Source organism: Excalfactoria chinensis (genome assembly GCF_039878825.1).
Source record: "Excalfactoria chinensis isolate bCotChi1 chromosome Z unlocalized genomic scaffold, bCotChi1.hap2 SUPER_Z_unloc_2, whole genome shotgun sequence".
NCBI lineage: Eukaryota > Metazoa > Chordata > Aves > Galliformes > Phasianidae > Excalfactoria > Excalfactoria chinensis.
Genome location: NW_027315573.1, coordinates 81,509 through 153,290, shown reverse-complemented (window position 1 = coordinate 153,290; position 71,782 = coordinate 81,509). Strand labels below are relative to the sequence as shown.

Here is a 71,782-nt window from a genome sequence, read left to right as displayed (position 1 = left end):
ACCAGCACGCTATCCCCACGGTTCCCAAACCTGTGGCAGCTCTCTTGGCTGACTGGTGTCTGAATCCCTTCCTGCCTTTTTCCAGGACGCTGCCTGTGCTGGTACAGAGGAGGAGCGGTTGGTCAGGATGAAGGACGCCATCCAGCAGCTGCCCGCTCCTCACTACAGGTCAGTGCTGCGCTCGGTCTGCTGAGCTCAGCCCTGCTGCCTTTCAGAGGGCCACGATGCGATTCCAGGTGTTGCCTCACACCAGCAGCATCATGCGTCTGCACGCTGAAGCGGCTGAAGGCTGCACTGGGTCAATTCATTGGGTCAGTTCCTTGGCACGGGAGCACGGTTGGTGCAGCCGATGGCTGCGGCTGTGCTGTGCTGGGGCTTGGTGCTGCAGCATTGTGACACTGGGAACGTTTTATCTACTTCCTATTCAGGGACGGTAGCAATGACATCAACTAGTATGAAGTGAGGTTTGTTTAGGGCACTGCAGCACGGCTTGCTTTTTGGTGCTGAACATCTGCCCCTCTTGTTTTCCAGGACACTCGAGTACCTGATGAGGCACTTGGCGTCTCTCGCTGGCAGCTGCTCGGTCACCAACATGGACGCTCAGAACTTGGCGATTGTGTGGGCTCCAAACCTCTTAAGGTAAACCTCTTTTTCTGTTGAAGCACAATGCTTAGTTCTGCTCTCCAGAAAGAAAGCAATCCTCCCTTCTTCTTCCTCTTGTGTGCTCTTCTCCTGTAAAAGCTGTCAGAAGTGGCTGGCAGCAGAGGAGGAGCCTGGACTGCTCTCCCCCAACCCCAGGGGCACAATTTCTAGACGACAGTTTCTGCTCCCTTGTTGAGCTGGGACTGCTGTGTCCTTGATCATCCAGGAGAATTTTGTCAGTGGCATCGCTGATTGCCCACTGCGGAAGTCTCCAGAGCCCAGTCTGACTGCTTTGGGCTGCAAAACTTCAGACCTGGGGAAACAGTCTTGCAGGAACGACTTGTAAAATCTGCCTTTTCTTCAGATCCCAGCAGAGCCAGTCTCCCTGCGCCAGTGGAGGAGCTGCCTGCTTGGAAGTGCAGAGGCAGACGGCTGTGGTGGAATTCCTGATTGGCCACACAGAAGTCCTCTTCTGCTCCAACGCCACGTCAGCCATGGGAGAGGGAGCAGGTGAGCGTCTTCCTCCATTAGCTTGATCTTGATCCAATCCAGGCCTTCTCCAAGATCTTTCAAATACGCTTTGACTCTCAACGGGACAGGAGGCTTCCGGGCTTAGATGAGAATATGGCACCCTCTTTCTGGATCCTGAGAATGTCCGAGGACAGACTTTACATGGAGAAAACCAGGATGTTTTGAATGGGGGTGAAGCATGATTGAAATGTGGCAGCAAAGCTTTCTGAGTTCCCAGATCCATTTTCTAGGGTTTTTTTTGTTTTTGTTTTTGTTTTTTTATGCCTGTTTTGATACAGTGAGCAGCTCTTAATTATGACTGTGTCCTTTGCCACGAGCATACCTCTGAGCAGCCGGTTACTTTGAGCTCCTCTTCTTCCAGTGGCTCGGATAAGCAAGTCTGAGAGAAATGCAGAACTGGGATGGCTGTGCTGCTGCTTTCTGATCCTCCCTCTTACCTGTGGTTTTCCCTTGCAGGGCACAATTCTCCACCTGTGCCCAAGTCTGTGTGTGCCACAAAGCTGCTCACGCTGCAGGAGGCACAGGCTCTGAGAAGAGGCCAGAGCAGCTCTCCTGCAGTGACACCAGGCAGTGAGATTGAAGTGGAGGAAGGCCCCACAGCCGGACCTGGGAGATTCCACACAATCCTTGATTTTCCATCTGAAAGGTAAAGAGGACTTCCCTTTCCAGCCCCTATCATCATTGGTCAGGTGGTCTTTATTGGTTTACTTTTTGTCCACTATATCTCCGAGGATTCAACTAACACACAGTTGCCCGATGGGCTCAGTGGAGCCACACAAGGGTGCCTTTCTTTCCTGGTTGGGCAGGCAGTCACGAGATGCAGAAAGCCACGCTGACGTCTATCCTGGACTATGCTGGCTGTACCTGGAAACGTTGGGGTTTTCCAGATTTCAGGGCCACATGCCTGAAACCAGTTCCAGTTCTCCTCTAAGCAGAGCTGTTGGTCAGACTTGCTGGCACTAGAAATTAAAGATGGCAGTGAGCTGAGGCCGAGGAGGTGTTAGTGTAAGAGTCAGAGGTGCTTTTGAGCCGCCTTTATGGCTGCACAGTTCCTCAGAAAGCAGTTACTCCTGCCAGCTCCTGTCCTGTCCGGCTGTGGAGCCTTTGCTCACATGCTCTGCCTCTCTTCTTCAGTCCTCAAGCAGGACTTGAGGGCTGAGCTGTAGGAATGGAAGCGTCCTCTGCTGTTTGCAACAGAGCGCGTTTCGAAGCTGTGTTTCAGCAGAAAGCAGGCAGTGCCAGGAACAGGCAACTATTGGCAAGGGCTCGGTGTGACTCTTCCCTCACCCTGCACCACGACTGACAGCATGCTCTGTTTTCTCTCCAGACCACGTTCTCCCAGAAAGAGCAAGGAATCACCAGCTGGCAGCTGGTGGTCCTGCTTCTGCCTGCGCAGACCATCCCCTGTGGCCAAACGCCAACAGCAGCGCAGTGCCAGGGAGCCCACAGAAGCAGATCTCGTGGTCCTGGCAGGTAAGGGTGCAAATCCAGCTTTCAAAACACTGCTTGTCAGCAACACAGGTAGAATTCATGCTTTCAGTGGGCTTGTACCTCCTTCTGGCATTCAAGCCCGTGCCTGGCATCTTCAGCTGACCCCTGTTTTCCCAAAGGAGCCTCTCAAGCTTTTTGAAGCCTACTTGACAGGCAGCACCAAGCCTTTGCCCCCATGGGCAGAGAAAGTTGGACTCTAACCCCTGTGTGTCCACTCCTTCCTAGGTGAATCGACCCATTGTGAACCCAGAAGAGCCGAGTCAAGAGCTGATGGCTCAGAGCGTGCTTCCATCAATGGAAAGCTCACAGGAAGCACAAGTCGCTGCAATTCAAATGACAGCGTTCTGAGTGCCAGCAGCAACGGAGAGCAGGAGGTCATGGTTGTTCAGGCACTCATTTCTCCCAGCTGTGAAGAAGGGGCTGCCCTGAGCCTGCCAGAAACCACAGTCAACAGCATGGACGATGGCCCAGTGCCTTTCCAGTGCATCCCAGCCCAAACAGAGCCCGAGTGCCCCGACAGCGAAACCTCCAAGCAGGACCAGGTCATCGTCACTGAGGAGAATCCGAGCCTCTTGGAGGGGGACTTGGAGTCAGGCTGCAATTCAAATGACAGCCTTCCTTCTGACAGCAGCGACGGAGAGCAGGAGGTCATCATTGCTCAGGAACTCATTTCTCCCAGCTCTCCTGAAGGGCCTGACCAGAGCCTGCCAGAAGCCACAGTCACCAGCCTGGACTGTGGCCCAGTGCATTTGCAGGGCAGCCCAGCCCAAACACAGCCTGAGCGCCCTGACAGCGACACCTCCAAGCAGGAGCAAGTCAGTGTCACTGACGAGAAGCCAAGCCTCGTGGAGGGGGACTTGGAGTCAGGCCTGCAGTCCCAGGCACCAGGCAGCAACACAATCTCTGACCCACCCTCTCCTCAATAACAGAGGATAAGTCCCATCGTTTCCCGGAGCAACATAGTGAGTAATACAGAGTGAGTGTGAAACAGAAATGTGAACTTGATGAAAAAAAGAAAAACAGAAAAAAAGAAAAAAGAAAATAAAAAGAAAAAGAAAAAATACACCAAAAATAACTTAATGATATCCTTGGGCTGCATATAAGCAAGGTACTGCCAGCAGATTGAGAGAGACGATACTTGCCCTCAGTTCAGCATTGTTGAGACCACACATCGATCATCGTGTCCTGATCTGAGTTGTCTGTTACAAGAATCATACCTAAGGGAATCCAACAGAGGGCTCAGAAGATGATAAAGGGACTGCAACATCTCTCCTATAAGGAAAGGCTGAGAGAGCTAGGACTGTTAATCCTGGAGAAGATTCAGGGGAGATCTTATCCATGTGCAAATATGCTGAATGGAGGATGCAGAGAATGGAGGTGATCTGGTCAGTGGTGCCATTGCCAGGACAAGAGACAGTGGCTACAGCCTCGGAGAGAGAAGGTTCCATGTAAACAATCAATAAGTGTTTGAGTGCTGAGGAGATGAAAGCATATGCTCTTGAAATGAAGAAGGCTCAAACAGCAGACTTGAGGGTGCTTTTCCAATGTTCTGGTTTGTGAAGACCCATTTTCTTCTTGGAGTAGAAACACAGACTGAAGCCAGCAGAGTGCATGAGATCCAGCAAGAGGGAACACAGATGAAGGCAAATAAAGCTGAATTCCTCAGGTGATCAATTCTGCCTGCCAGAAAGCACAGTCACCAGCCTGGACTGTGGCCCGGTTGAAAGCAGTTGAAAGAGGAGTTAATGAAGGCCCCAGCATTAGGACAATGGGGCAGAAGAGAACTGCACTGGTATCCCACACGGTCTCTCCAGTGCTGGAGGTGAAAGGGGGACATTGGCTTTCCCCTCAGAGATTTCTGAAGTATCAAGCCATTCTAGTGGAGCAAGATGATGGAGAAATAACAGTAACAAATATTGTAAATCCAGCTGCTTTTCTTAGTGCAATTACAGGAGAACCTGTGTCTCACGACTGTTTAGGGACTATGGAAGCAGTGTATTCCAGTTGCAGAGACTTGAAAGAAGAACCACTGGAGGATGCGGAAGACACCTGGTACACAGACGGGAGCAGCTTTGTTCGACATGGGAAGATAAAGATATGGACTGATTCAAAATATGCCTTAGTGCTGTTCATGCACCCATATCAGCAATATGGAAAGAAAGAGGACTGTTGTCAAGCCAAGGGAAAGGTCTTAAACACGCTGAAGAAATAGCCAGACTCCTGGAGGCAGTCCAACAGCTGGAGAAGGTTGCTAAAATGCACTGTTGATGCCAGCAAAGGGGAGACAGTGCTGAAGGAATGGGAAATGCGCTGGCTGACAGAAAGCAAAGCGAGCGGCAGAGGGTGAGGTGGTGGAGGCTTCCTTGATTCCAGATGGTAACATGCAGGTGGATGGTGAGCCAAAGCACTCCAAAGAGTATTGGAACTCGATAAATAATTATCAGGAAGGGAAGGTAGAAGAGGAAGGATGGAGCTTTCCAGCACAAGGGAAAAGAATGATTCCAGCAGCCATATGATGGGCTGTGGTGACTGAAGATAGGAAAACTCCCTGGGGAGCAGAAGCATTATATAAATATCTTGTTCAACGAGTGGTCACCCGAAATGGGTATACTGCCATTAGGCAAGTGACCCAGCAAGGTGAAGTTTGTTTACCAGATAATCCTAACACAGGCCACAAAGTTCAGTTAGGGCAAACAGGGAGAGAAATTAGCCAGGACAATAATGGCAGGTAGATTTCTCAGAGCTGCCAAGAAAAGGGGGGTACAGATGCATGTTAGTTTTAGCAGATACCTTTCCAGGATGGCCTGAGGCATACCCGTGCCGGACTAACCAGGCCAGGGAAGTAACAAAAGTTTTGTGACAAGAAATAATTCCAAGGTTCTGGGTGCCAGGAACAATCTCTTCAGATTGAGGCCCCCATTTTATTGCTAAAGTGGTTCAACAAGTCAGTACTTTATTGGGAATCAATTGGCAGTTGCATACACCTTACATGCCACAGTCAAGTGGCCAGGTGGAAAAGAGGAACCATTTATCTAAGCTGCAAATACTAAAAGTTGGCCAAGAGGCTGGGATACCAAGGTTGCAAGCACTGCCTCTGGCACTTGTGAGAATTCGAAGAAAATCCCAACCAAGGAAGGATGAAGCCCATATGAAATTCTCTATGGGCGACCTGTGCGGTGCCTTTGCAGTGCAGCCCAGCCCAAAGACAGCCCGAGTGCCCCGACAGCGGCACCTCCAAGCAGGACCAAGGCAGTGTCACTGAGGAGAAGCTGAGACTCTTGGAGGGGGACTTGGAGTCAGGCCTGCAGTCCCAGGCACCAGGCAGCAACACGAGCTCTGAGCCACTCTCTCCTCAACAACAGAGAATGAGTCCCATCTTTCCCCGTCCCTCTCCCGTCCTCCTTTCTCCGATTGAATAAAGGCACTCTGGTGCTCAATCAACGCCTTGACTGTGTTCCAAGTCTTCATTCACAGGGACCATGATGAATGCAAGAAACAGCAAGGCAGCTCAGCTTGCAATGCTGTGACTGTGGGGTGCGTGCAGCAGAGCTCTGGGTGTGTTCCCATTTTGCCTGGTTTTGTGATGCCTGCAGCGAGAGCTCTGTTACCATTTTTTAGGGGAGCACATAGTCTCTGGCATCCTGGATGCTGCTCATGCAAACCCCAAGCTTCCTGGCTGTGGCTTTGTGATGCTTTTCAGGGCCTTTTGATGCTCTTCGCTGCCTTGGCTGCTCCCTCACACCTCTGTCCTCCTGCCGTGTCCATTCCCAGCTCCCACCTCTGAGCTGTCCCTGCAGATCGTCTCCGGCCCTGCCATCATCACGCTGCGGAAGAAGGAGCTCACCCTGACCAACATCAGGCAGTGCTGCCAGCCTCTCTCACTCTCTAGACCAAGTGTAACTACGCTGTCGTGCAGACAAATGCTTTCTGTCACATCCTCCATCCCCAAAGCCATTTACCAGTAGGTGGCTGTTGCAAAAGAAGAATCAAGCAGCAGAAGCTTTTGCTCAGCTACAGCACACAAATGCTACAAAAGCAGAAAAAAAACACAAGCTCTGGGTCTGTTTGTCTTGCACAGGCTTGCACGGACTCTGTTTGATGGTACCCCCATCCTTGCTTTCCTTCCCTGCTTCTTGTCTGATGGCACTGCTGAGCCAGGAACAAGCTGCCCAGCGTGGCAGAGCGTGGTGCAGAGCTGTGCTGGGACCTCCTCCCCTTCCTCTGCTGCAGCTTGGCGTGCAACCTCACCCACTTCTCTGACAGACCTGCTGATCCCACGCGTGCCATCGGGATGCTCTGGCACGGGATGTGCCTCCAACCCAAAGCTCCTTCCCACCTCCCAAGGGAAAGCAAAGCAACCCGAGCATCGCCAACAAACCTGCCCAGCAGACAGCAGGGAATGCAAACAGCTTCTGGCTGCTCCCCTGCACTCCCGTCCTAAGTAAGAGACCCCACGAGGACTGGCTGGGAAATGAGTGCATGACACACGTGAGTGTGCACAGGATTGTGCAAAGCAGTGGGGTTCCACCAGTGTGTGTGTGTGGATTTGTGCACGGATGGTGTTGCACATGTTTGCGTTCATGAGTGTCCAAAGCAGTGGGGTTGCTCAGGTGTGTGTAGGTCAGTGGGTATGTGTGCAAGGATGAGCATGCACATACATGTGCGTGCACAGGGGTGTGCAAAGGGTTGGAGCTGCGCAAGGACATTGTGGTACCGGTGTGTGCGTGCACTTTGGGAGTGAAAGGAAGGGGTTCCGCGTGTGTCTGTGTGTGTGCGCACAGGGCTGCTCTAGGGGATGTGGTTGCGTGAGTGTGTGTGAGCACATGGATAGTGCGTGGATGCGGTGGCACCAATGTGTGCTTGCACAGGGGTGTGCTGAGGAGTTGGGTTGCACAGAGGTGCACACACAGGGATGTTTTCTGGAAGGTGTAGGCACATACGTGTTCCCAGGGACGGTTTGCACACGTCTGTGAATGCAAAGGAGGGCACAAGATGCGGTGCGTGAATGTGGGTGTGCAAAGCAGGCAGAGTGGTGCACATGTGTGTGTGTGCACGTGGATAGGGGAATGCTGGGGTGCAGGTTGACCTCTGCTGCGGTGAGTGGGGGCTCACGGTGTTGCTCCGAGGTAGATTTGTTCACGTTGAGTGCTGTCAGGAAACTCGCTCAACACTGAAGGCCTTGCAAAAGTCTGGCTGAGGGATGTCAGTTGCTTTTCCTTTTTCCCACTCCACTGTAGAAGGCCCCCAAAGCAACCAGGCTGCATGTCTCGGTTTCCGCTGTCTCTCCATTTCCTTCTTGTTGCTCCCTGTGACCAGCAGGTTCAGCCGTGCTGCTTTCCTGCCTCCTCTGCTGTGGTCGGGATCACAGAATTGTAGGGGCTGGAAGGAACCTCTAGAGATCATTGAGTCCAGGCCCACTATGGCAGACTGCACAGGTAGGCGTCCAGGCGGGTCTTGAATATCTCCAGAGAAGGAGAATCCACAACCTCCCTGGGCAGCCTGTTCCAGTGCTCCGTCACCCTCACCATGAAAAAACCTTCAGTTGTCTTTAAAAAAAATCTAGTGTATGCAATTCAGGATTTAGGTCGTGATTTTACAACTTGAAACACGTCTAATGTCTCTGTAATGTCTCTGGCTCTAGCACATTTTATGAGACTGCCCAGTGCTGAGGTCTCTAGAAAGACCTTAGTGAGCCTTTAGCCCTTACAAGAAAGTGCTAAGGATGGTGTAAGGATAAGCTTGTTTACTGATAGGGCTACAAAATGCTATGTGATTCCTGATCAGTCCAGTAGCACAAACCTTCACAATATTTAATTACTGCAGTTTATTTAAATATATGAATGTTTTCTGCAATGCATGCCAGAGTTGGATGCTCTTAGCAGATATACTGTGTACTAAAAGTGAATGGATACCTATATTGCTCTTGTCGTCAATATTGTGTGTCTGGCACAATATATTATAAGCCACTTGCTTGAAGATGTATGATAAGGTGTTTAAATAGCCATAATATCAGTTTTAGTAATATAATATTGTATCTGGCTAAATGAGTCAAACAAGTCAACAAAGCTTAATTCCTCAGATCAAGCAGAATTAATTTTGGTACCTGTCATGGCCCAATCAGATGAGAGTTGTTGAGATTTTGACACTCCCTTGGTCTAAATTAAGGTGAAATGACACCAAACAATCAGTTAAATGTTTATTTGTATCCCGCTACAATACTTAGCATAAGATTCTGGGATATATATTTATATATCCATACCTCATTGGTTATAAGCTGATAATACGCTTTGTGTTACATTCTAACCTAGCATGAAAAAGGAGATTGGATAGATGGGTAAGGAAGATCTGCGTCATCACTCTTAGTTCTGCTGTAGTCTCTGGTCTAGTAATATTAGGGTGGCAAGTGCACACCTGATCATTGAGTCATAGTTCTTTTTAGTTATTGCAAAAAGGAGATGCATCACATATGTGCCTGTTGTTTGCATGTGAGGTGGGAGTGGGTGGGATTCAGCATTTGAGCATTTGCGGATGGGGGAAGGGTGGCACCAACCCTTTCTTCTCCAGCTGAGTCAGGGTTTGTAAAAAACCCATTCCTTATGACATCGATCAGGTTGGCATCACTTGCCAATGGAGAACTTGCCCTGACTTCCACAAGGATGTAGGGCTGTGCATCCTCTGTTATATTCTGTGCTCTCATAGAATGATGGAATGGTTTGATTTGGAAGGGACCTTTAAGATCATCTAGTTCCAACTGCTGTAGGCAGGGACACCTCCCACTAGACCTGGTTACTCAAAGAGCCATCTGACCTGGCCTTGAATGCCTTCAGGGTGGGGTCATCCACAACCTCATTGGGCAACTGTTCCAGTGTCTCACCACCCTCCCCATAATTAATTTCCTCTTAATATGTAGTCTAAATCTCACCTCTTCCTGTTTAAAGCTATTTCCCCTCATCCTGTCCTGGTATAAAGCCCGTCCCCAACTTTCCTGTAGGCTCCCTTCTGGTACTGGAAGGCTGCTGTGGGGTCCCCCCAGAGGCATCTCCAGGCTGAAGAGCCCCAGCTCTCTCAGCCTGTTCCCTTAGGGAGATGCTTCAGCCCTCTGATCATCTTTGTGCCCCTCCTCTGGAATCCCCTCTAACAGCTTTATTTCCTTTTTGTGTCAGGGGCTCCAGAACTGCATGCAGAAAGTCTTCTGCAAGTGCTTCTGATTCCCTACTCCAATTGCAAACTTAAGCACGCAATTTCCATTAATTCTTTGCAGTTAAGCAATGCCCCAGCAGCTGGGACAATGAAACAGTTGCCCTGTGTCAGCAATAGGTGTACTTTCTGGTTTGACTGAGTCAGTTGTGTCAGTGCAGCTGGTGGTCCCTGAAGCAGAATTTCATGGTGGGTTTTGTTCCTTATTCCGGTATTGCTTGAGTTGTGACAGTTGGTTCAGTTTTCTTATCTATCCAGCTAGCGTCTTTGATCTCCTGAGGTCATCAGCTCCTCACCTATCAGATGATTTCTGCTGATACAGCTCCAGAAATATCACAGTATTTTAACGCAAATATCTTTCAGCAGCTTCCTGGCTGCCTAGATTGACTGAGAATCTAGCATCAGTTTTTAATTTATTGTCCAATTGCACAATGTTTTAATGGTTCTCTGGTGCCTACTGAGTTGACCCATCTGAATTCATGCACAAGCAGCCTTTAAAAGTGATTCCTGTATGCTTTTTAGTCACAAAAGCGACAAGCTTAGCAAGTGAGCTAAATCTTGTTATTTCTTTGGAGAATAACAATGAATATGATCTAATTACAGCTTTCCAGGCTCGATTTTTGAGGAGGACCTTAGTCGTGTTGTAATTTTGAAACTGCCTACCTACAGCAGGATGTACATAACAAGACATTCTGAAGCGTTAAGATAAACCTCCAGTGTGAATCTTTGGAACTTGTAACTATGCCAGGACTATGATGGCTCCAGTACTCAGTGTATTTTTTTTTAATACCAGCAAACAATCCTGTTTGGTGCCATGCCAATTTTCAGCTATTGAAGTAATTAAGATTTCTAACCATCGCCCTTGGCAGTAGTTTGTCTCTGAGGATGGGCCGTAAAGAACAGCCCTGTAATTTAGCCTGATATTATCTACCTGTGCCTGATTACTGGATCTGAAAGCTTGTTTAATTATGTAGAACTCATTCATAGTGACATCCCACAAAGCTTATGTGCAGAATTTAAAATAAATACAATTGCAGGCTGCTGAGGCATATATTAAGAATTCTGTTCCTAGTGGAATGGAATATTCACCATGATGAGCATGTTAGAGCAATGTAAGGGTTTGTACTTTGGTCCTCAGTTTGGTCCTCGTAGCTGGTGGTTTGTTTCAGAGTCACTTACACTAAAAATATTTTCCCTTCTTAAAAACTAACAAAGAAGCAACTTGAGTACTTGAGAAATAAAAATGCCCATAGGAAATGCATTTGAATCTCATTTAAGGACAGTAGAAGCAGGAAAACTTGTATGCATTGTTACATGTACACGTGAAGTTGTGATGTTGGCCTCGTATTTATTTTCTGCCTGTGGGATTGAATCCAACACAGGAGATCACAAGGTAGCATATGTTCGCACAAGGTAGCATATGTTCGATGGATGGAGCTCAGAGCAGACCCTCACCTCCAGAAGCCCATGATTGGTTCAGTCCCTAGTTTGACCCGCAAGTTCTCCATGTGATCATGGCTGTTCTTAGTCCTTTGCAGTCAGCTTCTTCATATAGAGGGCCAATCCCTCGCCCTCCTGAATTCCATAGTGACAATCACATCTGCTTTGTGTCAGGCTTTTGTTTTCTTTTTATTATTATTTTTTTTATTATTATTATTATTATTCTTTTCCCATTTACTAGGTAGGAAAGCTACTTTCTGAGCCAGGAGAAGAGAAGTGCACGTAGAGACAGAGCTTTGGACCCCCTTGGTAAAGATCACCCTGTGAGAGCCTGTCAGAAGCACTGCTGTGGTGTGCATGTGAGCTGGGCGCAGCTTAGGCTGAGCAGAACGAAGAGGTGAGCTGGGTTTGGTGCTGGGTGGTTGCTGGGAGGTGTCTCAGCAGAAAAGCCGGGCTGGGGTGGGCACGCTGCGTCAGTCCTCATCCCAGCTGGCAGTGAGAGTTGGAGGAGGGTGATGGGTGCTGCCTGCTCTCGCTGCTGCACCGAATTTGTGGCACAGCAGCACAGTGGTGAGTGAGCTGGGAGGGGGACGGACTGCTGCTGTGCATGGCTAGGCCAGAGCTGGAGGTTTGTCCAACACGTGAGTCATGCTGGTGCAGCCATTGCAGCTGCAGCAGGAGTAGAAGACAAAGAGGTTTTCTTCGTGAGAGCAACACAAATGATTTGATTCAAATGTATGACTGCTATGAAGGTGGTGAAGAACAGATCCGCCTCAAAGACATGCTTGATCCCATCAGGAATGAGCATGTGATCAAAGACGACCAGCGTGGCTTTCCCAGGGGAAGGCCATGCCTAACCAGTCTGGTGGCCTTCTGTGATGGAGTGGCGGCATTTGTGGACAAAAGGAAGGAAACAGATGTCAATTACCTGGACTTGAGCAAGATCTTTGACATGGCCCTCCACCACATCCTTCTCTCTAAATTGGAGGGATGTGGATTTGACAGGTGGAGCACCTGGTGGAGAAGGTATTGGTTGAAAGGCCACAGACAGAGGGTGGTGATTCATGGTTCTGTGTCCAGGTGGAGGCCGATAACAAGTGGTGTCACCCAGGAGTCTGTCTTGGGACCAGTGCTTTTTTACATCGTTATCAGGGACACCAATGATGCAATTGAGTGCGCCCTCTGCTGTTTGCTGAGGGTGCGGCTGACACAGCGGAAGGAAGGGATGCCATTCAGAGGGACCTCGCCCGAGAGGTTGGCCTAGGTGAATCTGATGAGGTTCAACACAGCAAAGTGCAAGGTTTTGCACTTGGGCTGGAGGAATCCCAGGCATCCCTACAGACTGGGAGGAGCGGTCCTTAAGAGAAGCCCCGCAGAGAAGGACCTGGGGGTCCTGGTGGATGAAAAAGAGAAGGTGAGCCATCAGCGTGCTCTTGCAGCTCAGAGAGCAAATGGTACCCTGGGCTCCATCAGAAGAGGGGATGGCCAGCAGGGACAGGGAGGTGATTGATCTTCATGATCCTTGAGGTCCCCTCCAAGCCGAGCCATTCTATGGATCTGTGATTACACTCGCTGTCAGAAATAATGGCAGCTGTACAGAAGCTGGATATATGTGGGGACAGCTCTTGTAAGCAGCTGATTTTAAGACCTTGCCCTAGTCGAGGGTCTAAATTGCGTGTCAGAAGAAAGCTGGGAAAGTGGTTCTTGCTCATTATTTTTCATTTGCCGATTCTTTCTTTAGGGTTCCTTTTCAAAAGGAGATTTTGGTGATGGAAGCAGTTGAAGAAGGAACAAAACCAGCTCTTGCCAGGAGTGCTTGAAGTCCCTGTGGAGAGAAGCAAAGAACCTGGGCTTCCTCTGGGATGCTCCCCACCATGTCTCAGGAGGGAGACAGTCCCTGTCGCTGTTCCAATTTCTGCTCTGTGTGTGGAAAGGTACGTCTGGGTTTCTTCTGCTTGTTTTCTCTTTTTCTCACTTTTAAGGAGAAGGGGTGGAGCAAGGGGAGACCCACTGGTCATTTGTTACCTCAAGAACAGGACGGATTCTGCATTCACCGTGAAAAACCTGGGCTAGTAGCATGGGCGTGTTTCAGGCTGGACTCTTCTTTTCCTGCTTGGGTTCCTTTTGGCTACAGGGAGACAGCTGTCTAAAGGTGTGTTTTCAAAGCCACTCTACAAAACCATGTTTCACTGTTGCAGGTGGTTCAGTGTGCTCTTGCAGCATAGATGCTTTTGCTGTAGAATCTTAGTGGTTTCTGTTCCTAGGGGAGAACTGGGAGGAGGTAGTGAGAAGAGCATTCAATGCCTTAGGCGTATCTTTTAGTGGGATATGTTGGCATTAGGTGCCAAAAGTCTGTTCTCCCCAGGTGTAAAAGGACAGTGAGGCCCAGACTCCTTAACCTGCTGGAGCAGAGTGGTAGCAGAGTGTGCAGTACCCTCCTGCAGGCAGTACCATGTACCCCATCTCCTTACATTCCCTGTGCGTGCAGATGCAGCTGCTCACCACAGTAGACAGGATACTGAGTGGGCATACAGATTGCCCAACCTGGTGGCCACGAGTACACGAGCCCCTTTTGCTTTTCCAGTGGCTGTTATTTCGTGTTTCCCCTCACCTCTTCTGTGCTTTTACAAACGTATGTAATTGCCATCATCAGGCTCACTTGCAAATGCCTCTTCCATGTCCACACAGAGATCAACAGGTTAAGCTCAAAGCCATTCAAAGCCATTAGCAGTTCTACACAATCACTGCCTCCGTCATGGGTGTCAGGCACAATAAAAGTAGACAAAAAAACCTCCACCAACAGTATGTTACTTTTTTAAATAGACAGTGAGGGATGGAGAAACCGCATTTTATGTGGCTGCCAGATTCCTTCCAACACAACCATGTGGTGATTCCATGAAAGCTATGTTGCCTTCAACAGCAACAGGAGTGACAACTAGGAAATGCAAACTGGGAGACTGTTATACCTGGCATCACTCAAGAAACACAACAAGATAATATTGGCAATCAAATAAACAGACAGAACACTTGGGAGAAATGAACTGGCACAACAAAGACACTTTTGTTCCTCTATCTGTGATCTGCCCTCTTCCATCCTCATTCACTGCAATTCCAGCAGCCAGTCCCTGCAAAATGGGGTTCCTTCCAGGTAGAAGAAAAGAAAGCTGCCACCAGAAGTGATGCCTACCTTTGCACAGTTCATACTGATGTAGATCAGAACGAGTTGTTTGCCCCCAAAAAAGTAAGCAAGGCAAACAGAAATCAACTGTTAAAAGTAAATATAAGAGAGAGAGTTCTGAGATTTGGTTCTGCCTGAGCTGCACAGAAGGGGGCTGATGGATCCTCAGGATTCCATTCAGAAGGTCCTATCATGACAGAAGAACCACAGTTACTTTCAGGAACAGAAACAGTTCTGATCTTCCTGGCAAAGCTTCCAAGATCTCAACAGATATGACCTGAAGAGAGAAGCGAACAGGATGAAGAGACATTGCACTGGGGTTATTTTATTTTTTAAGTTAAGCCTCGCTAATGTGGAGGTGACACAGTAAAAGGCATGCCTGTATGTCCATGCTTTGCTGCTGGCCCGCCAGAAGGAGCTCTACCTCTGCAGATCCTCTCTGCCTTCTGGAGGGATGTTGCAGGGCTCTAAGTCACTCATTTTGTGCTCCCTTTTTCTCACTGGCAGCTAATGGAATGCACATCAAGAGCAGTGAAGCGCTCAGCATCCTTGCTGGTGTCCCTCAGAACCACTGCAGCAGTGGGGAAAGGGTCCAGCAGAGGCCTGACAGGAATGTGGCCAACGAGGTGAGATGGAGGGAGCTGAGCTTGACTAGTACAGCAAAGCCCTCAGCTGTCTGAAGGGCAGTCAGAGCCAAGCCCTTCTCAGCACTGTCAGGCTCAACAGAGCAAAGGGTCAGCAGCATGAGCTGCAGTGCTTCCCGGCCTGTGGGAGGTCCAGCTGAGAGATGAGGAGCATTCTTGCCTTGGGGCAAGCTCCTGGTGGAGTGCTGGGACAGCTCTCAGGGAACTGCATGGCCACCATCCTCAGGGTAACCTCCAAGATCTCTGCATTTGTGTCACAAAGGGGTAAAACCCGCCTGAAGTACGCAGTCAGCACAGCACCTACAATTCCTAACAACGTGATTTCGTTCTGGCACATTGTACATCTTTCTCCCCTCACAGACAGGAGGAAAGACAAAGGGTTGATACATTTTCTAAATACGTAAGAAAGGTAAACAGTTTAATGAAATAACAGCTGTTCCCGTCAGCACAGAGACTTCAACAGGGCTGTGCCATGATGCTGGAAAGCCAAATCCAACAGGCAAATGCATCCCCATGATGCTGTGTGTGCAGAACAACTGTTGAGAACGGAACTGTTTCAGCCCTGCTCACACCTCCCAGATTCTCAGTTCATCTTTTGGCGATTCCTCTGGCTCCCTGATGCTTTCTGCACAGGCAAGGGGAGAGAAAGGGTGCCATGCTTGTGATTTTGATCATTCTCAAGTCCTGGCATCCCCTTTGCCTTGGAGACCTTCAACCGCATGGCCCTTGCAATGTCCATCAACCTGGAAAACAACAGAGAAACGTTGTGTTAGTGGGGTAGAGTGGTCTTCTGGGAAAGACACTGCAGAAATGAGCAATAGCTTGTTCACCTCAGGAGGGAAGCTAGGAGGCAGAAGCAAGCAGGATGTCTGCTCTGCATCCCAACACAACCACCAGAACGCAAACTGGAAGTATTTAAATACTACAAGGCAGGGAGCCTTGCTGGAAAGGCTAGAACACTACCAAACTGGGCACGAGCACCCCAAAGAGTATTAAAAACCCACGGTGCCTTACTCAGTGTACAGCAATCTTGGAGAAAAAAAAAGCAAGCAGCCCGTATTTCCAACAGAATCCTATACCATGAGTGACAGGATGGAAAGAACCTAGTACAGAGAGCAGCTCCTCTTAACTGCTGAAATACAGCAGTCCTAGATGTAAACACATTTTGGATGAGACTGGTACTGAGCAGGGCTTGATCAAGATGTCACCAGCCAGAACACACCTGGAGACTTGTCAAACACAGAATGAAGCATGTTTGAGCAAACGCAGCAAGGAAATGAAAGTCCTGCCTCATCTGGGGCCATGAGAACACACCTCAGAATCCTCTCAGCTGACATTACGTCTTTAAAAGAAAAACAGATTCAGATGGCAAGAGATATCTGGTGCTATTCAAACAAACCTCCCACCATAAGCAATGATCATTCCATGGCTAAATCAAGAGCCTCACAGCCATATGCCTCATCTTTGTTTTTCCAACATGTTGCTGCTTCCCCCACTTTTCTCTTATCACCACGCTACAATCTATGCTCCCAGCTCCAGTAGAGCACTTAAAAGCAAAAACTTTGGTGTTTGTTGCAGAAAAAGAGCATGTCTTTTATTGAAAAGCTTACTTCCAAAGCAATAGAATTTTAAAAAGGTGGGAAACCAACATTAGATTATACTGTTAACGCCACTATTAGTCAACAAAGAGCAGAACTGGAGGCAAAGCCCAGAAATCTTTACATCAAATCTGACTACAGAGCTCACAAAACCAAGGGCTGGTAACAGCCCCGATAACTTCCAGTTATCCCAGAATCTTGATATTAAATCCTTCTAGGAGAAGCCCCAACATATTCTAGAATGCTTTTCAGTGGTACTGAAGGAGTTCTGTCCTTTTGCAGTTCCTTCCCAGCTGCATCACCTCTAAACAACCCTGATGGGAAAGATCCACGTAGTGGAGTCAGGCAGCAAATGTCTTTAGAGTCACCACATCTTGCAGAACAGAAAAGGCTGGGACAGCAATCACACACAGCTGAGCAGCTATTAACAGGGCAACCTGACCCACTCCCAGGTAGCAATAACAAGCTGCCTGATCAGCTAATGTCTGCTGGGAGTCCTCGCTGTCAGAGGAGCTGTCAGGCTCTGCCAGACACCTGCAGGTTTAAGCACATCCGCGCAGCTAGCAGTACAGAGACATCACTTGGCAGAAGAACAGTAGTTTCTTCACAGAAAATTTAAGCCTAGGAAGAAATTTCTTCAAAATCTATCATGACAAGCATTGTTTGCCTGGATGCTTATACTGCACACTGTTCTCCACCATTCATCTTCACTGAGTTGGCTCCTCCTCCCAGTGCCAGAGGGCTATGCTGACATCCAAACAGACTCTGACAAACTGAGGAGGTAAGGCGAGCAGAATCTTATAAAGTTAAATTGTAAAGTCTTGCATCTGGGGAGGAACAGCAACTACATGCTCACAATCTGCCTGTGAGAAAGAAAATCTGTTTCTAGTTTTCCAGTTACAGTCAGATACAAATCTGTACTTGCATCCAGACTGGTACCGAGCTGACACCAGATCTCTGCTGAAAGAAGGGATTCAGTGAGGAGCAACATGACTTAGCAGGCAAGACACAGCACTGGGTAGCACCTGGATAGGTTTTCTGCCATTTTGATGCTGCCTGCCTCAAGTTTTTCCACTTTCAGATGGACAAAAAGCCTCACAGTGCACCTGAGCAGGTTTGTGAAAAGCACTCTTTCAAAGCTTTGACACGTATAACTACCCCATTAGACATAGCAGGGCTTGAATATAAAACTTCAACACACTCAGAGTCTAACTGCAACATAGGGAACTCACAGCGGGTATCGCTGTACTATTTGGGCACAGAAGAGGCTCCAGAGCCCTCTTCCCCAGGGACTGCTTGCACGAGGACCACAGGCATCTTAACAGGCATAAGCAAACATGACTCACCTACTTTCGTGGAGCTTCAAGTCATTCTGCAGGACAGTGAGGTCAACTTGGAAGTTTTTAATGTGCAGAGCCAGTGCAATGACATATGCTGCAATTTTAGTCTTCAGCGACGCAGATTAAATTCTGAACACTGAACAGCAAGTGTGAGAACAGATGAAAAGCAGAGAGTCAGCAAACCCAAAACACAACCACCCACCAGGTGCAGACAGAACTGGAGCCCCAGTTAGCTATGGCAAGCATTTCCGAGACATGAAAAAAGAGCTTTAAGAAACACAGGTCCCTGATCACAGGGGCCTCAAGGTCTTCCTCAACAACTGCCCATGTTTCTGTTCAAAAGTGCAGGTCTCTGGAGATGTTTACAGGTTTACAGACTTGACTGAATCACTGTCTACAAACACTTCTGTCTCTGTGGCACACTGGCAAGATGACAGCGAGGTGAAGCTGATCTGAAGGTACTCACTGCAGCCATACACAACACACAGAGCAGGTCTGAAAGCATTTATTTTTACTGTTCACCCCTGGTCTGAGTCTTTATAAACAAATGCACCCTCGATGGCCCACACGGGTTCAACCTCTCTGTTAACCTCCAGTTCACAGCAAACAGCAGATAGATGATGGCTGAGCAATGGCAGTTATGCTACGCAGAGGCTGTTGGATTCTTGAGAAAAGGCACTGTAGCAACAAGTACAAATCTTCTCACTCTTGCTGATCAAGTCAGCCTGGTGAGCCTGGCTAAATTCACAGGCACAGGCTTGTTTAAGCACACATGACTCTGCCTCTCCCAGTTACGTTTCAGACTTCCATTATTCATGGATGAACATCAGCCATAACAGAATATTTTACCTGGCCTGGCCTGCTACTCAAGAGAAGCTTCTGCTGTTCCCGTTTTGGTGCAGTGCTATTTGATAATGACTCTGTGGCCCTTCAAGCTGTTTTCTACATCCTCTGAACATCAATAGCATCAAAGCAATCACAGTTCCTTACCGCCATTGTTGTAGGTCAGTGAAGTTCTTCATAAGCTTCCTGCTAATGATGTGGGGGCATTCAGGACCCATTGGATCTAGAATAGAAAGGGGTTTCACAGCGAGCACCAAGACTGGTTATATAAAATAATGGATATAAAATGTTTTCAGGTACAGAAACCAGGAACTGTCTGTAAGCAAAAAAGGAATCTCAAACTCAGATGTAAACTATTTTATCTCCTACAAATAGGATCTCACTGCAGGACCCTGATGTATGACAGTTAGAAAAGGACTGAAGAGAATGACACACGTATATCCCAGTAGGTGCAGATCTAAAACTCCACAATGGCACGGAAATACTGAACCTCATCACGAAACAAGCTGAACTGTAACTGCTGCATGTAGCCATTTATCAAACAGGTAACTCTGGGAAGCTTCATTGTTTGCTATTATGGTAACTACAAACCAAGTCCCAGCAGGCAGCTGAAAAGGGTAAGAGTTGAAAATTGTCTTACGCTTCTTCTTGATTATTTTCAGGAAGCTGAACTTAATAAGGATGTCCAGGAACCAGAGGCATCGAGCTTTGCGGTCCCTGCTCTTCTCATCAGCAGGCAGGAACTTCAGCTCTTCTAAGACAAAGGAGCAATGGCTGAAGAGGAAAGAGGGAGCATGAGGACCAGAGAATCAGGGACTAGCTTTCTTATTAGAACACATCCTTAAATCCACCGCACAGCTCTTTTAGGTTAGAATAGTTTCCTGAACACTAATACAAGAAAGCTCACAATGCTGCTCTGTGAGCACATTTTCTGTCCACCACAGTCAGCACATTTCTGCACGTGGCACTACAGAGGCCCCTGCACTGCAGAAACCACAAGTTCTCCATGGAGTGTGCCATGTGCACACATACACATGCACACACACTTCTGCTTAGGCACAGATGGGAGGCAGTGAAAGTGAGCTGTGGCTTGTGCTTTACCTGCTTACTTCAGCACCAGGACTTAACACAAGTCCACGTCCATTTGCAAAGCCACAGCAACTTCCAGTTATGACAGTACATGGTAGCGACAGCGCTCGGCCACAGGAATGTCATCCTTAGCACAGCTCTGCGGTCCCATATCGAGGTATTTTCCTTCATCCCGCACTTTGGATTTACTCCCTCTCTTCCCCTATAATCAGTTACCCAAGAGGACAGCTGCACTATTGTGCACAGCACCTTTTCTCCCATCAAGCTACACCTCCACACTTCCCAGAGGTATGCACTGGGTCATGATCTGATGCCTTCTCTTTAGACTGAAGACCATTACTACCCATACTGTAGAGCTGGTAAAGCTGGTTACAGCTGCCATCCTGCCTGTAAGAAGAACCACGATTTCATAATGCCAGCCTTAGCTATTAAAAGGCTGCCTGCGGAAGTATTACCTTTTCTCTTCTGTTTTCTTGGCAATTTCCTCTGGAGTGATGTTAATAAAGGCTGCTGCTGGACCCTGCAATGCTTCATACTCTGCTGGAGACAGAACTGGATGGACTTTAAAGAAAAGAACATGGTTCTTTCTGGTTCTGAATAGCTCACAGTGAGATATGGTCTGTCAGCTCCTGCTATGGGAGGTGTGAGATAGGGAAGTGGGGAAAGAATTATAAATTAGCAGAAAGTAACAACAGAACTTGTTGTAACCAAACCAAATGTCTCTGAGGTACAGTGGCTCAAACACAAATAATTTCTCATATACTCCTGACATCACTGCTATTCTTAGCTGAACAGCTCCCAACAGGCAGGCATAGTACCCCTGTCTTTGTAGGGAGGAAGAACACAGAACTGGGAACCCCAAAGCCTCAACATACCAACTTCCTGCTATCAGCTTTTGGTTTGTGAGGGGAGAAGGCTCAGCCCTGCTGTCACATGCCCAGCAGCACTTTCTCCACATGCCAGACTACCAACAGGAAAGTTTACAGGCACCAGAAACCACACGGTCACTGAAAAAGATACTGTCGTCAAACTTGTAAACATGTTCTGGTCTGTCAGCATCCTCATGACATGGTGGTAGGAAAATGGACGTGTTCTGTTCATCGTCTTGGGCCGCATCCTGGATCAAAGCTTTGGAGAGAAGAAGGAAAGAAGAGAGTATTTGGACCGTGCAGACAAAGCCACAAAGAGTGGACTTCTAGAACACCACCAAAAATGGGCAGAGATGGACGGTGATAACACAGTTTTTCCTAGCGAAATAATAAAGCAGTTCCTTTTCCAATAACAAGTTTGGCAAGGTCCTCAACACGTGCCCATCTCAGCAGTTAAACCAACCTCTTCCCTTCTTACACAAGGAAAACACCCTTCTTCTTCCCACCATGTTTGGCAAGGAAAGGACAGGAAAACGGTAATTTTGATTGCCTTCCTCAACATCTCAGACAACATTCTTACCTGTTACCCCCTTTGCATCTATAACATCTGCTGCTGCTTTTGTCACAGCTGGATTGAGAATATCATTGCCCACTGCATTCATTCGCCGAGAGTTCAGAGCTCGCTTCTGCTTGCTGGTACCAAATGCCTCAATGCACAAATCCACCTGTGTATAACACAGAAGCAACGACAACACACTGAACTCAAGACACTTTGCATGCAGGAAGAATACCCAGATAACCACCGCTTGTTCTACATGTGCGCTTTTAAAGTAATTCCAAACATAACGCTGGGTACAAACAAAGCATACGACAAAGAAATGCAAACGGGCATGTTTTACCTGGGACTGTAGACAAGTCTAAAGTACTTAGGAACATACTGCTAAGCTAGACACTAACAACATGCTGTCTCAAAAACCATCAGTGCATAGAAAGAATGCTGACCCTGCACAAGTTTGTCCTGCAACAAATCAAACATCTCAGTTTCAGACAAGTATTTACCACTGTCTGCTGGATAACTACAGCACATTATGATATCAGGTTTCAACCTTACCTTTCCCTGTAGGATGTATTCTGATAGTCCCTTGTGTCATCAGGAATTAAATTATCTACAAAAGAATAAAAATTAGTATGCTTGGCTTGCAGCAGGCAGGAAAGTGCATGTATTGGGTACCCCTTTAGCTCTAATAAATTACAGAAGGACTAGGCACACCACTTCAGGGTCTTCTCTACAGGATTTTGTTAATAAAATACACTGAATGTGAAAGATTATGTACCTAAAATAAAGAGGGACAATTTTTGCTACAAAATCTAAAAGCATAATGCACAGGTTGCAGCAATACTAAGCTCCTGTTGCCTAAAAAAGAAAACAGTTCCTTAAAGATCATATTCTTAGGATCATTTCCACTAGATTCAGTAATAAAAAGCAGTTCTGCTGGGGAAAAGCTGTTTTCTTTTTCAGTGAACGATTCAGTCTACTAACTTGATTATTTCCAAGCCTCCCTCAGCAGGAGAAGGGCTGCAATTATCCTAAGCAGTGACAACTCTATTTCTAACTCTGGTATTTCCACCCTCCCACACCCGAGCTCTCTGCTTAACTCTTCCCCTGACTATCAGCTGTGATTCTGCTTCATTCTCCCTTTTTTCATTCCATCCTGCTCCCCAGGCGTGGACAGAGTGATGTATCCTCCTTCCCTCATTCTAAGGCGGCACAGCAGAAATAAGAGTAGGAGGAAACAGGGCAATGCTGTCAGTAGCCAATTATTCGGTTTTGAATGCATACATATTTCCAAGACATTGTGACCTCGGCACCAGGGTTAAATACAGAACTGTCCTACCTGACAGTCAAGGTTGCATGTTGAATATTTCAGCATTATAGACTTCCATTGGCCCAGAATCCTTGTTTAAAACACCAAGAAAATACCTGGGGAGAACAAGTGCAAATGATAACCATTGACAGTCTCAGAGCTGAGAAAAATTAACTTGGAATCTATAGAACAGGTTAATTTCTAGCAAGTCATTTTTCATTTCACACTTCAGAGGAGCAAACCCAAATAGTCTGTGCTGCTCCTCACCACAGAATCATAGAACAGACTCACAGAATCCTTAGAGTTGGACCTTTAAACATCATCCAGTTTGTATTTGGAGAGAAAAATTTAACAATCTATATCACGACCCTTTCAAAAGAACCAGCACAAGGACATTAAATGGCTGGAAGCACCTCGTCTTAGCAGTTTCTGCAGTTCTGTTTACGTTGTGTCACCCCACTTCTACTTTAAGTAACCCCCGTGGTCAGAGTAGAGATAAACCACGAGCAAACACTGCAGGACAAATGTAGCGCGTCCACGGGGCACAGCACTCACTAACAGGAGCCTGACACACACACCAAATGTACTTCAGAGCTCTGTAGGTTAGCTGTGACAAAGTAAGATGATCTTACACTTGGTTTCCACTGATACAAGAGGTTCTTCTACCAGAGGATGGGAACGATCCCCCACGCAAAATAGTTCTTAGGAATTCATGGGAGCTGCCTCGAGGCTACAAAGGTCACCTTCTAAAACCAGCACGTGTGACAACTGGTGATTTCACCAAGGCTTCCCATTACAGCACGAGGCACAGACAAGTTCTTAATTCATACAGCACCTCCGGACTGTGGCCCAGAAGTTCAATGGTGACCAACGACCCCCTGGTTTCCTGGTACTGATCTTGGCAGCTCAGAAGGAATAATGCTGTTGTGCCCAGGTTTCAGCTCCGTGCAGACACCTTCTCACTCTTCTCCTCCAGCAGATCTAAACTCCGCTTATGTGTAAGATCACAGCTCCCGAGGAAGCAGCGTGCAAAATGGTGCGGCTGCCAGATGACATCAGCTGCCCAGCTCCTCCCCATTCGCACCACGGCCTCAATGAGAACTCACCAGTCACCTTGACAGAAGGCTACAAGGCCATTTCATTTGCGCAGCTCCTCTGCTTTCACCTTCTTGTTTCTCGCACAGTGTGGCCAGCTCCCCATACCTGCACAGGGAGCTGCATGTCATGGCTCCGCTGCTGAAGTTATTCCCCACGTATGAAAGCCTTTCAGCTTCTGACACCTGACAGACAAAGAACCATGACTTGAAGAGCGCATGGTTTGAAAGCGCACGTTTTGCTGCACGTCCTTCAGTGACACGAAGCTCAGCGCTGCCACAAGCCGCCCATTGGCTAGCGCCACGCCGCGATGCCGCCGCTTCCGGCGGGCGCTCCGAGAGTGCGTCACTTCCGCTCGTCGCCACTAGGGCGTCACTTCCGGGCGACGCGGCGAGAGGCTGCGAGCGTCGCTGCGCGGCGGGTTCGGTGCGCGCTGGGCCCGCGGTCGGAACTCGGCCCGGTCGGACCTCGGCCCGGTCGGACCTCGGCCCGGTGGGCCTCCCGTGGGCTGCTGCCGTCTGTCCCGGCCCCGCCGCCCGCCTCGCTGTCCCGGCGCTGAAGGAGGAGCCTGGAGCGGGGCTCGTCGGGTCTGTAACGGCGGCGGTGCGTAAGACCGGCCCCCTGGGGGAGGGGCGCAGCGCGGGCTGGGCCGTGAGGGTCTCCCGGCGGGCTGCCTGGGCGGTAAGGGAGCCGCCCGCACACAGCAGCCCTTCCTGCCCATAGAGGCGGTCCAGGCACGGCCCGGATACCCGAGTCACCCCGAGGGGCACGCAGCAGAGCGGGCCCTCCTGCCTCACCTTTGTGCCGGTACCGCGTTGCTCGTCGTAGCCGAGCTGTGCAGGACGGGACTTGGGTGGGGGGGTGCTGACTCGGGTGCTGACTCTGACTCAGCCCCGCCTGCTGTGCCTTGCTAAGGGCGTGAGGCATCTGTTAGGCCCAGCCTGCAGCTGGTGGCTTGTCTCGTAAGCCTGTCTGTTACAGGAGAGAGCTCAGTCGGCACTGATGTCTGTGTCAAGCCCAGAACGCAGCTCTGTCTTGGAGCTGACCAGACGTGCTTCATTTCTTCCTCCGCCCTTTAAGAATCGCTCAGGGGTTTCATTCAGCACCCACGCTTGAAAATCGTGGCAATTGTCGTTTAATGAAATGTTTCCGTTTCGCATCGTTGTGCGTGCTGCATAGGTTGCTCTGAAAGTAATGCCTCCTGTTTATTCCTGTGCAAACTACAACTGATGGATCACTTGGTAGAGCGAATGCTCCATTGCCAAGCGCCATTTTTCAGCATGGTAACCACCATTAGCAATGCATTCTCATTGGTGACGAGCGAGGGCCTGCGTACCACCCTCATATAAATCTGCACCAGCAGAGGTGACATCTGTCACCACTGCAGAAACACGGCATCCACCACCTCACCGTGCTCACATCTACTCTTTGTGCTCCACAAGAGTTGATCAATGTCGTTGGGTGCTGGTTTTTCTGCATGCAGGAATTCAGCAACTCGTTTCTGCTTCGTACGCGCTTCCACGTCAGATGCCATCTTGTCATACTGGCCCTCTGCTGCCGTCTGTCATATGGCCCCAGCAGAACGTTGGTGTGAAGATTCAACCTCTGCTGCCATCCCGCCAACATCCACCTCTGACGTTGTGGGCCGACATAACAAAATAGAAGGCATTACTTTTGGAGCAGCAGTCATCAAACACGCAGAGCCTTGTAAGTCATTTGTGTAGACTGACTTCCTTCTGCGTGTGGAATGACGGGGTTAGAGTTTTTCCAGTGAGTTTTGGGTAACCGTAAGCAGATCGTTCAGCCATTCTCATATAAAGCAGCACAGTGGTGGGTTGAATCAGCCGTGTGGATGTAGTTACTTCCTTAGGTTGAAGAGAAGGTACTAGTGCAGTCTTTGTGGAGGTGACAAGTAGTCCCTGTTGTTCTGTTACAGCCACTTCTGTGGCAAAAACAATTTTCTTCAGCAATAGTTTCTACGAAGAGGTTTGTCGTGGTTTTGTGCTGTTGCTGTCAATATTCTACATCATGACATCATGTGCAGTATGAATCATTAACTGAGGGTACAAAGAGTGGCAAACTGTTTTGGTGGTATAAGAAAGTGTAGTTGTTAATGGCACACAGAAGTGTAACAGAGGGTATGTGCAAGTGTAACAGAGGGTATGTGCAAGTGTAACAGAGGGTATGTGCAAGTGTAACAGAGGGTATGTGCAAGTGTAACAGAGGGTATGCGGAAGTGTGGAAGGTTCATGCTCCAGTTCTGTGGAATGGCAGCATCCCGAGTACTCAGCTCTTGGAGGAGAACTACATATCCCAGGGGACGACGCGGCCAGAGACGCATCATGCCAAGGGCACTGGATAAGTGAGCAGCTTGAGATCTGCACATTTACGTGATACTCACGGTCTTAGACAATACTTGCTTAGTGAGGTCACATTGAATGAAAGCAAAATGTCAGATGAATGAAAATATACACAGGGGAAGAAGCCTCTGAGGCTTCTGGAGTGTTATTCCCAGAAGACATCAACTCTGTTAAAGCAAATGTTTCTCTCTATTCTTTGTGTTATTCCAGGGAGGCCTTGATTACCGCCTGAGCACATGCTGTGGAAGCCCAGCTTCTTCAGCACCAGAGCTAATCCAGGGCAAAGTGGATACTGGCTCAGAGGTATGTAGACCGGTGTTTGTTTTACCCTCTTTCCCTCCCCTCTGCACGGAGCATTTAAACGCAGTGGAGCTCAGGTAGGCTCTCTTGGTTTCCCTTCTGGATTCTGCTAGGCTGCATTGCTTGGTAGCTCTCAGAAGCTGTCAGTGGCCGCAGACTAGAGAAGTGCAATTGGTCTCAGTTCACACAGCTGACTGGTTTGTCTCTGGCTGATCCTGAACTGTCTCAAGCGACTGCTTTGGGGCTCTACAAAACAGCAGCTTCAGAGATTGGCACTGTGAGGCGTGTGAACCTTGTTGTGCCTATACATCAGTAGAACAGCAGCAAAGCCTTACAGGTGACTGTGCTGACAGCTCTCGTAGCCAGTAACACACAACTGTGCTAAATCCCTTGTGATGGCTTTGATTTCATTTGTGCCAGTGAAATCCTGGTCAAAGGAACTGCAGCAGTGTGATGAGCTAAGATGAAGATACTGGTTTTAGTAGCGCTCTAAGTTGAGTGGAAGAACAATTGAATGAGGGTTACGTGCTTTCTCTGGGACTGTAAGGTTTTTTTATCTGAGGGAAAGAGCCAGCTTTTCATGGGCTGTGTGTGGGCTTTGGCAAGGACAGATGATGCAATCTGTCAGTAAGCCATTTTGGGTGCTTCAGGTTTGTAAGCTTGTCTTTTTGTTTTTCAGGCGGATATTTGGAGCATGGGTGTACTGCTGTATGCTCTGCTGTGTGGGTTTTTCCTTTGGATGATGACAATACGATGGCACTCTACAGGAGGATAACATTGGGTATCAGTGGTGCTGGAATACACTGAGAAGGGAAATAGCTGAGCTTGACAAGAGGCCTTGCTGTTCAGATGGCAGAACATGCTGAGCTGTGGGTAGAAAGGCCTGTCTGTACACTGAAACTTGGTCCATTTGTGAGCAGGACTTTGTCCATCTCTGCAGGGCAGCAGAAAACTCTTTGTGTTCATCATTATGCCAAGAAGCAGAATGCGGCACATGGCAGATGATCCAACTGCTTCAGGTGTTCGTTCCCTTAGAGTTGTGAATAGTTTTGGACTGAGAGTTTGCAAGCAGAATGGAGCTCTTAGAGCTGTCAGAGATCATTTCTGCACTGTTCAGTTCTACCTGCCTCACATACACAGGATCTCAGAGCTGCATTGCTTGAATTGGTGGAACTTGTGTAAGTGAACTGGGATGAGCAAGTTTTAGAACTTAATCAGACTGCAGTAAAAAAGTGGATAATCTCACGGGTATTAAGATACAGGCTTGCTATTTCTGCACTGAATTTGCTTTTATCTTACGTGGCTGTGATCTGAAGGTTGCTTGAAACGCAGACACCTGGGCACTGTTGTGTCACTGAATTTCACACATTATAGACCCTGAAATGTCCTGGAATCTAAAACTCTGACTTGTTTTAAGCCTGCTGCTTGAATCTAATCGGGGTCATCGTGTCTGTGCGCAGTGTTTCTTTCCCTGTGATGCTCCACATCATTTCATGTTGGGAATACGGAAGGAAATGGACTATGTGCCACAACTGTGGTCAGAACAAAGTATGTCTGGTGTGATCTCATGCATTTTGCAGCTCCTGTGAGCAGTTTGCCTTCCAGCATTGCCCTCAGCCAAGCACATCTTCATTTCACCATTGAATTTATTCAAGTGAGTCTTAAGGCTGATTTTGCATATGTCTGTTCCTACATTTGGAAAGTAAAGAGATGTCAGCATCATCCAAATAGTTGTTCAAGGTTCATTCTAAATCCTCTTTTATTTTAGTTATTTCATTTTCATTAAACTGTTTTATTGCAGAGAGGAAGATACGCTGCTCCCAAATGGCTTTCACCTCGCAGTACCCTGCTAGTTCACCAACTGCTACAGGAAAAAGAGCCGCTTCTGTTCAGATGGATCTACAAAATGCTGTTGCAGGAGCTCAAAACACTGGAGGAGTACCTGGAAATTATTCAGTGTTTGAACAAGTTAAATTGTTCCATGCCATGAAGAAAAGGTGAGCGTTGCCTTGTGCTGAAATTCTCAAATAAAAACATGGTACTAGTTACAGGTAATAGAAATAATTGCTATTTTAGTAATTAAACAGCCTTCAAGAAGCTTGCTTGTTCTTAATTGTGCTGTAGAACTAAAACCGGTCTGTAAACCAAAGATGTCTCATAAAGAAAGCTGAACACACTCAGTGTGCATTTGAGCTATATCTGGGCAGTCTCATAAATACAAAGTGCTCGTGGAACGTTTGCTGTAACCACAGGTTCTGTAACTGCTCTTCCCAGCTCAGGTGTTTGACCTTCCTTTAGGTGAAGTGATGAAATACTGCTGGTTTCTGTTTGTGCTTCTGGGCACCTCGAAGCTCTCAGGAATAGAAGAATTGTCTCCAGTTCTTTTCAGTGCTGTAAGTAACAGCTCGAGTGTTTCTGCCCACTAGGTAGACCCAAAGAAGCGGACTGCAGTTAAACAACTGTTAAGTCACCCTTGTCTCGTGCAAGGTCCTTCTGACGCTGTTCACTGGTTCAGTAAGTGCACGTGTGGGGAGATGGTTGCTGCAGATACTGGGAAGTTGCCGTGTATTTGCAGGCAATGGCTGCCGTTGGTCACTGGGTGGCGCTGTTTCTCTGCAGAACAGCTGTGCTGTGCATGTCGTGTCACTAGTGATGAAGAGGAGACAGAAGCGTCACTTCTGCTCTAGTCAAAAGTCTCATCTGCTGACAGGTTTTGTACTTGAATTCAGAGCTCAGAACCTGTTGCCACAGAGGGACTAGTTGCTGAAGTTGGATGGCTCTTTCTGTTTGCTCCTTGTAATAGGTAGCCATAACACCAACTGCTTAGAAAAGCATCTGAAATCATGGCTAATTACTGACTGCTGCATAGCAGAGCACTATCACGGTGAGACTGGGCTGTGAGATGACTTGAAAGCTGCTTCCTCAGTATAGGTCTTATTCTTGCAGCTGGGACGCCTCGATGAAGACTGTGCAACAGAGCTTTCTGTGCTTCACAACAGGAGAAGAGAGAGTCTCTCAGCATTAACATCAGAGGTAATAAACGTCTGTCAGTAATTCTCTGTATTGAAGCCCACTACTACAGTAAATAACCTTACTGCATGAACAGACTCTAACACTCCTTCTCAAACATGAAATATTTCATACCTTTCAGGGGTAAGGTACCACTGCAGAAATTCCTAGTCTACCTAATAACTACATTTCTGAAGTTCACAGTTATTCTTTTTTTCTCCTTTAATTGTGTCTTCTCAGCCTTTCTATGTTATTTCTATGTTCTGTTCTACCATGCTAAAATCCTTATGGATCTCTGGAAGTCCAGGCAGACTCAAAACAGAAACTTATGGACGAACAACAGATGTCACATGCTGGCTTAACTCACATGAGTGAAATGTTTCACTAAGAGGTGGAAAATATCAACACGTGGCTCAGACAACCAAGCAAGTTTGGGGAATCACAGTTCACAAATACTTAAAGAAATAAATTCATTCCTGTAACTTCTGGAAATAAATGAGGAAAGCTGAACTGAGCGCTTCTGGAGATGCTGTACTAATGTTAACAATGGCATTCCAAGCTGTAGAAGAGATTTAAAACATGATGGGTACTCTGGCTTTAACCTGAATCTGACAATTTTCTCTTGAAATTGTCTTTCTATTAAAGGGAAAGTGGTAGAATTTGAAGGATTGTTAGGATTTCCGTATAACTTTAGTAAGAATAGATATAAAATGTAAGTTTTATCTAGGAGAGATCATCTGTGGAGTCACTGTTACTTCTTTTTAGGTACAGGGAATAAAGAGAACAATCTACCTACAAGGGGAAAAAGTGCTTCTGTTCAAGTCTGTGATATTTTCACAGTCTTAATTCAGAGGACTTCTAATGCCTTGTAAGTAATTCAAGCTTATTATACTACACTGAGTCTGTCAAGCATTGTACCCACGGTTCTCATAGTAGTCAAAATATCCAAATCCACCTTCTTCTGGTTTAAAGCCATTTCCCCTCATTCTTTTGCTACCTGCCCCATCCCTCTCAGCCTGTCCACATAGTAGAGGTGCTTTCAGCCCCCTCTGATCACCTTCATGGCCCTCCTCTAGACCTGCTTGAGCAACCCCAGGTCCTCCTTGTGTTGAGGGCTCCAGAACTGCATGCAGTACTCCAGATGGGGTTTCAGTGAGAGGAGTGTAGAGGGGCAGCACCACCTCCCTCCACCTGCTGGTCATGCTTCTACGCTTTAAGGCTGATGCTGTAAGGTCCTATATGCTTTAAGGTTTAGATTAGCTCTAAATCTTTTGGTACCTTACTTGTTCTGTTTGGCTTAGCAAGGAAGGTCTTCTCCTGAAGCATCCTCAGTCTTTGTCTGGGCAGCATCCTTAGAAATTACATGGACGTTACGTGGGTGGGTGCTCCAAGGGGGGAAGAGCTCACCTTTCTGATCTGTTTCCTTTTAGGACACAGTCCTGGAGAGGATCAGGTGGAAGCCCACTGAAAGCATGAATCCTACCTGTGCTGCTGACAAGCAGTGTTTTGAAAGCTGGATTTGCACCCTTACCTGCCAGGACCAACACTTCTGCTTCTGAGGGCTCCCTGGCACTGCTCTGCAGTTGGCGTTCAGCTGCAGGGGATGGTTTGCCCAGGCAGAAGCAGGAACGCCAACTGCCAGCTGGTGACTGCTTCCTCGTGCTGGGCACGCTTGGTCTGGAGAGAGAAAACAGAGCATGCTGCCAGTCGTGGTGCAGGGTGAGGGAAGAGCTGCTCCAAGCCCTTGACAACAGTTGCAGAGGACGCTTCCATTCCTACAGCTCAACCCTCAAGTCCTGCTGGCTACACTCCTCTCAACCATGGCAAGCAAGATGCGCAGCATAGGAGCAAAGGCTCCACAGCCGGAAAGGACAGGAGCTGGCAGGCTCATATATATAAAATGGACAAAAAATGAACCAATAAAACCCACCCGACCAATGATGACAGGGGCTGGAAAGGGAAGTCCTCTTTACCTTTCAGATGGAAAATCAAGGACTGTGTGGAAGATCCTCAGATCAGCTGTGGGTCCTTCCTCCACCTCGACATCGCTGCTCTGCGTCGCCGTGGGAGAGCTGCTCTGTCCTCTCCTCTCTGCCTGTGCCTCCTGCAGCGTGAGCAGCTTTGTGGCAGGAGGAGAATCCCACACAATCTTGGGCTCGGCCAGAGAGCTGTGCCCTGCAAGGGGAAACCACAGGTAAGAGGGAGGATCAGAAAGCAGCAGCACAGCCATCCCAGTTCTGCATTTCTCTCAGACTTTCTTATCCGAGCCACTGGAAGAAGAGGAGCTCAAAAGAACCGTGTGCTCTAGAGGTATGCTCGTGGCAAAGGACACAGCCACAATTAAGAGCAGCTCACTGTATCATAACAGGCAAACAAAAACCCTAGAAAAACTAGCGGACTGGGAACTCAGAAAGCTTTGCTGCCACACTTCTATCAAGCTTCACCTTCTTGCAAAACATCTTAACAGCAGTGATGGTTTTCTCCATGTAAGTTATGGGTTTGGACACTCAGGACCCAGGAACTGGGCACCATATTCTAATCTAAGCCCAGAAGCCTGCTGTCTCTTCAACAGTAAGAGCATTTTCAAAGGTCTTGGAGAAGATCCAAGGCAGCTTGGATCAAGGTGTCAGATCAACATCAAGCTAATGGAGGAAGACACTCACCTGCTCCCTCTCCCACGGCTGGTGTGGATTTGGAGCTGAAGAGGACATCTGTGTGGCTAATGATGAACTCCACCACAGTCGATTGTGTCTGCAGCTCCATGCAGGCAGCTTCTCCGTAGGTGGAGGCAGACTGGCTCTGCTGGGATCTGAAGAAAAGGCAGATCTTACAAGTCATTTCCCCAAGATCATTTCCCCCAGTCTGAATTTCTGTAGCCAAAAACTGTCAAACTGGGCTCAGGAGACTTCCGCAGTGGGCAATCAGCGATGCCACTGACGAAATTCTCCTGGATGATCAGGGACACAGCAGTCCCAGCTAAACAAGTGACTAGAAACTGTCATCTAGAAATTGTGCCCCTGGAGGTTGGGGGAGAGCAGAACTAAGCATCGTGTTGAAACGGAAGAAGAAGTTTACCTTAAGACGTTTGGAGCCCACACTATGGCCAAGTTCTGAGCACCCATGTTGGTGACGGAGCAGTTCCCGGCCAGAGACGCCAAGTGTCTCATTAAGTACTCCAGCGTCCTGGAAAACAAGAGGGGCAGATGTTCAGCACCAAAAAGCAAGCCGTGCTGCAGCGCACAAAACAAACCTCACTTCATGCTGGTTGTTGTCATTGCTACCGTCCCTGAATATGAAGTAGGTAAAACATTCCCAGTGCCACCACGCTGCAGCACCAAGCCCCAGCACAGCACAGCCGCAGCCATCGGCTGCACCAACCGTGCCCCCATGCCAAGGAACTGACCCAGTCAACCAACCCGACGCAGCCTTCAGCCGCTTCAGCGTGCACAGGCATGATGCTGCCAGCGTGAGGCAACACCTGGAATCGCATCATGGCCCTCTGAAAGGCAGCAGGGCTGAGCTCAGCAGACCGAGCGCAGCACTGACCTGTAGTGAGGAGCGGGCAGCTGCTGGATGGCGTCCTGCATGCTGAGCAGCCGCTCCTCCTCCGTGGCAGCACAAACAGCGTCCTGGAAAAAGGCAGGAAGGGATTCAGACACCAGGCGGGAATAGCAAAGGGAAGGGAATTCTCGCAAGCGTCGTGTATAGTTTAAGTAAGCACTTCCTGGCACCACCAGAAGTGGCATCAGCCAGAGGCAGGAGGTGGCAAAGACATGCCTCATGGGGCTAACAGAAATAAGACCTCGGAGCTGGGGCACTGCTGCAACCATCAGCCACGATGCCCAGGGAAGAGGTACGTGTCATTTCCAAGACATTGCCCTGAGCTTACCGAGAACTTGGCATACAGCTGGTCGGTCAGCAGAGGGTTTGGGAGCTCCCTGAAGTACATCTTGCACAGGGAGCTCACGCTGTGAATGTCACGGACGCTGAGCTCGGGAACCTGCTCCGACTCAAATTCATGGCTGCAGAGAAGGACACAGGATTGGGCAGAGGGCTTTGAGAAAGAGGAAACCAAGTCCAAAGCCACACCAAATACAGTCAAGACAAGGAAGGGCTTCCTCTGAACGCCCGCAGCATGGCACGTGCCCCTGCTGACAGCTGTGTCAGTCGCAGCACTCTTACCGTAGGCGCTGGATCCTGGACGCCACGCCGGACAGGCGGTAGATCCCCTGCACCACGCCATGCTGCTCAATGAACTCGGCGCAGCTCTGCAGGACCTGGGGGACTACAGAACAAGAGCCAGCGGTTAGCTCAGCTTCTTACTCAAGTTCTGCTTCAGGCCGTGCTCTTCTCCCATCCCATTCAACTAAGCCCAGACGGGCCACCGCTTGCTTCCTCCTTAGAGGAGAAAGCTGGCAGAGACAGCTGTGAGGAAACTGCACAGAGATGTCTTCCTGGCTTTCCAGAAATGCCACCACCTATCATCTTCAGATGCCCAACCGAGGAAGATCTCAGCAATGGGCTGTTCCTTACCATCACGGCCAGAGCGGAGAAGGTGCTCCCCCAGGTCACACCCAAACACCCCTTCCTTCTCCGGCTCCGGCTGCTCCGATCTCCTGGGGCGGGCCTTCACCACCGAACGAAGGAAGGGTGGGAGCTTGCCCCGTTTCTTCGGCACTGCGCAACAAAACAGAGAAACCAGTTCGTTTCAGGCTTGGATCGGTTGGATGAGGCAGAGCACGTAACAATGGGAAGAACATTCCCAACAAGGACACGCAGGAACGGATTTTCCCCATCCCTGCTCTCGTCTCCTACAAAATGCAGAGGCTGGCCACCCAGACTGAGGCAGGGGCCTTGGAGCCTGAGGATGATCCTTTAGGCACCTTCCAAGCCCAAGCCATTCCAGGAGGATTCTGTGACTTCCCCAAGCCCAGGAATAAACACAGTGGGATTGGGCCAGATCTCTCCGTGTTCCCATGGACCTTAATGCAGTCATCCTTGCTAATCTTGCTCAACTCGGGCATTAACCAACCCCCTGAAAGCCACGCTCTGACCCCAGCTTACTAACCCGCATTGTCAAATGTAACATGTGTACCTGGCTTTGGCAATGAAGCGACCAGGGACTCGGGAACCTTTCCGCTGATGAGTTCCACGCACTCACCAGGGAAAGATCCAACCTGTAACAAGAACAAAAAGACAGCTGGGCATTAGCCCCAGCCCAGAGCCAAAGGGAAGGTCCTCTGACACCGACACAGGGCAACCGTTTGCATCCGGAAGCCATCCTGTGCAGGCAGAGCAGCTCCAAGCTGAGATTCCAGACTCTACTGAAGTTGGGCTCTCTAGTCAGAAGCGTGTGCCTACCTGAAAGCCACGCTTGCCTCTCCACCAGGGGCTCAGCTCCTTTGGTGGCATAGCAATAATGCTCACCAAGTCTCCTACCTGCAAGAGATTGAAACGTCAATCCCAGCTTCAGCACAGCTGGCAGGAAAGCACAGCTCATACCACTGCCTGCTTCTGCGCCGCAGAATAGCCTCAAGCTTGACAGCCATTGCACCAATGCAGCCCCCAGGGCACAGTCCTGGAGAGGATTTGCTTTACTTGTTTCCTGGAGACTTGGATTCTCAGATGGCTTTGACTGCAGCAATTTCTGATGTTCAAACTCTGTTTTTCAGGTTTTGTTAACTTACTGCTGTGCATTTTGTTTGCCTTTCACAAATGGAACTTTGCAAAATAAATCACGGGTACTCAAATGAAGTGCTGCTGTGCCTCCTGTGCTGGAAGGTTAATGACCTATGTAACTTCTTTGCAAAGTATAAGTGCAGCGTGCATTGCAAGATGCATTAACTGCAGCGTGAGAAAAATCAGTCCTGTCTAATTCTCATTTAGGAGATAGGAAAGCCTAATCCAAAAGACAAACAAACCCCCGAACCTGGAGACTTAATATCCAACAGGTGAACAGGTAGGATTAGGGTCACCCTAGGAAGTAGCAAGTGCTGCAGGTTGGTTTGCTTAGCTCTGAACCACAGAGAGGCACCACAATGTGAAGGGCAAACGGCATGAAAACACATGCACAGGCGCTCCGCATTCAAAGCGTTTTGGTTGCCCAGGACTTTGTCAAGGAAGCCCTTCTTGCCCCTCAGCCCCAGGAGTCTGAGTGCATCACCCTGTGATGGACTGAACAGCGACTGCAGTCACACACCTGAGAAAAACCCTGATCTCAGTCCCTCACAAGAGCACTTAGAGCTGCTGTCCTGTGAAAGTCCATCCCTGTCCAACTCTGTCACAGCACTCTGTGTTACTGTGTGTCTGAGCGGCAGCTGGCCCACCTTCCAGCACTGCACACAGATGGCACTGTCCCCCCTTATTCAGTCAGCCTGTTTCCTCTGAGCACACTCGGCTTCTCCTCACACTGCTGGCAGTAAATATTCACCTGGAAATAGGACAAAATAGGTTTTGAACACAGGCAGAAATGGCTCCATGCAGGATTGAACCTGTCAGTTGCGCTGTATCTTTGTGGCCCCTTCATTAATTAATGCCCAGAACGCAAGCGAACGGACACACTTTCCTCCTGTAAAGCTGCCTCTGCACCAGTCGGGTCTATAAAAGTCTGCTCTTAGTGCGAGGGCTCCTAGGAACTCAAAGCAGGACCAAGAAGTGGAAGTTACAGACTGATGCTGAGATCCTAATGAGCGCAGTGAATTACTGCTGCCCAACCAAAGCAGCCGTAAGAGCCAATCCTTAGAGCACAGTGCACATGATGAAGGACAACCTGTCTGGCTGTCCTGACATCCAGAAGGGCCAACAGCAAACAGACGGCCAGACCTTCATCACACACTGCCACGCACTCTCGTGTTTGCACTGTTACTCCCTGCACGTGATTCTTGTCTCCGACTGCTGAACACCTCACAGCCCTTCGTGCCTGTAAATGCGCTCCCACCGCACACAGGTGGGCTCGTGGAACAGAGCCACCTTCCCTGTCTTGAGTCTCATTGCAAACTGCTGCCCAAATACACGGCAGCTAAAAATGGAAGTGAAAATAAAGTGTTCTACAGAGAGTTATTTGGATTCTGAGATTGAAAGGTGCTCACACCAACGCAAATCCACCGACAGCTTAGCAGAGTAAATGCATTTATTCAGCTGCTGCTTTTGTGCTTGTTTGTCTGCAGATGCAAACACATGCGCACGTATGACTTGCTATTCCACATGTTTACATACGTGTACCTAAACACACCCCTATAGCCAACCGTGGCACGTATATATATATGCATAGAGGAGTCCCAGAGCAGTTCCTGTAACCCTTGAAGCTCATCCCGCACGAAGCATCAGCAGCGGAGATTTGCCGCACAGAGGAGGCGGCAGCAGGTGGCGGTGCGCCGACTCCCCGAACGAGGCACGGCGGCTGCGGGTGGCTCCGCACAGCGCCGGAGGGTTCACTCGGGGACGCCGAGGAGCAGCGCTCGGGCGCTAAGGCGGCCGGAGGGGAGCCGGGCGGCACGGCCCAGCCTACCTGCTAGAGGGGGGAGCGCGGCGGCACGGCGGCGCACGGCGGCACGGCGGCGCACGGCGGCACGGCGGCGCACGGCGGCACGGCGGCGCACGGCGGCACGGCGGCGCACGGCGGCACGGCGGCGCACGGCGGCACGGCGGCGCACGGCGGCACGGCGGCGCACGGCGGCACGGCGGCGCACGGCGGCACGGCACAGCACGGCGGCACGGCACAGCACGGCGGCACGGCGGCGCACGGCGGCACGGCGGCGCACGGCGGCACGGCGGCGCACGGCGGCACGGCACAGCACGGCGGCACGGCACAGCACGGCGGCACGGCACAGCACGGCGGCACGGCACAGCACGGCGGCACGGCACCGGGCACAGCACTCCCCCCAACGCAGCCAATGCACGGAGGGGCCGGGCCGGCACCCGCGCCAGGAAAGGGCGACAGAGCGGGACGGACGCAGGTCGGAGAACAGACTTTATTCACAGCATTTACACCTACAGGACGCCACAGCTTCCTTGCAAACAGAAAGCACGCCGGCCATTAGACAGCCGGCACGAGTCCCGTCCAGATCCCATCGCACAGCTCTTCCGAGCAAGCAGACCTGAAACACGAGGAAAATGCTTCAAATACAGCTGCCTCCAAGTAGCAAATCCTTCAAGCAAGCTCACTGTGGTTAGATTCAGTTGTTTGCGCTGCTCTGAATAAGTGCAACAAAGGACATCCCTGCAGACACACACACCTACGTGCAGAAAGAAGCAGCAGCAGCATCTGACCCCTTTGTTTTCAATGCAGAATTTGTCCTGGTTCCAGCTGAGACAACGCTGACAGCACAAATGTGGTTCTTGCTGAGAGATGGTTGCAGTCCCACGGCTCAGTCGGGAAGCGCCACCACACGGGATGGAGCCGGGACAGCTGGTCTGGACGGAGCAAGGGCTTTATTCCACACCACACGACATGATGCAGAAGGCTGTAAAGATGTGGGCAGGGGCTGCTGCTTGCAGTTGGCAGGGCATCAGTTGGCACGCAGTGAGACCTTGAGTTGCTAGCAGGGCATCAGTCAGCAGGCAGCTGTATTGTTAGCTGGGTGTTGAGCGATAAGTAGTTGCGCTGTAGAGATGTTGATGTTATCGCATGTTTGTCTTCGTTCTCCTTTTCTGTCTTAGAAAACTGTTTTTATCTCAACCCACAACTTCTGTTCTCCTTCATCCCACTTTGTGTGGTGCTGAGCTTCCTGCTGGGTTGAATCGCAACAGAAGGAAACTGGCATTTATACTGAGAAACATTAACTCTTCCTATCACTCCAATGGGACAGTTCCAAAGACTATCATTGTATAAATGAAATGTTATCCAGGTTTTTCCTCTATACATTTTAAAGGAGCTAAAGTCATTGGGCTTTTCAGGCTAGGGTCTTTTAGTTTATGCAAGTCTTCTTCAATACAAAAATACATAATTTGGAGATGCTAATAAAAATACCCGCAGTGCTGAACAGAACTATGTGTTTATGACAGTACTTTCCTTGTTTGCAGCCTGATCTACAGAGATTACTCTGCAAATAAAAGGTTCGTTTTTTCTTCCTAACACACTAATACAGCATACTTCACAAAAAGAAGTAAAGAACTTGTACAACCAGTACCGCAGTCTTCAGCATTAAATCCAAAGGAGCAGCTCGTCACAAGAATAAGCATTGTTTGCATTGCACTTTTCTGGAAGACAATGTGCACTTATTATCAAAATCCAAACAAGTGAAAATTAATCCTGCAGCCACTGTTCTGGTCCAATGACACCAATGGAGTTGTTTAGCTTATGTCCACGTTCTGAAAACATCCATGTAGAAGAAAATGATTCCATCCTTATGGAAGTTACTAACAGTAATTGATGCTAAATTTGGCATAGTTAATATGAAAACAATCAACATTTTCCTAAAAAATAATAGCTTTTTATTTAGTTGCACAAAGATCCCAACATTTTTATAAAGCCAGTTCACTATTCTGGGTCATCTACTTCCATGAAGATGTCACTGAAAAAATACTCTGAGCTTTTGGTTGGCTCCTCTTCCTTCTCTTGATCTTCAGCACAATGAGGAGGTTTCTTGGATGGTTCATTATGTGGAGCCTAATAGAAAAAGAAAAGGCTACTCATAACAGAGCGCATTTGCAAGCAAGTATAAGCATACGTAGATGCAAACCTTCTGCAACTTCTGCACAAGTAGAAAAATGGGCTACAACTTCCCGAGAACCCAAAATGCTCATAGATAGACGTGCACAGAGAAGGCTGCTTTGTTTCCCCTTTAAGTTTCCTAGACATGCACCAGTCAGAAACCATTCCCTGCAGCAGATCAGTCTCTCAGAACCTGAACACAGCATGCCCCCCTGCTCACCTGGAAGCGACTAATTCGTTGTTTCTCACAGCTCAGAAATGCAAAGACATTCAGAAGCAAACATACCATAACTACAGCATCAGCAGCTACGTTGTCATACTCCACAAATGACGATGTGCTTCTAGAGGGAAAGGAACAAGATTCCCCATCATCCTTATTAGAGGGAGTTGTTTCCTTCAGACTTTGCTTTGTGGTCCCCATCTGTGGGTTTGGGATCTCTCCTCTCCTCCTTTGCATTTCTTCTGCAAGTTCAGAACTGCTTTTTCTGCAAATTAAAGATAAAAATCCCAATGGTTTTCATCTACTCCTGCTCAAAACAAGTACAGTAAGAATGTAATAGAATCGATCCATAAAAGTGATATGTAAATAGTATTACAGGAATCCAGTTCATGCTACAGCAAACACACACCTCAGAAATGCTTGAAGACTCTCAAGGGAAAAAACAAGAAGTGATCCCAGGACTTCTGTGTTACTGACCATTCTGGCACATGGGAGTTTATGAAGCGTTAAAGGAACACTGAACAACCTCCACCCTTGAGAACAAGAACATGTAACTCGTCTCTGAACTAGAGCCTGTAACTACCAGATGTTCAGAGCAGTTTCTGAGAGGAACAGAGACACAGACCTGCAGGAAGAACTCAGAAGAGCACACGTCACGTCATCAGTGGGGAAAAACAATATAACACCATATAATATAAACATAATGTAACATCAGAAGGCACAGCAATGAAGTAAGGATAGAGGAGGTACAAACTGTATCAAAGCAAGGATTCTTCATTTCAATTCATCGTTTCCCAGCTGCTGCAGATATACCAGATACAAATAACAGTCAGAAACAGTGTGCACAAGTACAACAGAGAGAAGAAACTAAAGCATTTAAATACTGTAGAATGGTATATTAAAACAAGAAAACATAATTCAAACAGCTGGATGGACAGATCAGAACAATATCCTCTGAGCTGTCAGGCTAGAAAGTCCCATGGGGAAAAGACAAAATTAGTCCTTGTAGAAACATGGCGAGTACTGCATCAAAACCAAATCTTATTGGCAGGAGGCCGAAAATCGTAACAAATGGATGGGTGCATATCTAAGCATTAGACTGAGCTAGGAAAAACAATGACCCCAAGTCTGTCTTACGGCCTCACGGATGTCTGTATCAGAAGGGGCATCTGTCAGTGCCTAAACAGGTCGTACATCAGTAGCATCATCCCTTGGTCAATCTGCCTATTTAATGTCTAAAACACTCCAAATTTCAAAGGAGACAGTTTAATCCTTTTCAATTTCTGAGGACAGACCTATAATTCTTACAGGTCACAGAGGAGGGCAGTGCTGCTCTTGTAGTACTAACTGGAAAGAGGATATCAATGACTCAGTATGGAAAAACATCTGACAGAAAAGGCTGACAGAAACATTCTGTCAATACCTGAGTAATGGAGCTTTAGAAGATTCTGTTTGGCTTTCAGTACATTCCAACTGTGCTGCTTCGTGTTTATCTCCCGCTTTTCCTTGTTCACCTATTTCTGTTTTCCTGCTGGAGGTTAACCTGCACATCACCTCCTCTTGGCTGGACGCTACATTGTGAAACGATGCTTTCCCTGAATTCTCTCAAGTTTCACACTGGCTTCTCTCATCTCCTGCTGTAATAGGCTCAGGCAGCAGGGCAGCAGTAAGAACATTTGTATTTGTTGAAGCCCCTTTTATTTGGAAAGGATTACCTGTAAAAGAGTTGAGAGTCATTAAAGAACTTCAGTGATTCCCTTTCATTGATAACACCGTAGTCCAAAAATGAGCATAATATTAAAATGGCTTAAAAGATGAGGGCTTTTTTTTTTCTCTTCAGTTTTTTGTCATTTTGTTGTTCAAAACCACCGCTAAGACTAGAGAATTCACAATCTACTTTTAAAGTCTGTAAAATCTTACAGACATTGTATGGAAAGAGCTGGAGAAATTCAGTTGTACAGCCGCACCCCCAATCTTTACAGCACACAACAGAGCTCAGTGAAGTCATCCAGCTGCTTACAATTCCACCATCTCTCTTTCAAGTTCACTTCAGAACCAAGAAGTACATCTCCAAACCCTCCGAAGGCTCAGCTGATTGAAAACTGTACTGTCGGGAATTCTGCTTTCCTTCTGTTGATTTCTTCAGAGACTGATTAAACAGCGCATGTACTTTTGAAAAGACCAACAAAGACTAAAAAGGGAACTGTGTTACAGCACAGTAACATGAACACCTTCAGTTATTAGCACTCTCCAGCAGGGGAAAATATTTGCTAAGCAGACAGTAACAGGTTCAGTCCAAAAATCTCCTGAAATTCACAAGTAGAATAAATCCAGCATTGCTCTGACAACGAATACAAACCATGATTAAATTAATAGCCAGCTATGTAACATAGCACATTTAGTTTATAGCAGAAACCATGAAATGGGCATTAGGGAGTTACAGGAAACATTTCTTTTTACTTTTAAGTTAGTTGCAGACAGGACCACTCGGGATAACGACAAGCATTAAACTGTGCTGTACCATGCATTTAGGTTAGTTGCAATTTGCATTTACAAGTTTAAATTTACCTACCAGATGTTCTTGTACAAGGACAAAGCCCTCTGCACTGCTGGAGCATCACACCTGCTATTTTTACCTGAGAACTTACATAGAGATAGCAGGACTTTAAAGAATTGCAGCACTTACTGTACTTCAGAATATTTTCCTTTGATTTTCCCCCCTTCTTCCCAAGCTGAATAGATTTCATTCCAACCGTAATGTTGAAATAATTCAGTTACCTTGCATTGAGGAATACTCCTACTCTAATGTACATTTAAAGTCAAAAATAAAGTATTTACCTCTCCACTTCAGTCAAGCTGGTTCCACCAGATGTCACTGGGCTGATAAGTATCGGTGCTGGTAGTAATGGTTCTGAAGTCTGTTCCTGCAAAGCAGATGTATCGAACCCTCCTGAGTCAGCAAGGATTTCCACCAGTGTTAAAAGGAATGTCTGTTCTTCTTCCTCCGGACATCTACGATCATCATTCACTACCATCATTTTCCAGGGAAATAAAAACGTAACAGAAATCTGTTATTCAAGTTCCCCACATCGAGCAATGAGCATGCAGATCTTCATGAAAGTAGGCACTGGGAATATCCTTCACACAACATCCTTGCTTTCTTCTGAGACAAGATACATATCACTCTGGAGCTCTTCCACTGCACTAGAATCCTTATTATCCCTCAGGAGAAACAATATTAAGAATGCCTGGTAGGGATGAAGCTTTTCAGTCAGGTGTAAGACGTGCTGTTTAATCGAATCTGTGTAGCCGTGGTTGCCAGATGGCCCTCTGTCTCTATATATTACTGTGAGGTATTAAGAGTTACTTCTTTAAGTGACAGAATTCTGCTGTTGCTTTATTTCTGTGCGTTTTCTTTGTGGTGGTGCTGTTCTGTTGTTTGTTAAAATAAACTATAGTGGTTTTTTCCCTTCCCTGTTGATCTGCAGAAAACCTAAGATGCACCATCCTATATGTCATAAATGAGAACTAAAATTAATTCAGTCAAAAAGATGGGCATTATCAGACAACTGCCATTAGAAAGCATTTTAGGAGATCACGTGTCTAAAGGTTTTTAGAAAATGGAAAGCAACAGCATTGCTCTATTCCTTCAGACAGCTCTAATTTTTAATGATGCAGATCTGTTACGCCAACTTTAACTCATCTTGACTTTTTTTTAATCTCATTGAAGATTACTTAAAATGCTCTACGAGACACAAAATCAGAGCATGCTGATGGACATGTGACAATAAATATTAACCCTGCTTTTTGCACATGCCTGTGGATTTGGCAGGAAGAAAGTATTTTGGGCTTCTAACACTGATTTTCCCATATTTTACCCAAGTCTTAGTTCCAAACCTCCAAGCTCTGTTTTAGTTTGTTTTACCAACAAGCAGTTCTCACCTTGGCGCCCTGCATTACTTTTAAATGATTAGCAGCTGAAAAGTGTGTTTTCTTCAATTATCACCTCCCATTCTCCTCTTCCTCTTGCTCTACACTTGCACAGTCCAGCCCAGCCACTCACATTCACTGCTGCTGGCATTCACTTCAACATTTCAGGAGCCACTACAGCTCACTAAGCTGCTGGAAAAATACACGGGCTTTCTCCCTCTACCACCTTCAGTTTTTGAGGGGTATGTGAGTCAGTGTCACAAAGAGCTCTAACAAATGCTGAACACGGCAGAGGTAATAAGCAGGCGTTCACTGCTGAGAGAAAAGAGCAAGAACTTCCCTTCTATTAATATCTAAGCTCAAGGAGTCATCTGAAAGGTTTCCAAGTCTAGTTTGCAATAATGAAACTTAAATAAGAAGCAGGAGTGGGGAATGACACTAAGGTATCGGTCCTTCTGTTTGTTCATTAAGTAGATTATTTAATCATAACAACACATTTTCTTTTTTTGTTATTATTAATCTTTGCATCACTGTAAGATACACAACTTTTTTGCTCTCTTAAAATATATAGTATGAATTATACCTGAAGTCTCTTCTCTGCTGCTTATATGTTGCTGCTGACAATCCTTAGCATTTGTTTCATTCTGGAAATATCTGAAATAAAACAACACGGTAAGCTTGACAAAGAACTCCACAAAAGAAGAAAGAAAGCATGTCAGACTCCAAAGAGACATAAAACCTAAAATTGTGTTTTCTCAGCTTTTCCTTCAAGGCATTCCAGGCTGAAGGATACCAGACCAACCAGAGTAATATGTAATTCATATGCAGCTCACTGTCTGCATGGATGATGTCTTGAAATAAATTGATATTTCCCAGCGCACAACTCTGTCACTGATGACTCACATAACAAATTGCTCTAGGAATGTAAGTTCCACCAACCATTACAAAACAACCAAGCGCCAAAGAGAAGCACCCAGCTCTGCAACACACCCATCCTTCTATAGTAGAAGTTCTTTGCTAAGAGAAGGAATCCTCCATTGCAAGCTGCCTCCTCCTACTGTTTCTGCCACTCCAGTACGAGCACAGTCTTTTCTGCACCCTGTTCTAAAATGACACATCTACAGGTTGCACTGAGAAAACAAGTCACTGCAATTCAGCCATTCCACAGCAACTGCAAGTATGCTGGTATCAAGCAATGCTGGAGGTCTCAAGGGAAGAGTGAATGAACCCCCCTCAGGAAAAAATAAGGTAATTCTTTATGCTAGAACAGTATCAACCACTGCAAAACTAAAGATGCAAAATATATCCATGGTCCAATAGGTATATGTAAAAGGCAGTTATGCATAGAAATGGGAAGGAGTACAGCAAAGGATAAAGTTTATTGAAACAAAACCAAGTTGGTTTAAGCAAAGCGAATGAAGGTGACAATGGAAATGCATTGTCCCTGCAGTATGTGACTTCAGTTTAAAGAGATATAACAGGAAGAGGCTGGACTGAATGACACTGGAGTCACACGTACTTCTTCCAACACAACTGAGAAATTCTCAACATCTTGCTAACAAGCATCACTTATTGCTGACATCCTAAAAACTGAGGCTTGTTGTCATGGTTAAATGTGACTATACCTGTGCAAAAATAAATGAATAAATAGAATCAGAAATTCCAGGTCTGTAAAACAGGTGAGCACATTTGCACCAAATATTTCCCTCTACAGAGCTTGAGAAACCGGGCACTTCCAGGCTGTAATTGAATGAAATGACTTACCTGAGCAAAGCTGACTGTACGCTGACTGTCCTTGGCAGGGCAAGGATTTTGCACAGCTCTGTCCAGAGAACTTTCATCCAGATCATCCTCTGGCCCAAGGTGAGATTCCACACATTCTGGTGACAAGTGCCCAGAACTTCCACAAACATCTTTCATCTCTTTCTCTGTTCTGTAAGATGTATGATCAGATAGTTTGAAACCAATTAAGGGTACCCTGCGTAAGGGCTTAAACTCTGTATAATATGATTCTAATTGTGCCTTTACTGAGAAGCTTACACAGTTACCTGTTTAAACTAAAGAACATACACAACATTCAAACAGATCTATATGAAATATTTCAGTAGAAAATCTCCATAACACCACTAACTTGAGACTTTACTAATAAAGGCACGACCAAGCAAGAAAGCTTAGGAGCTCACTAATGTTTGCAAACTGATCCATCAATGAATGTTTCCTTCCAGACACGGTTCGTTGGCAGGCAGTGAAGTAGCAAGTTGATCAGTAAGTACTGAAACAGCAAGCACAGATTAACATTGACACTCAAAAGTCTTCAGGTAACATCTGAGAAATAAAAACCTTAAAAACAGAAGTCTAAATTAAACTTCTGTGCAATTAACACACAGTGTCCATAAGCACACAATCTCCATCATGCACACACTTCAGCTCTTATTTTAGAAGAATCTTAGCTGACGATTTCTTCCTACCTCCCTTTGTTGTCCGTTTGCTTGACAAGTTCCATCCTAGTTCCAAAATTCTGAAGGCCTGAAGCATCCCTTGAAGTTGGTCCGACCCTGACCTGTTCCACCTCCTGCATTTCTGTACTGCCTCTCAAGTCCATAGACTCTAAGAAATATGAAGTTGTATTTTAAGATTAATAAGTTACGTTACGCAATTTGAGCATTTTCTTGTATATCATTTTAAATACGAGTTTTTGTATTTAATGCATATGTATGTAGTTCTGTATAAATATACATACTGAAGTTTACTCCTATATACGTCATATACATACATTCTTTATTAAAAAATGCTGGCATATATGTAGGTTAAAATTTATGTCTGGTATTTATGATCTACACACCTTGCCTTGGTATCTTGTGCTCTTTGCCACCTTACATATCACTACTTTCCATAACTGCGTTATGAAAAACAAAACTATTTTGTACATCTCCCCTTCCAGTTCTGATGGAAAGCAATGACACTAACAACAGAAGGAAAGCACACTGTGCCGTACTTCTGTCATTGCCAGACCAGTAATTGATTTTGGCATTTCATTTAATTTTAAATTGAGGCTTTGGTTTACGTATAAAACTACAATAAATGAGTATCTCGTGGTATAGCTTTGACACGTAATCTGTGAACGGGAATTGGAAAAATCACTTCAGTTTTATGTTATAAAGAGCCACGAATCCGCTAGAAGAAACTATTTTAAAATCCCAGGATAAGAAACAGACTTACCACATTGAACACTGTCTAGCTGTTCCACAACTACATTCATATTAAGAGGCTTCTGAACTGCACTTTCATTAGACTTCAGTACTCCAGTGTTTGGATCTGACTTCTGGAGACTGTCTCTTCCCAGTCTCATACTGTTCACCAAAGGCAGAGAACTGTTGCTAAAGGTAAGAAGGAGAAATGCCATCAGCATAGCTCTTGATTTCTTGACATCTAGCAGTAAGATATTCTCAGCAAAGACGCTGTACAAAAAAGATGAGAGAGGTAAAACAGATGACAATGAACAGATGTAACACAGACTGCAGCTGACAGAGGAGGCATTATTTGGCAGAAAAGAAAACAAAACAAAAGCAAACGTCAGCTGCTTTGGTAACTGGAACAAGTACGTTTACTGCAAACTAGTATGTCCTCTATCAAAATAACTGAAACATGAAAATGTGAGATGATCAGTGATCTAACACTGATCACATGCTACTAAGTTTTGGTTAAAAATATAGCAAAGGAACTGCTGAACTTAAGTAAAAGCTTCAGTTATGTTTTTACAGAAGAGTACAAGCTGATAATTTGTTCAAGCAGTCAACAGTCTTCCAAACAACAGAACATGATGATCTCTAGATTCTTTCTGAAAAAGAGTTCCATCTATTTTAACTATGACGAATATCTGAGTAAAACTGACAAACACAATGATAGAAGATCACTGCTCCTTGATATTTGTTCTATATGGAGAGCGCAGTAGCAATGACAGTTAAGCAATCTGCCTTGGCCCAATTAGCCATAAAGTACTTTGGGAAAATGATCTTAAGGATTAGCAGCAATTTCATACCAAGAAAGTTCTATCATTCTTCCCTCCCAAACATAAATTAACTGCTGGAGTGACGAATAAATTTCACATCTCTCAAATCACAGAACAACATCGCAAAAATTATAAAGAAAAGATACAGGTGCTGGTTCCATGTGACACAGAAAATTACCAAGCTGAGAAATTTTCACTAAAGCAAGATTGCTTGCAATTCAAGACAAAATTCCAGAGAGAACCTTGCAAAAGTAAGCAGCGTCAGAGCATTTGTCTCTACAAATTAATTGAAGTAGTAATTTAACCTGGCATCTGCTGCATTTTCCTTGACATATTCTTCAGCACCTGTTCCTGCACAAGTGCTTCGATCCTTCACATTAACGTTGCTTCCATCCTTGCAAGGTACCTTGGCAGAAGTAGCTGAAGAAACTGCACACTGATAAGGAGCTCTGTTTTGCTCTGACTCAGCGTGGCTCACAAGACTGTTGGCCACGTTCATCTCATCTTGCGCAGGTAACACGTGTGTCCATTCTAGTTAGAACAGCAAACAACACAGAACAGCAACATTTAGAAAGTTAATATTCAAAAAGTCAAAGTAAATGATAAATTCTATATGAAAATCTACCAAAAACTAGACTAAAAGCCTGGTAACCTAAGGTTACAGCTAGTCAGAAGGGAAGGCCTATGTTTCAATTTAAAGGTCTGCAAAGATCACTTATGTCCATTTAACTCTAGATCCTCCCTTTTGTCCAATCTGTGCAGCCAACACTGATCAATTCAAACACACCCTTCCTTAAATAGCTCTCAGAAACACACAGTGATGCAGTTGGCACTACCTGGTAAGGTGCTTTGCTTTTCCCATCCCAGACTCTTGTCCTCCTGCTATGCAGCCTCATGTAGAGAAGCTCTGCAGCTACTGCTCTGTTCCTCCTTAGGTGGACCCAGAATGCACAAGGAAGACTTTGTCTCATAAATCAGATCATACCTTCAGTGCTTGCTTTTAACTGCAACGTTGGATCACCCATTGCAAGTAAAGTCATGGCAGCTTCAGTGCTTCCATCGCTAATTCCTACAGAGTTGTTCAGAGGTAAAAAATCACAAGTATACTTACAAGAAATTCATGTACCCACATCCCAAAAGCATTTGATGTTATCATCCATACAGCACAGAATGCATTTTTACGTTGTTGCCATTCCTGAATTAAGATACTCATGGACAGATGGCAGTTCTCATCCACTACATTCAGAACTCCCTGAATGACACCCCCTGAAGGAAACGCAGTCTGGAGGACATATGGTGGAGAAGGCTTACACTGAAGAGTTGTGAAGGATTGCATCCCGTGGGAAAGATCCCATACTAGGCCAGTGGAAAACCACAAGGAGGAACGTGTGGTGGAGGTAAAGTACTATGGGCTGACTGCAGCTCCTGCTTCTTCTGTTCACGAGCAGCATGGGGAAAGAGGAGTTAGGAGTGAAGGTGTCAAGCTGAAGGTGGGAAAGGCCAGGATGGGGAAGTGTGGTGGGGACGAGGTGTTTTAGTCTTCCCTGCTTCTCACCACTCAACTCTACTTTTAGTTAGCAATAAAATAAACTTTCTGTCTTGTAAAACGATCTCTCTGTCTACATCTCAATCCATGAGCTTTTCCATCTTACTTTATCCCACTGCATCTCATAACCAACCAAGCCACCAAGAATGGAAAGGGAGAAAGTGTTTAAATGCAGATATCCATAACCCGTAATAGCACTGAACTATATCCCTGTTTCAACTTCTGTTTCCTAACTAACTGGTCATACAAAACTAAACATTTCCATCCTCCAAAATTATCGTACCAAAATAAACCAAAGCAAGACAGCAGATTTCACCTCCCTCAACCAAAACCGTAGCCCAGGCAATATCAAGTGCTCCTTACAAAGACTGAGAATGTAATTAAATTCCTAAGTGAGAGCAATTCTGAAAAGCAACAGTTCTGTAAGGGTTGGACACATATCTCCTATGGAAAGAGTACTTTCTTCTGGTCAGAGCTGAGTTAGGGACCTTACATACAGAGGACAAAGCTTAGACTCTGGCCACTTTATTATCACTTCACAACACGTCAAGTCAGCTGTAAGCTGGGGGTTGGAACTAGATAATGTTTAAGATTCTTTCCAACCAAGCCATTCTATGATTCTATGGTTTGTAAATATTTCTCTTCTCCCAGTACAGATAACTACAGAATAGGACTCAGAAAATGCACATTCCAACTCTAAGAAACAAAACTTTGCAATGCTTGGTCCATCTACTTGATAGAGAACAGAAGAATGTAGATAGTTTAAGCCTGTTCAAAAAAACATGAAAGAGTCCAGTACCTCACAAGCATTTTTTTTCTAAAATACATGAATTTTGAAATTTTCTCCAAGAGTAACCACAAATTGGTAGCATGTTAATGGAGAAGACACAAACAAGAGAATTGCATATCTACCTTTGTCCGCTTCTGGATTTTCATGCTCAGTTGCTTCCTTAAGCAAAAAGAAAAACATATCAGGTATTTACATAAAAATCCGTCTGCAATTTTAATGTAATGCATCCTGGTGAATTCTCAGCCCAGAGGTCACCCTGGCTTTAAAACAGATAGTAGGAGCTGACAAAATGTTACAGTTTTCCATATCTATACTGTCACAAACAGGCCTGGAAACCAGTCAGAGGCCAGAGCTTTGTATCTGCTATAAAATAAGAGAGACAAAAGGAAGGTGAAGGAGACACGGTGAGGACACAGTGGGAATCTGTCTCCTTCATCAACTGGCTCCCCAAGGAGAAAGAACGCAATTATCAATAGTTCCTGAGAGATGGTTCCCAAAGTAGATGGCAATGCTGAATAAGATGTCAAAATAAAGAGGCATTCTTACAGCTGGTAAGGTGCTTCCTTTTTCCTCCTCCTGTATGACTGGCTGGACAGACACATGAGAAAGACCTTCTCCATTAGTAGCCACCGGCACATCAGGGATACTGAGATATATCCAGCTGTAAAGATTAGTTTGAAAGCATTTCAGTTCATCAGCCCTGGTAGAAAAATCTGTCAAATACTTTATTTTTTTCCTAATAAACTACATGCTTAGCAGACATTGAACATCTCACGGAATCCCTCCACAAATCAAGTACTAAACAATACTGCAGGTTAAAGAAGGAAGCAACTGGAGGAAGAACTGGCAGTGCTGCTTGTAACTAATGAGAAGAATCAGAAAATCTACATTATCCAGCTGAGACCTTTTGAGCTGGTTATTTAACTCAAACGGATTTTGTTGATTTTATCATTTTTTCTGCTTTAAATTCTCTCACTGTCATTCAGAGCAAGAAACTGTATGATTAATTTATGGAAATAAGAAGGATTTCAACATTAAACACTAGGGCTTTACTCCAGGCTTAACTATAAAAGCAGTTCATGGGAGAGGCCAAAAACAGCTTTTGAAAAAATAATTGCCAAAACGTAAGGACCACAGGCTTTGGATCTGCCCACACCAGACAGAGCAGGATCTTCCTTGAAATACCTCCAGCCTGTGGAAGGGTTACATTGGAGCACAGGGAAGGAGTGGATTCCACTGCTGTGTCAACCTCTGCAGCCTAAACTAAAGAGATATAGGGCTGTATCTTGTAACAGACACGTGTTTAAACTTAACCCATTACTTAAGTTTTATGTTACAGGAAGTATATCACAAGAACAAAGGAGGACAAACCTGCAGAGAAACCATAAACTGTACTGGTAATCTCTCTCATTCCCTGACATTCAAATGTAGAACTGAAATGCTCCATTTGCTCCACCCTAAGCCTCAAAACATGCAGTAAGCACATCAGACTGTGCCTAAATCCAGTCCCAGATTAATTACCTGGTGAGCACCCTGCAGACCTACTGATAGTTCATAACACTGTTTGGATCCCAGGCTGATGTACATTCATCTGAAACCAAGTACATGTGTCAAGTAAACATCCTTGCTACTGTCAGCACTACTCTTAACAAACTAAACTTAACAAGTACTAGCAATTGCAATTGGAATAAACGCTTCTGTTTGAAGAAACAAAACAAACATGGACACAGAACGCAGCTACATTATACCTCTTGCATCGTCTCCTCTATCTGAACAGGAATAGGTTTAGGAGATCTAAGACCTACTGGAACAAACACTGGTGCTTTGTTTACTTCCTCTTCAGCAAAACATTCATCTTCATCATCAGGCTCAAAGTCATCTGCTTCCTCCTCATCTCCTTGAGAAGCCCGGAGGGTCACCAGGCTGCTTGTTTTTGAACTTCTCTGCTCCTTCACAGGTTTCTTTCTGTGGGCAGTTTTCATGCTTTTGCCTCTAGCAACACTTGATTTCACTTCTTGTCTTCGATTCCCCTTCTCACAGTAACTGGCCTCACATTCAGAAGCAGAAGATGGATCAGTTCTCAGCTCCAGTCCATGTTTTGGTAGTGCTGTCTGTTTTGATGACCTCCTAGGTTGTCTTCTAGAACACAAAGCAAGAGCACATAACATGAGTATATTAAAAATAACAATCAAGTCTAATACAGTCCAAAACATTAAAAGAGACACCACAAGTAAAAACCAACTCAATGAACAGAAAAGAAGAAAAGGAGCACTGTGATCAAGACTACAATCCTGTTACTTCCTGCAACACGCTGGCAAAAATGCATTCAGGTATTACTCCATCCGGAAACCAAATCTTCACATGTGCACAAAAGTACTGATCTTAAGCATGGAGTAAGCAGTTTCAGAGAGCTGAGAAGCTGCAGTATGAAATCTGCAATATATGGAATTATTAGAAACAATGAAATTAACTTTCATTTTGAGATAGGTGAAGCTTGCAAACTTTTTAAATCATGGGAACTTCTCTAGTTTCTCCTTTGCTAAAAGCACAGTACAGAACCCAAACTATGAGATTTTAGGTCATCTTACTAATGCCTAGAAACCAGAACTGTTAGATGATCATTAATTATCGGCTCCCCTTTCTTAGAACGCAATCCCTTTGAATTAGCTACCGCTTCCATCCCCAAAGAGATGGTCGCAATTGCTCTAAGCAAGAAAAATTATTCCAAATTTCACCCTTAGAAGAGCTTGCATTGTCAACTGATAGAGAGATGAAACCAAGTACAGAGGACACTTCCCGCACAGTTTGCTTGGATAACTCTCATAATCCCATTGTCCCCAGCATGGGTATTTTTAAAGCTCTCCTTTTAAAATCTGGAACTGTTACTCAGACCACAGTGGACTCCGGGGTAGGCTGGTGAGAGTGCTGGCTGTTCATTTTAGGAAGCTGCAAACAGAGTAAAGGGTGCAGGGATTTCTGCACGCCTCTGCTATGGTTCAGGTGGAAGTCATTAGTGCTACCATCCTGCATGCGCTCTCTTTCTCTCTCACACACACTTCAGAACTATGGCTAGTTATTAATGTCTAAGAACAGAAACAATCAGTTGAACATAAAAAACCATCATCAGCTGTTTTACCTTGTCTGATCATCTGATTTTTTTTGCTGAGGTGCAGAAAGCTGAGACTCTTCTTGTTCTACTTGACTCTTATTCTCTAATGATATCCCTGGAGACTGGAAACTACTGTTCTGCCTGATTCTTTTACAGGACGGCTTCTCAGAGTCTGTAAAATCATGTTTCCTTGTAGACTCTGTGAAGGAAGCCGCTTCTTCTGTGTGACTGGAGTTTTGCTGGACAGAAGAGACAACTGCTATCATTGAACACGTTCAGCTGTAATCCGGTAGCACGGTTCATTTTGTTCCTCTTTTTTCATTCATATTTCAGATTTTTAAAAAGTGTCATGAGATGGTATTAAATATGATGCCTGAGTTTCCCACTGATGCCAAATAACACACAGCTCCACGCAGCTCATCAAGAGTAACCCTTCAGCAAGTGGAAAGATAAACCATTTTCCGTTTTCTAACCTTGTTACTTACCTGTTCATTCTAGAGTAAAACATGAGGGATGGATTTTTTTCCTGCCCTGGGAGCCAGCTAAAAAGAACAAACTACCCCAGTTTACAGAACAGAGCTTAAATGTTACTCAAATACACAGAAAATCACCACACAAAACATAAGTAATGTCGTACTTACCAAGGTTATATCATAGAATCATAGTACAACTTAGGTTGGAAAGGACCTTGAAGATCATCTAGTTACAACTGCCCTGCCATGGGCAAGGTTGCCAGCCACTAGATCAGGCTGCCCAGGATCCTATGCAACCTGGACTTGAACGCCTACAGATACAGAGCATCCACAACTTGAATATACTGAAGTAACAGAAAGATTTTAGTCATCCATCACAAAAACAAGGGCCACCAGCAAAAAGCCCTTTAATTTACACGCCACAACTTTTGACAGAAAAGGAATCAATATCAGATAGCTCAGGAGTGTGGAGGGAATTGAAGAAGTCTGATATTTATTCACATGCACATCAACTTATAAACAGATCCACACTACTAGAAAAATTTGAGTTGTAGGTAGTACTGGATATTAGAAAATGGATAGCAAACATTTAATTCAATGGCAATGGTATTAGAATATGATAATCACTGAATCATACAATGGCTTGGTTTGGAAGGGACCTGAAGGATCATCGTGGCTCAATCCTCCTGCCACAGGCAGAGTAATACAGATTTCTGCACAGAAACAGGAAATATTAAATATACAGTGTTGACTAAAGTTTTACAGTGTGTTTAGATTCATCATTTCCAATTGTGAAGCACAGAAAATGAAAGCATCACCTTAACTTGTCATATTTACATACTGGATTTTTATGTCAGCTATGAGTTCTAGGAAGCTAAATACAAGAACTGAGGTACAAAGAGGCTCAAAACACATGATCAGCACTTACCACCGATACACCTGTTTTTTCTAACAAATGCTCTTCTGTATTTCTAGGCTCAGCATCGTCTTCATCTCTCTGTTTCTGTCTTCTTCAAAATGACCCCTTTTTCTGTGAGCTCCTGTTAGGTTTGGCTTTGGGTTCCTGAGGGATACCCTTGCTTGCTGTGAAGGTTTTCTATCACACTGATTGCTCTCTTCTCCAGAACTTAATTTTATATCGGGCCTAGAAAACAATATTTTTCAACTTTAACTTTCCATGCACCACAAAATACATTCCACAAGCTTGTCTTATCATAAAACATACGGTTAGAAATGAATTCAGTCGTTCTGTGTATTTATTTATTTACTTTAGCAAAACAGAGTTAAAAGAGTTAAAAAGCAAATAAAACAAAACAAAACAAAATTACACGATTTGCTTTCCTGCAATAATGGACCATTTAGCTTACTTTTGAAAAAACATTAAGACGTTAGGAAGAGATAAAAGTTTCAGCCACAATGGGCCCCCGGATTAATTAACCATAGGAACGCTATCTTCATTAATTCCAGTATTCAAGGTATTACTGCTTTTAAACAAGATAAAATTCTCATCTCTCCTTTAATCACATTCAGATGAGTGAACAGAAAGCTGAAGCTTTCAAACAAAGCAATAAGGAGGATCAAGGAAACTATGGGCTGCTGTGCCTCACCTTAATCCTGAGGAATGTGATGCAATGATAAATTCTGTAAACCACTTCCAGAACCAGGAAAGACAAGAAGCTTAACCAACCTGATAAATCTTCTGCTATAAATAATTGATAATATAATATAATAATTAATAACAAAATAATTAATAATTGGTAGGCAAAGGGAGAGAGAGCGGCAGAAATCATCTACTTTGACTCCAGCAAGGCTTCCAACACTATCGCCCCTAACTCCTTCATAAAGATGCTGCTAAGTTACAGGCTGTATGGGCAGACAATAAGGTGGACTGAAAACTGGCTGGACAGGTGGGCCCTGAAGGTAGTGATCAGTGTTACGAGTGTTACGAGGCTATAAACTGAGAGCTACTGGCTTCAGGGTCAATACTGGCTTCAGTCCTCCTTACCATCTCACAAATGATCAAGACGATGCAGAAGAGCTGACCCTCAGCTATCAGACCGATATGCTAGATGCTCATGCTGCCATCCAGAGGGATCTGAACAGGATGCAGTACCCAGCTGTCCAGCCTTACAGCCTGCCTGGGCTGCACTGAGTGAACAGGTACTGTCTTAGGCTGCATATGTCACTCTGAAAGTAGTGCTTCCTATTTACTTGCCAGGAAACCACAACTGCTACAAAGAGCACAATCACACTACTCAGTGGGGCAAATTCTAATCTGCAAATCACTGTTTTTCAGCACAGTCAACACCATCTGTCACACATTTTCAGCGGTGATGAAGAACCACCTGCATGCCACGCTCATAACAAACTGCACAAACAGAGGTGCTGCTGTTACTGCTGCAGAAACACACCACCACTGCCCCACTGTGCTCACATCCACTGCGTGGCCTCCGTAAACTTTCAGTGAGTGTTAACGAATGTCAACGGCTGCAGTTTTTTTCCACATGAAGAAATTATCTTCCACTCTTTGTTGCCTCATCCACGCTTCCACGTCAGACACCATGCTGTCAGACTGTCCCACTGCTGCCATCTGTTGCACAGCAACAACATGGAATGGAGCAGTGGTGGGAAGGTTCAACCTCTACTGCCACACCACTGACATGAGTCTGAAACAGCGTGGCCCAACATAACAGAACAGGAAGAATTACTGTTGGAGCAGCCCTCATTCCATATAGAATACAGTTGGAGCCAACCACTCAAAAACCTGGTGCTGTAGACAAACAGTGTATTTTAAACAAATGAAAAACTAGGAGCCAAAAAGAAACCAAAAGTAGTTCACCTTAGCTAAAGAGTGTGCACCAAAAACAAGGGATGAAGCTGCCTATGGGCACTGAAAACAAAGAATCAGAGAAATACAAATACAAGGAATTTACACCTTCAAAGACTTATCTTTATGTACCAGAGGAAAACTTTTCATACATGATTTTGCTAAACTCTGACCTTACCTGCTTTGTTCACACAATAGGTTTTCAGAAATACAGGGCACCTGAGGTACCTCTTCCTGTGCATGTTCCTCATTGCTCAGTACATTTCCTTCATGCGATGCAGCTTCATTTTTACCTTTGATTTGCAATAAAACAGAGGTATTATCCATTTCAACAGCAAGAAAAAAGGAGAATCAAGCAAGGTTATAAAACAGAACTTCATTTATAAACACACAAAGACTTTAACTCTTGCAGAAAAACAGACTACCCTATGTCTTCTCTTGATACTTCCTGGATTCTTCAACACAGCCTTCAATCAACCAAGCAGGAAAGAAAAAATGAACTAAATGCCCATCTTTATGTATTGCAATAGAAAACAAACTTGCATTCTGCTTACTTCAAATGTACATCATCCTTCATCTGTCATGCAACCCAATCCAAACTAGATCCTCATTTCTGAGAAGACATTAAGACTGTAAGTTGTAGACTCCACTAATTTCGTACCTGCAATATCTCAACAGTTCAGAGTTTGTGGGATTTCTTTCATAGCAGATGGTGTCTCTGCTTCAGGGAATGAATGTTAAATATTCCAATATAACTGCCCAAGATAGAACATGTAACTTGGAATCACATTTTCAAAGGCAAAGTAGCCATTCCTAGTATACTTACAAAAGCTGACACTTGACGAGCAGACTCAGTTTGTTGCACCTCCAAGTCATCCGCTTCAGCTTTCTTATCCTCATTATTTTCTGGTATTTGTAATTCTTTCCTTCTAACACCTCTTCCCAAGTTGGGCTTGTACTTCTGGAATCCGCCCCTCACTAATTGGACAGGTTGAAGAGGTCTTTGTTTACTTTCACCTCGAGCTGGGATTTTTCTATCAATGCTAAGACAACCAGAAACAAACAATATCCAATTCAATACAAAAGCACGTCATCAAAAAGCACAGGTTCACTTTTATAAAACACAGCTTACTTTTTGAAAGACATTACACAAATGCAAAGTTCTGCTGCGTGTTAAATTACGCACACAAATCTTTTTTTTCTTCAGCAAATGTGTATAGGCATTCATCTACTAACTACTTCCACAACAGAAATAATTCTTAATGACTCCTAAATGCTCACAAATAACAAGATGGAAAAGTGATCCTGCAATAGAAGGTGTCTCCCTACCAATGTAGCATGGGTAAAAGCCAGGAGTCAGCAGCCACTGTGGAGTATGGGTGACAATTAGAGACCAAACCAACCAAGAAAACTACGTAGTTGGTGTTTCCTACTGGGTGGAGGGCGTTGATGTAGAGTTCTTCCAACCCCCGATATTGCCAGGTGATTTTAACCACCCTAACATCTACTGGAAAAGTGTCAAAGCAAGCTGCAAGCAGTCAAGGAGACTCTTGCAGCATCCTGAGGATAACTTCTTAGTTCATGTGGTAGGAAAGTCCAAACAGAGAAAATGCAGTGACTAAGTGCTGGTGGAATTCATGATTTTAGCTGAGCAGTACAGTAAGGACCCTACATTTTAAGGAAGTGAAATTCTTAGTTTTTAAGGGACTAGTCAATGGGATTCTCCTGCAAACAGCTGTCATAGATAAAGAAGCAGAAGAGAGCCAGCAATATTTAGAGACATCTTTCTTGGAGTACAAGAGCTCTTGATTCCCATGTTCAAGACAGAGGGCAAAGAAGGCAGGAGATGAGCATGGCTGAGCCAGGACCTCCCAGTCCAACCGAAACGTAAGGGGGAATGCACAGCCAGTGGAAGTACAGACACACACCCTGGGGATACTTGGATACCAACAGAAGCATAGGAATGGGATCAGGAAAGTTAAGCTGATGCAGGCAAGGGATTCTAATGGGCACACGAAGAACGTGTGTAAGAAAGAAACTGCATCCCCTCTGATGAATGAGAAAGGATATCTGCAAACAGACAACATGGAAAATGCCGAGGTACAACTTCATCTTAGTTTTCAACAATTGCTCCTCCCATACTGTTTGTAACAGTTCATTTCCCTCCTCCACCCCCCTCCCCACTTATCATGCAAGTCAGGATGCTAGAGGACGGCGTTCAGAGCTCCCCCTAGCCAACCTAAGAACCCCCACTTACAAGACACCACCCCACCTCAGTCCCCACCCTGCAATGAACACATCAGGTCATATAACCTTTCCTACCCAAATTTACACACCCCCCCCAGCAGAACACTGATCAGCCTGAGGCTAGTGCACTGTTTGCTTAGAATACATATGATTATAAATATATGTGCAAAATCTTGTTCAGAATACATTTGATAATTTGTTTTGGTGCACCTAATTGGTGTCAGTGAAGTATGCTATAGTCACTACCTTTCCATTGGGCAAAATAAATCAAGAATTCCAGTTAACAGCTCAATGTCCAAATGCAAAGCAGTAGCAAACAGCATCTCTCAGGAGTCCATACTGAGAGTAATACTATTTAAAAGCTTCAGTAAAGAGACAGTGGTGTTGCGTGAATCCTCCGCAAGTCTATGGATGATATCAAACTGAGTGGTGAAGTTGAAACGAGAGAAGGAAGGGATGCCATTCAGACAACCCACAAGAAGTCAGCCCATGTGCATCTCGTGAAGCTCAACAAAGTGCAGCACGGCATCCTGCATAAAGGTTGGGGTAATGCCCAACACCTGTAAAGACTGGGAGGGTGACCTGAATGAGAGCAGCACAGTGGATAAGGGCTTAAGAGATGAAAAGCTGGATACGAGCTGGCAACATGCACTTGCAGCCCAGAGGCAGTCATATTCTGGTCTGCATCCAAAAGAAGCCAACAAGGTGGGGAAGGTGTTTCTCCCCACCTACTCAGCTTTCAGGAGACCCCATGTAGAGTACTGCATCCAGCTGTGGGGTCCTCAGCACAAGAAATATGGAGATCTATTACTGAAAGTGCAGAGAAGTACCACAAGAATGATCAGAGCCACAAAAGTCTCCCCTGAGCAGAAAGACAGAGAACTGAGTTCCTTTGGCCTGCAAAAGAGAAGGCTGGGGGGGAAACCTCATTGAGTCATTTCAATAGTTAAAGTGGGCATATAATAAACACGGAGAAAGACTTCACAGGAGCCTGGATAAGCGGTGGTTGCCCAGAGCTATGGGTGCCCCACACCTAGAGGCAGGTGTTCAAGGCTAGTTTGGTTAGCAGATCTGAACATTCTGATCTAGTGGGAGGTATCCCTGTCTATGGCAGGACAGCTGAAATGAGACAGTCTTTAAGATCCCTTACAGCACAAACTGTTCTCTCAATGGAAAGTAAACATTCATTCATGTGATGCTTAGCATAGCAGTAACTGGGGCTTTCATACAACTAGCGTTAAATCTACAAGTAGTAACATTCAGAATTTTTATTAGACGTTCTTAGTCAATTAGAAATCCATCAGCAGAACAGTTTCCTCTTAAAATGCCTTCCTTGTTAGTCGAGGTATAAAAGCAGCTAGACCCTTACCCAGCATTAGTACTTGAGGTCTCATTCAGATTATCTACAAGTGGACAGGCCTCCATGTTGCCACACTCTGATCCAGAAAGTGTGTCTGGGGACTTAAAACTTGAGCTTTCAGAAACATCCTGTGGGCCAACTGACTCTGCCTTTCCTAAGGATTCCAATGATTGCAGGACTTCATAGTTTTCTGCTTTCTGAAAAATGGGAAAAACAAATATGAGCAAAAGCAAGTCATGGTACCATACTGAAAAAGGAGATAGTTTTATGTCCACAAAGCTCAGTACTAATCACTGCTCAGAGCACTTCCTGTCCAAAAAGACCATCTCCTTTTAGTTGCTCCCTAATCATTTCACAGGCTTCCCAAGAAAAATTCGTATGTCTTTCTTTAACTAAACACCTTGAAATGTAGGTTTCAGTAGATGTTTTCAGTACTTTTATTTCTTCACCGTCATTTCATGAAGTTCACCTCAGGTCAGAAATAACTGGAAGTACAAGAGTTCCCACACAGAAAATCACAGCTTTTGAAGAAATATATTGTTTCTAAAAAGATTAATCTATCTTTTCTTTACATCATCAAGTGTTTCTACCAGTTTCACAAACTCAGAAGCTGGAATCCAACTGACAAAAAAAAAAAAAGAAAAAGCCTTACATCTGCATCTGGAGGGACGCAAGACTCATGACTACTCTGCATCAAACTTTCCTTCTTGTTGGCATCCTCCTGCGATACACCTTCATTTATATCCATCTCTTCCTTCCTACTTGTTGTTCTGAAATTTGGCTTTGGTCTATGGAATCGACTCCTCAGTAACCGAACTGATGAAGTAACAGTTTTGTCTTCTTGGATCTCAGGACCAGACTCCCTAAAAAAACAAACAGGCAGTTGATGGCATGGGACAAGATGAATTCTTCCAATCACATTTCACATGCTTGTATTTAATTTTCAGCAGAAGCTAGAACGAGAGCAAAGTAAGGGACGTCATGAAAAAGATCAACTAAGATCACATCAAACATCAAGAACCTGTACCTGAAAGACAGGTCAGCAAATGTAAGAAAAATGAAGCAGTTTCAAAACAACTGCAACTTATAGTCAAACCTTGAGAGGAACGTAAACATTTAACCAAATCCTTCATCTAGCTCATAATTTCTAAAACTACAAAACAGATCTACAGCATTTCTTAAATTCTTATTCATTAACCTTTTTCTTTACCAAAAGGAGAACTTGTCACAGACACGTCCAACCTGGAGCGCATCCTCCACTCCATCTCTCCGCTTAAAAAATAATCTTACCCCGTACTGAAATCTGAAGCGTCTTTCAAGACATCTGAAGGTCCTTTCTCATCTTCAACAGCTTTTAGCTGCTGTGGGCTTTTCTTGGGAGCATCAGCCACTCCCTAAAAAGAAGACAAGTTCCACTCTAGTAAGAAAAACATTTTTGGCCAATCTCTTTTTTGGAATGAAAGGAAGAAAAAATATTTACTTTAATCATTCTCGTATTAAAACACCTCAAAAATTAAGTTCTTTTTTTTGTTCATCAGCTAAAATCCCCGAATACTTTAAAGATAAAAATTTGTTATTTTTCTGCATACATTCCATCTGAAATGGTTTTTTTTTCAACATTATCCTTTCTGTTCAGCACTTCTCTTTTCAAATCTGGTATCACCACCACCAACAACAAAAACATCAGTGAAATATAATCTCTGTCTCTACAGAAAGCAGAATCTAATTACAAGCACCAGAAAACTCTATGACAGTTCAGTTTAACTGGAAGGAATAAGACACACAAATACTATGCTTGCAGGTTAAGTGGTAAATCTTTCTTACCACTGCCCAGCAAAAATACATCTATGCAGCTGCTTGAGAAGCTTACATCTTTGTGGCACGAATCCTTGCTTTCATTCACATGGTGTAACGCACATCCTTCTGCTTCTCCAACTTCTGCTTCTCCTCTTCAGGATCTTTTTCATGTCCGCGGTCTTTTCTCCATGCAACAGTTCTTTCTAGGTTTGGTTTGGGTTTCTGCACTCGGCCTCTTTTGAAAGGTGCTGGTTTCAGCACACTCTCTTTGCTGCCTTCTTGTGAATCAGCCATGTCATTAGACCTGGAAAAATACATAATACATCTTGTGTACTTATGGATCTTACATTGGAAGGCTCTTAAGGCAAATATCTTTCCTTTTTAAGCACTAAATCACATACGTTTCCATAAAGCAGAGCTACGCACTGCTAAGTCCATGGAGACAGTAGAAGTGCTTGAGAAGTAAAAATGTATGCTTGCACCGTTCTTTTCTTTCCCCACTGGAAATGGGATACTACGCTACAGATCTTTTCCTGACTCACAAAGGCACTTCTCAAATTCGTAGCTGCTCTAGAGGCAGAACAACCTAATTTAACAAAGGCTATGAAAGGTATCGGGAACTTTATAAGAATATAACAATAACTTACTAATCTTACTGGCGTACAAATACAAGATGTACCTACAACTGCCACCTTCTTCTATGCCTTTACACCGAGAGCCACGTTATACAGCAAGGAAGATAATAACAGAACTAAATGCTGAAGTGTTTTTATGTCTGATCAAACCTTGTATAGTCATCCTTCACCTTCTTTAAAAGGACTAAGTAAAAAGACAAGGTGTTTTTGTTATTAACTCTCCTGCAAAGGACATTTCTCCTGTCACACCACATCTGCCACTTCTCCACTGAATACAGGAAACACTTATTAATTAAAATATACATTAAACCACCCACACTGGAATGTTGTTTTTTTTTCTCCTCACACTCAAATGCTTAACTACGCATTAAGAACAAACACTTATTCCTGTTGCTTAAACACTCAATACTTTTCACTCACGGAAAGGATGATACATCAGTATTCAAACTATTGGAGAAAGCTTGCTTTAGTTTGCAAGGGACTAGCTAATTCTTTGCATTCATCATGGGGATTGATGCATTTAAAAACACTGCTTTAAATCGAAACACAACTAATTTATTTCATGCATTTAGTAAGTAAGCACACAAACAAACAAACAAATAAATGTTACTCTTCTCTGAATTTCTATCTCAGAGCAAAAAGTGCCAAAGAAACTTCTGTTTTAAGAACTGCAAGATGGTGAAGATGCCGGTATTCCGTGATCCTGTGTAACTAACATCCTGTGTAACATGACCAGATGTGAGGGTGGCAAACTGCAAGAAAGAAGCATCCTTTATTTCCCCCCCCCTCCCAGCATACTTACTGAGACACCATCTCCAAGACTTTGCCATCTTTGTCCACAGCTTCTCCACTGCTGACATCAAACTTATTCCTTTGGTCAGTATTCTGAGTAGAAACAGAATATTAAGACATTAACACCTTTGTACTTATCAAGTGCATCATTGCCTAATAGACCAGGTAACCATCCATGACAAGACAGAAAACAGGCTGCTCATGACAGATGCAATCACTTATGCAGTAAGTATCACATGCCCAGAAAGGTGCTGTAAAGCCTAGTTCAAAAAACCAATGTTGTGCTTGCTGCAAGGGGGGGGCAGAGAGAGGGGGAGCTGCAGACACTAAGTGTGAGGAAAGAAGGGGATGAAGGCCATGAAGATCAGGGTGGAACAGCCCCAGCACAGCGTGGTGATTAGATGTCCTCAGGGCAAGCTGGAAGCAGGTTGGGGGGTGCCCCTCCCGCAGGGTGGAAAGTTGAAGGCGAGGAAGACGATGAGCCTTCATCCCACCCCCACCCCCACCACTCACTACGCAAGGGGGAGGGGCTGATGCTCATGGGGTCTCAGGAACGCCACGATCATACCTGCTTGATCTCTGCTCTGTGGGGATGGAGTTGGATTCCTAAGGCACTCCTGCAGCAGGAGCTGTGCTGCCATTGTGGATGGGAGCAAACGATCTCTCGCATCCCGGTGCTGCTCTCGATCAGCCCGAGCTTCCTGTCTGTGGTTTGTGCTGCTGTTCAGTGCTGTTTTTCCTGCTGTTTGGATGCTGCTCCCTCACACCTCTGTCCTCCCCCCGCGGCCATTCCTGGCTCCCAGCTCCTGACCGGTGTCCGCCCCTCCCCCGGCCTCCCATTGGGCAGCGGCAGCTCCGCCGGCTCCGATTGGCTGAGCCGCAGTGCGCGGGAACCAGCGTTGCGTCCCGGCCGTTGGAGGGGCGGCTCCACACAGAGCGCGGCCCCCGCAGCCCGGTCCGAGGCCGAACGGGACCGGCGCGGCAGCCGGGGCTGTGCGAGCTGCATCGGGACGGAAACCGGCACCACGGCAGCGAGTGCTGAGGACAGCTGCGCCGGAGTGCGGGGAGAACGGCACTGGTGCGGGGAGAGGGCTGGGGGGGGGGGAGAACGCGGTATGGGACTGGGGGGGATGGGCAGAGGGGGATATGGGGCTGTGTGGGGAGGGCCAGAGGGGGATATGGGACTGGGGGGGGGGGGGGCAGAAAGGAATATGGGACTGGGAGGGAGGGGCAGAGGGGGGATATGGGGCTGGGGAAGAGGGCAGAGGGGGATTTGGGACTGGGAGGGGGGAAAGGGGGGATATGGAGCTGGGGGGGGCAGCTAGGGAAAGCATCTCTCTGTGTAGATTGCTTCTCTTGGAGTTTTCCCTGTGAGCCTGTGCAGGTGTGCATTTTGCATTTGTTTTCAATGGTCTCTTTCTAAGTGCACCGCTCTAGTTTTGTTTTTTCTTCAGGGGCCATAGAGGGATGTGGGGGGGCCACTGGGGGATATAGGAAAGTAGGGGGCTGTGGGGGGACTCTAGGTAGTCATATAAGACTGTAGGGAGCTGTGCAGGGGCTGTAAAGGCCTACAGAGAGTTGAGGGGGACTCTAGGGGGAATATGGGGCTGTGGTGGGCCATAGGAGGACTAGGGGCTCTAGGGGGCTATGAGGGTGTGTAGGGGTTGTGGGGAGCTATTGGAGGATATGGGCAGGTATGGGACTTGAAGGGGTGGTGTATAGAGAGAGAGAGGGTTGTGGGGGCCTTAGGGTGATATGGGGCTCCTGGGGGCTGTTGGGTGCTATGGGGAGGAATATGGAGTTCTAGCAGATGGTGGGGGTGTAGGTGTGGTCTATATATGTACATAGATGGGAATCTAAGTATGAAAAAAGATACATCCACGTGTGTTCTGGGCTGCACTGAAAAAGGGGTGGCCAGCAGGGAGAGGGAGGTGATTGTCCCCTCCTACTCAGCTCTTGTGAGGTCCTCTTTGCAGTACTGTGTCCAGGCCTGGGAAGGATGTGGAGCTGTTGGGGTTGGTCCAGAGGAGAGCCACTGTGATGATCAGAGGGCTGGAGCAGCTCTCCTATGAGGAGAGGTTGAGGGATCTGGGCTTGTTTAGCCTAGAGAAGAGAAGGCTGCGGGGAGACCTCATTGTGGCCTTTCAGTACTTGAAGGGAGCGCACAAACAGGAGGGAGAAGGGCTGTTTATGAGGGTGGATAGTGATAGGACAAGGGGGAATGGAAGTTGTGGATGCCCCATCACTGGAGGCATTCAAGGCCAGGCTGGATGTGGCTCTGGGCAGCCCGGTATGGTGGTTGGCATCCCAGCACCCAGCAGGGGTGTTGAAACTAGATGATTGCTGCGGTCCTTTGCAACCCAGGCCATTCTATGATTCTCTGATACGGGGGGATATGTCTATAGGGTGGACAATAGGGAGATGTGCTCTGTGCAGCCCTGTGCACACACACACACGTGTGCAATTCCATCCTGGCTTTATTCAGTCCTGTGTGCACTCAAGTGTTCTATATTGATTTCCCTCTGAATCCTCCGGTGGACTCGTAGTTAGGCTGGGAGTGAAGGGGAGCACTGGGTAGCTGTTTGTGTTCCCTGCTGTGTGCTGCGGGGTTGTGCTGGCAGCGGTGCGGTTGGTTTGCTTTTCCTTGGGAGGGTGGGAAGGAGCTGAGCAGGCCCGGTTCTTTTCTCCGAGGATTCTGATCCTCCAGTGTCACTGCACCAGGGAGTGCACGATCTAAAGGACTTCTGGGTTGTGATAAACTCGTATCTCGGCAGCTTCTATGATCTCAGGCTGGGTGTTCTAGTGCAAGCAGTTTGGGGGCATGATTTATTGTCCCTGTAGCTAACGCAGTGTGGGAAAATTTGCCCTGCTTTGGCTTGCCAGTGCTTTCCCCTGTCTTTACTTGTCTGGAGCCTCCTTGAAATGTATGCCTAATGTGGAAATATTTTCCAAGAAGGCCAGTGGGATCCTGGGGTGCATTTAAAGGAGCGTGGCCAGCAGGAGAATGGTCTCTAGCGATCCCTTCCAGCTCCAATTATGTGATTCTTTACTGGCATCATTGCTTCTTGCAGCAGTACAGTGTTTCAGAAGAGAGAAAAACGTGGCGGGCATAAACTGGATTTCTGCCATTAGTAAAGTTGTGCTGAGATCTGGGCAGACTGTTGCACCTGTGAATGTGTGCAAAGCCTGTAGACAGAGAGAAATAACTTTTCCCTGCAGGTTGAGCTTGTCTGACGTAGGTCATTGCTAGGTGAGCTTCTGCTTTAAAGCATCAAGCTGTATAAACAAGGCAATTTTAAAAGCAAGCTTGCCAGTTCTTTTTTTACCAGTGATTTTTTCAGGAAGGAAGGCTTGGAGATGCTGTTTGCTAATGGAAGATGGAGAGAGGAAAAGCAGGAGAAAGGCATGGTGTGCATAGCCCCCACATCCCATCTGCAGCGTTCTCCCCCTGTGCAAATGAGGAGCAGCTCATCAAGCTTGGCCTGGGCCGTGGAAAGGGAGCATGCAAACATCTGGGCCAACCCCAAACGAGTTAGTTCTGCAGGTTGGTTGTTTTCTGCTGTTTGTCTCCTGTCCTGTTGCTCAGCTGTAGATTTGTTCATGGTCAGTGCCAACAGGAAACTCTCACAGCATTTTTGTTTCTGCTGTCCCAGTGCTTTGATCCCTTGCTGCTGGGATGGGGTGTTTGAAGAATGATGCATGTGTTGATGTCCAGCGTGGCTCTGAGGATGAGTCTGCATCCCTGGCAGGACTGAGGGTCGGAGCAGGCCAGGTTGAATCCGATGCACTTTGCTCTCGTTCTTAATGCTTGTTCTTGCGCAGGAGGGCAGGTGGTGAACGTCATGAGCCAGTGCCTGCAGGTGGGGTTTGCGGAGAAAGAGGTCCTGCAGGTCTTGGGTGACACCCATGGAACCGTAGCGAGGCTGCATGGGTGTAAAACACCAGGAATCGACAGAGGTGTGAAGGTGAGCTGTGGGATCCAGTACCACAGGAAGGGATGTGTGTGCTCTGGGTTTGGATGCTTCTGTGTGTTTTAAGTGACTGAGAAACTGATGCTCAGTCTGCTTGAGTGTATAGAACAAGTGTAACATCCTTTCTGATGGAGTATTGTGAAAGGAATCTTATGGGATTGAGACCTGCCATTAAGCTTGTGGACATCATCCAGGAGTTGGGGATGAGGCAAGGAAAGTTGGGGTGAGAGAATGAGGCATAGGGACAGGAACTTTCTTGGTCTTTATTAATTCCTCCCTTTTTTGAATAGGAATTGATGTGGGTTTTTTTTTTATAAAGAACAGACTCATTGTGCAGCTTGTCAATGAATTCATTCACGCCTGCTGATTGGTGCTGTTCTCTACAGGGAGCTGCAGTGGAAATGGACACTTGTGGTCCACTGTCTGGCCCCCTCCCGCGTGCTCAGATCAGCCAAGTTGTCAAGGCCTGGCTCTTGGTTGGTGAGTTGTGCCGAGGTCAGAGAGTTGGATTTTCTGGGCTTTGAGACACGTCTTCCAGTTGCACGTTGTGTTATTTCTGATGTGCTGACCTGTTGAGCTGCAGCCCCAAATGAGGATTCAAGTCCTACTACAGCAGGAATGGTTGAGATTGGAGTTGGAATGCAGAAGGCTGGAGCCAGCAGGAGCAGGGAATCCATCATCCCCCTGTAGTCGGCACTGGTGAGTCCTCACCTGGAGTTCTGTGTTCTGTTCTGGGCCCCTCACTGCAAGAAGGACACTGAAATGCTGAGATGTGTCCAGAGGAGACCAGTGAAGCTGTGAGGTGTCTAGAGCACAATCTTATGGGGAGCTTCTTATGGAACTGGGATGATTTAGTCTGGAAGAGAGGAGGCTCAGGGAGGACCTTCTCATTCTCTACAATTACCTGAAGAGAGGTTATGTGGGGGTGGGGGTTGTCCTGCTCTTCTCCCATGTAACTAGTGACAGGAGTGGAAGGAATGGCCTCAGGTTGTATGAGGGGAGATTCAGCCTGGATGTTAAGAAAACCATCTCCAAATGGGTGCTCAGACGCTGGAGGCATCTGCTGGCTGAGCGCTTTGTTGGGTGAGCATCACACTGCTGGAAAGCACGCAGCTGTTGTCTCTGCGAACAGCCCCATCCGTGGGGACTGGTGGCTTTTTCATGTTACCCTTGTGTTTCAAGTCCTACATCCAGTTACTCGTGCTGTTTGAAAGCACCATCTTAGAGGCAGCCTTGATTTCTCCAGCTGCGAGCTTTGTGCCACGGGAGCTCCCCTGCTTCTCCCTGGGATGGGCGACCAAATGGAAGGCCCAGCAGAAGTCTGGGTAGGTGATATCACTTGCTGTTCCTTTCCCCACCCGTGCCAGGAGAAGCAGGGAATGGGACTGGGGGACATCCCAGTGGTGGGATCCTGCCTCAGCAGAACTGAATGGCTGTTCTGATCCACGTATTTGAACCTGAGTGAATCTGACACTAACGACAGAAGCGAGGGGCCTGTGGGAAAAAAATGCATGTGCCACAATTTGTGGTGCAAGGTGTTGTAGGAGGTGCTGCTAACAGTGCCCAGAAGGCTTCCTTTTTGATGGGGAGAGGATTAACTCGGTTATTTTAATGAATCTATTTCCTTTCTGTTCATCTTTCATACTACCTCTCATAAAACTGTCTGTGGATTCTCAAGTAGTATTTCTTGCTAAAGAGAATAGGCGTGCAGCCTGCGCTTTCGTCTGCGCAAAGGATCTTCTAATCATCTCTGCCTGTGTTTCTTTTAGACACTTAGGTGGAGCAGAGTGGAACACAGACTTGGGTGCATCTCCATTCAGGAGCAGCGACACATAATGCTCATCTTAGGTGTCTGGCTGACAACAAGAGCAGAGAGGTAAGTTTCACAGGGTGGCGTGCCCATTTAATTTTATTTTTCATTCATGATGCATAGAGGCGTTACCCAGACAAAACGAGCATTTGTCAGCTGAACATTCTAGAAGTGACCTAGTCAGTGAAATGGGTTTGAAGCATCCCAAAGAGCCCTGCAAAAGAATGCTGAGAGTGAATCTGGCACCCTCCTTTGGAAACGTCAGGAGTCAGCCAGCTCTTCAGCTGTGCCCAAACACCTCCCATTGCGCTGCCACACCAGGACGTAATTCCAACCCCACAGTGAGTTCTGCAATGTTGTGGTGCCGTGTTGGAATCACATTTGACCACGTGGTCATGCCTCCCCCCCTTGTGGGGAGTCATGGTGGAGCAGGCTGGTGGCCGTTGGTGATGTCATAAGCGGCTGGCATGAGGGGAGGAGCGGTGCGTTCTGTGTTCCTTTGTGGGCGAGTAGGAGTTCGGAGTGGTTGGTTTTCTTGTTGTTCTTGTGCGTTTAGTGCCTTTGTTTGAGTAGCATCGTGCGCAGCATCCTGTAGGTAAGCTGAGCCAGCGTAGGATGGACGGGTGGGCAGCGAGGTGTTGAGAAGTGCTGGCTGTCAGAGCTCCCAGCACCGTATTGCTTACCCTTGAGCATCAGACGTCATTTTCCCCTGGTAGGCATGTTCCAAAGGGGGTGTCCGTAAGGGTGGCACCCGTCCCATGCTTCTTCCGTCGTCTTCTGTGCTCAATTGTGGAAGCATCGTCAAGTTGCTGGGCGGACAGGCATCCCGTAGCCTGAGACTCAGCATGTCTTGCAGCAAGTGGATGGGACGATTGTGCTGTGTGCGTTATGCCATGGCTGTCTTAGCCCTGCTCACTGACCTGCTCTTTCTCTCTCCTCTGCCCACCCTCCGCCCACTGCCTTGGTGCAGCTTTTGCTCTCATAAGATCTGAGCAGAGTGACCAGGAACTGCTGCAGGTAGCCTGAGGTGATCTTGTTGCCAGGTATGTGTCGTGTTTGTCCTACCACATTGTTTTGCATGCCATGGGTTTCTTCACTGCCCTCCAGCTCAGCCCTCAGAAGGGTGCTGTCTAATGCCCTTCTGTCGCACTGTCAGAGCGCTCTGGGCGAATGCATCTGCTGCTCTGTGCCAGAGTCCCCATCTGCTGGCAGAGGGATAGCAACTTGGTACAATGCTGCCTAATAGGCTGTCACGTTGGAACAGACTGCAGCAAGGGGTAGTTTCTCGAACACTTGCCTATGCCGCAGGGTATGCAAGGGTAGTTCTGAAGAAGTCTCTCCATACTGTGCTGTGTGAATAGAGACAACAGAAGTGTGTTTCTGCTCTGTTCCAGCTTGTCACACCTGGTGTGATGGGCCTTGAGTGCAGCAAGATCAGCAGTGGGCCTGAGGTGGTGGGCACGGAGGTACAGTGTGAAGCTCTGACTTGTCTTTGTTCCCTGTGTTGAGCCAGCAGAGGGAGCCGCAGATGTGCTCTCCTGCAGAAAAGAGTTTGTCCTCAGCTCCTGACCACGGCCTGTGCTCTGTTTTGCAGGCTGATGACATGTGGAAGCCGCAGCTGGTGCGTGCGGAGTCATCTCTTAACGTTCCAGCGATTGCGGCAGCCCATGTTATCAAGCGCTACGTCGCCCAGGGGCCGGATGAGCTCTCCCTGGAGGTAAGCAGTTCCAGGCGTTCCTTGCCTTGGGGGCTGCATTGGTGCAATGGCTGTCAAGCTTGAGGCTATTCTGCGGCGCAGAAGCAGGCAGTCGTTTGAGCTGTGCTTTCCTGCCAGCTGTGCTGAAGCTGGGATTGACGTTTCAATCTCTTGCAGGTAGGAGACTTGGTGTGCATTATTGCTATGCCACCAAAGGAGCTGAGCCCCTGGTGGAGAGGCAAGCGTGGCTTTCAGGTAGGCACACGCTTCTGACTAGAGAGCCCAACTTCAGTAGAGTCTGGAATCTCAGCTTGGAGCTGCTCTGCCTGCACAGGATGGCTTCCGGACGCAAACGGTTGCCCTGTGTCGGTGACAGAGGACTTTCCCTTTGGCTGTGGACTCGGGCTAATGCCCAGCTGTCTTTTTGTTCTTGTTACAGGTTGGGTTTTTCCCTGGTGAGTGCGTGGAACTCATCAGCGGAAAAGTTCCCGAGTCCGTCGTCGATTCATTGCCAAAGCCAGGTACACATGTTACATTTGACAATGCGGGTTAGTAAAATGGGGTCAGAGCGTGGCTTTCAGGGGGTTCGTTAATGCCCGAGTTGAGCAAGCTTAGCAAGAGGACTGCATTAAGGTCCATGGGAACACGCAGAGATCTGGCCCAATCCCACTGTGTTTATTGTTGTGCTTGAGGAAGTCACAGAATCCTCCTGGAATGGCTTGGGATTGGAAGGGGTCTAAAGGATCATCCTCAGGCTCCAAGGCCCCTGCCTCAGTCTGGGTGCCCAGCCTGCGCATTTTGCAGGAGTCGAGAGCAGGCTGTCCGGGGCCCCTTCCGACCTGGCCTTGGGCACTTGCAGGGACGGGGAAAATCGGTTCTTGCGTGTCCTGGTTGGGAATGTTCTTCCCGTTGTTCCGTGCTCGGTCGAAGGCGTTACGCTCGGCCTCGTCCAACCGAGCCAAGCCTGAAATGAACTGGTTTCTTTATTTTGTTTCTTTGCAGTGCCGAGGAAACGGGGCAAGCTCAGCACCTTCCTTCGCTCGGTGGTGAAGGCCCGCCCCAGGAGATCGGAGCAGCCGGAGCCGGCGAAGGAAGGGGTGTTTGGGTGTGACCTGGGGGAGCACCTTCTCCGCTCTGGCCGTGATGGTAAGGAACAGCCCATTGCTGAGATCTCCCTCCGCTGGGCATCTAAAGATGAAAGGGAGATCATACCCAGCAATTGTGTAAGCCTGAAAACGCAGGAAGCCTTCTGGCCAAAGAGAGCATCCTGCAGCCTTTTCCTAGCTCTTCTGGACTTGAGATTGGATTCCTCCATTCCTGAGGGAGCTGTGATGGGACTTGCAGTGTGTGTGGCTTTGCCAGATTTACTTTCTCCAGGCTGTTGCTAGGTGGTGGCATTTCTGGAAAGCCAAGAACACGTCTCTGCA

At 46.5% G+C, this 71,782-nt stretch overlaps 1 protein-coding gene across 1 annotated transcript; it reads right to left on the bottom strand.

Moving 5' to 3' along the window:
* Window positions 1-17,456: 17,456 nt before the first annotated feature.
* Window positions 17,457-22,030, bottom strand: LOC140264736 (DNA-directed RNA polymerase I subunit RPA49-like). Its single transcript, XM_072360653.1, has 8 exons — window positions 21,974-22,030; window positions 21,443-21,587; window positions 21,014-21,121; window positions 20,449-20,545; window positions 19,545-19,678; window positions 19,052-19,127; window positions 18,068-18,197; window positions 17,457-17,494 (listed from the first exon to the last, which is right to left on the bottom strand). Exons 2-7 carry the CDS (start codon window positions 21,522-21,524, stop codon window positions 18,164-18,166), a joined length of 531 nt encoding a protein of 176 aa, XP_072216754.1. The 5' UTR covers window positions 21,525-21,587; window positions 21,974-22,030; the 3' UTR covers window positions 17,457-17,494; window positions 18,068-18,163.
* Window positions 22,031-71,782: the final 49,752 nt, after the last annotated feature.

Excerpts from the sequence above, each read along its gene's own strand:
- LOC140264736 (XM_072360653.1), bottom strand. The coding sequence starts at position 21,524 with ATGAATGCAGTGGGCAATGATATTCTCAATCCAGCTGTGACAAAAGCA. Across the intron at positions 21,122-21,442 it reads AGATGCAAAGGGGGTAACAG|CTTTGATCCAGGATGCGGCC; the intron begins GTAAGAATGTTG and ends TTCTCTCCAAAG. Across the intron at positions 19,679-20,448 it reads AAGAAAACAGAAGAGAAAAG|CCATTGCTCCTTTGTCTTAG; the intron begins GTAATACTTCCG and ends TTTCCTCTTCAG.